Source organism: Paramisgurnus dabryanus, chromosome 9 (assembly GCF_030506205.2).
Source record: "Paramisgurnus dabryanus chromosome 9, PD_genome_1.1, whole genome shotgun sequence".
NCBI classification, from domain to species: Eukaryota; Metazoa; Chordata; class Actinopteri; order Cypriniformes; family Cobitidae; genus Paramisgurnus; species Paramisgurnus dabryanus.
Genome location: NC_133345.1, coordinates 24,413,522 through 24,481,066, shown reverse-complemented (window position 1 = coordinate 24,481,066; position 67,545 = coordinate 24,413,522). Strand labels below are relative to the sequence as shown.

Here is a 67,545-nt window from a genome sequence, read left to right as displayed (position 1 = left end):
AGTCAGAACACATGAAATACCATTGAACCACCCTTTAAGATGCCAGCTATGCCCCTAAAACCTAACCTATCAACCATTCCTCTGTGTGGGGTCACACTGTTTAACTACCCAGCCTTGTAGCTTGGTAGACAGTGCCTGTTATTTACAGCCAGCATCTCTCTCTCTCTCTCTCTCTCTCTCTCTCTCTCTCTCTCTCTCTCTCCCACTGTCTCTCCCAGGCCCTGCTATTGAACGGTTTTATAGTCTTCCCACCGTTTCCTTGTTTGAAACAATATAGCTGGGCCTGTTGTTATTGATTTCACTGGATTGTGCCCTGGGTAAGTGCTCCTTTGAGCCTTGCTGCTAAATTAAGCCATCTTTCCAACAGTGCCTGACAGTACTCCTTAGATCCCGGCTGCCTTCTAATGGCTCTGGTATTACTCATATGTTAATTGATTGGGCGGTGGAGGAGGAAGCCGACAGCAAGGTGGAAATGACTGCTGAGCACAGAAGTCTGATGCGGAGCTTTCAGAGAAATAAGTTACAAAGCCGAGTGACAATGGGGTCAATCAGCTACCCGAGAGAGGGAAAATTACTTTGATGATTAAATTGATCGGAATTACTGAAGCATCATAATGGACTACCTGCCTCTCGCTGCTATTTCAAGAATGCCCTTCTGTTACATTTAAACTACATCTCAGTAAGTCTCTTCCCAGCATGCATTATTTGTCATCACCCTTGCTGCAGACAGTAAAAGTGACACAAGAGGGCAATCGACAGGCTTCAGTTCACAGCTCAATGAGCCAGAACAGCCAGAGGAAATATTTGCAGTTTAGGCAGTTAAATGCCCAAAAACATCTGGCCTGTCACAGCATAATCCCAAATATAACCTAATTGGCTTTGGGTGGGTAGTGATGTGTTAGTGATAATATCGCTTGTTATTTTGTTTGCTATAACATTGTTAATTTTTTGCATAGTTGTTAAATAGACTAAATTAAAGGTAATGTACAATCCACTAAAATCTAATATTACTCTTATGTGAAGGGCTACTATACTTCTAAATAATGTCATTGTGGTCCCATCCACAGTAAACGCTCCATTCATCCTATGTCATTCGCCCACTTTCTCTCTCTCTTCTCTCTTTTTTTGTTCTGTCTGATGTCTCATTTCCTCTCTTGTCCCATGGATGATTAGGAGCAGCCTGCAGCATTTATCATAGGCTGGGAGAAAAAGAATAGGGCAGTATGAGGCTGAGAAGCCACCAAGTCTTCCATGGTAAAATAAGAGAATGTTATCTTAACCTGTTCAATCTTCACACCTGTGATGGGCTCTCTAAAATATACAGAGATTGGAGAGTAAAGCCTCAATCATCCTTTTATAAGGCGCACCAGTGACAGTTCTGGCACATTTGGTTTTCTATGCAAGATACAACATTAGCAAAAACCAAACCACATACTTTAGGGGCTTTTAAGGAGTATTAGTTTTAACGGTGTATATGTTATTTTATATTTGAATATACCAAGCAAAATTCCAACTGAACTTCACAGTCAGCAAGTACATACTGAAAAAGGTCTTATGGGTTTTGAGTGCCAAGAAGGCTTGTAGACAATGAAACAATTTGAAACATGTAAAGTAAGTTATTTCAAGCACTATTTTATCTACAGTAATCTTGCAATTTAATAACTTTTTATATATAATAACATTACTTGTGTAGTTTTTAAAATTTCAGTAGTACTACTACTATATTCTATGAATGCAGTAAGAGTCGCCATATTTAAAGGTGACATAGAATGATTGAACGGGGTATTTAGCCTTGTTCTGTGATGTGACATGTAGACAAAAAAGTTTTTGTTTGGGTCTGTAATGCCTTAGAAGCTTCCTAAAAACCTTTCTCAGATAGCTCTTGGGGGATTTTAAACAAGTGGTTTTGCACCTATTTGGCTCCCCCTACTGGCTTAACTTGCAATCTCATTACTGATTGGCTGACTTTGCTGCCACTCAAAAAATTTAGCCAATTATTTTAAAGTGGAGGGGCAGGGAGATGCCTGTGATGTCATAAGCATCAGTTTTTCAGATTGGGACGTTTTCTGGCTGACATTTCTAAAAGAGGAATTTCTATGAGACTGAGATGTTTAGCATGTTTAGCACTTTTTGTATGTTTGTGAACGCGGGTAGACTACCATTATTCAACAAAGACAAGGTAAAAATGGTTTTTCATTTTCTGTCCCCTTTAATTTGATGTGAATGAAAATGAGCCAGTGAGAGGCAGAATATAATCTATTGTACTTTCAATAAGGCCCTCTATCACAAATAATTTTCTAAATCATCCCTGTGTCTGAAATCGCATTCTTTGACAGTACGTACTGAATTAGATAAGATTGACTGTATTTTTATTATTTTTGTTTTTTATTAATTCCTAATGCAGTTTTTGCGGTGAGGCAACAGTGCTACCCACTGTTCTGCCCCAATTATCGTTAAAAAAAGTATATAGGTAGTGTAAATGAAATTCATCACGTGACATACGTTGTCATAACAAAAAGTGAGACATTAATTCGGATGATGTTAAAACCCCTTAAAGGAATAGTTCACTTTAAAATAAAAATTCTGTCATCAGTTACTCATCCTCATGTTGTTCTAAACCTGTATGAATTTCTTTTTTCTGATAAACACAAAGGAAGATATTTTGAGAAATGATGGTAAACACACAGCAGATAGTGACCATTGACTTCCATAGTAGGAAAACAATATTTTGGAAGTATTGTGATAAATGATGAAGAAAATATGTTGATAAATGATGGTAAGCACAGTTGACGGTACCCATTAAATTCCATCATATTTTTATTCTACTATGGAAGTCAATGGTCACTATCTGCTGTGTGTTTACCATCATTTATCAAAATATCTTCTTTTGTGTTCATCAGAAAAAAGAAACTTATACAGGTTTAGAACAACATGAGGATGAGTAAATGATGACAGAATTTTCATTTTAAGGTGAACTATCACTTTAACTGGCACCATCCCGTGAACGGGGCACCTGATTTTACTTCAATATTTTGCATGTAAAGTTTTATCTAATTCAAGAAACTATGTATCATTGGAAAGCTCTAAGAATTTAATTGTTTAATATTTAAAAAAAAATTGCATTAAAAATAATGCAGTGACAGTAATTTATTAATTTGTGACAAGAGTATGCAGCAAACTGTTGAAACCTAGTGGCCGTTGTTGCTAAAACCACTAAAAGTGTGACACAAACCTAATTTTTGTGATTTTAACTTGAAATTTAAATCACAACTACTTGAGACTTCAAGTTTACATTATTACTTTTGTGAAACATTTACATTTTTATAATTTTGTTTATAAAATTAATATATTGTTGCATTATTTTTATTTATTTAAATAAATTTAAACTGCTATAACACATTTTTTATTTAATTTAAATTAATTTAAGTTATATTAATTTGAAGGTGTACATTACAGTTTCAACCCCCCTCGCACACACACACTCACAAGGGATTTGTGCCAATGGGGTTAAACAAGTACTGTTTCTCTAATGTACATGTATTTACACTTGAATAAAGCTGTGTCACCACTTTCCAACATTTTTTAATATGACAACGCCTCTTCTATGTTGGGTTATAGTGTAGTGTTTTTCAAATAATATGAATTCGAACCATAGTGCTCACCTTGCAAACTGATTTCCAACTATAGTATGTTAGTTGGCAATTTCAGGTGTAGCTCAGATATTCCAAAGTTTTGGTAAAAATGTGCGGAAAGGCCAGTCGATAACCAGGTATATAACAGTACAATTTATTTAACATACTCTATTTGTATCCATAAGATCTCATTTTTGTTTCTGTCAAATTGAATATGACATCTGCTCTCTGGTCCATTACGTTACTGTTGCCAAAGCTGTTTCCTCTCTCACCCAGAAGTGGCCTTGAGATTGTCTAATGGTTTTTCATTGGTAAGGCTAATTTGCTAATGGAAGGGCCTCTTACTAGTCGCTAATTATTATTAATCACTGCTAGTTACGCGTGGCACGGTTAATTTAGTTAGCTGCACAAGGGTGCAATTTTCCGTTTATGCGTCTTTATGCCTGTGTCCAACCTGCTATTCGCGAATAAGTACGGTACCCCCACCGAACACCACCTACCACCCCCTCCACTGGCTCGCTGCCAGGCAGAGGCATTATTATGATCATCAGTCAGAGAGAGGGGCGGCTAAATGTCATTATTGCATGCTGCAAGTGCCTCTCGGGAATTTGCGGCTGCCCGTTTAATTTCTCTAACAGCCTGAGAAAATGTTTCTTTGCATCGGTACTCTGGTCTGTGGTACAAAAAAAGAAAACATTTATCAGCCACCACACAATTAACGACATAGATCATTTACATAGTCACACAGCTAATTTTCATAATGTTCCCTTTATTATCAGAGGAAGAAATTAACCCAGGAATTTATTTACATATCCACTGCAAACGGTAACAGTGCGCTAATTGGCTGTTAGATGATTAATAGGCTTACAGCAGATGCTAATGAATCATGCACTCTCTGTTCTGAAGGTGCTCTTGCAGTGTGTTTGTGTTTTGGCAGCTTAATTAGTCTGATAATTATGTACTTGTTGCGTTAGCTTTCAAGCAAATACAATCAAACATTGAAAAGATTAAAGTGGATTGTATTAGTGAGAGCAAGTGTTAGCTCTAGCACTTAACAACCTCGGCTAAACAATCACCGATATTTTACCAGATTCGTACGTCGAGAAAGTGATGTTTTAAATCGTAAACCAAAAATAGATTTTTCAATGGGTTGAATCAAAAGGGATGTTGACAAATCGTAGCACACAGCTCAGTTTGACTGACAGTTTGAAGCTTAATTAAGCTAATTAGATCATCTGGCATATAATTCAATAAAAACATCTGTTTCAATGTCTAATTCAGTTTCAGCAAACGAATGTTTAAGTGTTTTATTTTAATGTCTTATTAGAAAGTTGCTATGGTTCCTAAGCTCAATTGGCAAAGTAGTGTTAGCAATGCAAAGCTTATGGGTCCCACAGAAGACACATACTGAGAAAATCAGTATGTTGTTATTTATTATTTCGTTATTTATTATTTTTCGAAAAATGCACACCTGACCTGTCAAATATCATAAATGAACCACCAGAGCAATGTCTGTGGTAACCAGGGTATAAGGGGACATTGACAACGGGCCATTGAATTATTCGAAAATAATGGACACCCAAGGTGGTTATGCGGCATGACGTAAAGCGGGTGTGCATTATGTAAGGAATAATTGATGATGGGCCATTGAATTATTTGAAAATATTGCACACCCAAGGTGGTAATGCGGCACAAGGGGAAGCGGATGTGCGGAATAATTGATGACGGGCTGTTGAATTATAAGAAAATAATGCACACCAAAGGTGGTTATGCAGCACGACGTGAAGCGGGTGTGCATTATGTAAGGAATAATTGACGACGGCCATTGAATTATTCGAAAATAATGGACACCCGAGGTGATTATGCAACACGACGTGAAGCGGGTGTGCATTATGTAAGGAATAATTAATGATGGTCCGCTGAATTATTTGAAAATATTGCACACCCAAGGTGGTAATGCGGCACAAGGTGAAGCGGGTGTGCATTATGTAAGGTATAATTGACGACGGGCTGTTGAATTATAAAAAAAATAATGCACACCGAAGGTGGTTATGCGGCAGGACATGAAGCGGGTGTGCATTATGTAAGGAATAATTGACAACGGGCTGTTGAATTATAAGAAAATAATGCATACCAAAGGTGGTAATGCAGCACGACATGAAGCGGGTGTGCATTATGTAAGGAATAATTGACGACGGGCCATTGAATTATAAGAAAATAATGCACACCAAAGGTGGTTATGCGGCACAACGTGAAGCGGGTGTGCATTATGTAAGGAATAATTGACGACGGGCCATTGAATTATAAGAAAATAATGCACACCCAAGGTGGTAATACAAAGCAGAGTGCCGTTACACCGCGGGTGTGCATTATTTTCGAATAATTCTGTTTATATCGGTTTACAAAAAATATTACTCTGGTGCCTATTTTTAAGGCATTTTAAAGCTAGGTGTGCGGTTATTGAAAAATAATCAACACCCATGAAACATTTCTCAGCCAATCAGAATCGAGCATTTAACAGACCTTTGGTATAATTTCAAATAATTCAAAGGATCGGAGACAATTATTCCGCTTAAACCATGGTTACTACAAATATTGCTCTGGTGCCTATATTTTTAAGACATTTTAAAGGTTAGGTGTGCGGTAATTGAAAGATAATCAATACCCATGGAAGATTTTTCAGCCAATCAGAATAAAGCATTGAACAGGCCCATGGTATAACTTCAAATCATTCAAAGGAAATTATACCACGGTTACCACAGACATTGCTCTGGTGGTTCATTTAAGACATTTGACTTGCCGTGTGTGCGTTTATCGAAAAATAATGCATACTCATGGAACATTTCACAAACCAATCAGAATAAAGCATTCAACAGCCCTGTAGTATCAATTATTATATACCATAAACACTTTGTATATTAGATGATCAATGTGATTGGATTGCCCAGCCCACTTACAGTTAATGTCTTGAATAAACCCTTCGATTCCATTCCTATATGGGTGCTGATATGCAGTTTAGATTACCAGGCCTAAGATAAAAGCAGATGAAGAGAAACCCCAATGACATCAGCCGGGACCGCAGAGGTGTACGGCTCTGTAATTAAAAGCTTCCAATAAGTCCACTGACTGTGCACAACATCCTACAATAAAACCCCCAAATCGGCTCTGGCTGGAGAACCATTAGAAAGCATCGCTTATGAATATTTGATGCAAATCCTCCTTTTTGTCTTGGACACAGCTTGAAGCGGGAATCGCATTGATCCGCTGTTATAATCACAGATTAAAGAGAGCTCTCCCCAAACCATTCCCTGATTAAAGGCCTGTTTACATGCCATGCTCGCACACTAGTGATGCTTTTCCTGGGCCTTGAACAGGCCCCCATAGGCTGAACTGTGCAACTAAAACCGACTGGCACTAATGGGCCCCTGACTGGCTGCTGAGCGCAGGGTGTCTTTTAGATTTATGTTTCAACTCGTTATTTTCCAGATTTGGCCGGAGTCTACAAAATGTCCCTTATGAAATATTCAATTCAACAAATCCTTTAGGATTCTCTAGGAACTCAGCTGTCTATGGTGATCATTTTCGTTGCAGTGCTCCCACTGTATCACATTTAGAAAATGGTTATTAGCTCTTTAAAGGCGTATGAAAAATAGACAAAGCACTCATTTGTGTTGTTTTGTGTGTAATAAGGACAGAGATAAACTGGATTCAGACAAAATGATTTTTCAAAAGTAGGTCAATTTACAGTCAAATTCACTTGAAACCGTGATGTTTTTTGACAGCAGTAGTGAGATGGTTTTACTTTGTGGTGCCCCAAATATTTTTTTCCTTCTTTGCTCTTTCATTCCTTCCTAAACCTTCCATTTTGTATTACAGATACATTTAGCCAAAATTAGTGTCTTTGTACAAAATAAAAAATACCATGGTATCAGATGCACATAATGGCAATGTTAAAGTTGTAATACTGTAACTGTTTAACTGGTTTTTGGCTCTCCTTGCTTACATTACATTTATGCATTTGACAGACACTTTAATGCAAAACGACTTGCAGTGCAATCTATAAATGTTTTTACCAAAATTAGTTTTCTTTGGGAATCAAACCCCTGACCTTTGCACTGCTAACACAATCTACAGAAACAAAGATTGAGCACTGGTTATGTTTTGGATTGCTGGTATTTTCAGACCAAAACTGTACCATCAGGGGTCCTGAAAAGTGAAGCCAAAACATTTTGATCGCCCCCTGGTGGCTGGCTGCAGTATAGGTCATAAACCCCACCATCTCCTTGTAAATAAATGGGATGTGAAGGAACTTAAAGGAATACTTCAGCCAAATATCAAAATTAACCCATGAGTCTACTGTGCGACATGTTAGGGTACAAAAGGGTGAAAAATGATGTCTCAACCCATAAATACTCTTCAGAGTATAGTGTTGTTTATTTACAAGTGCACCGAACTCCAATAATCCAGCAGTGACGAATATATACAGTGTACAGTCCCAAACAGTATCAAACTAACAACAACAACAAAATGTGATCTTCATCCCAGCATCAATGTTTGGTCCAGGTATAATAAATCAGCTCATAAGTTCACTTAAATACTGCACAACACAAATCCATAGATTTTTATCTCATGCATATTTTTCCAGAGGGCAAACAGATTTCATCAATTCGATTTTGAGGCTATAAAGAGAGTGATGTGGATTTACTGGATTCTCATATCACAGGAGGATGAATGGCAGCAGGTTGAGGGGGCTCAAAAGTGCTTGGACAGGCTGTTGGTGCCTGTGCATAAAGGGGCTTGAAGCGTAGCAATTACGGAGAAATCACACAACATATGTAGCGACTCTTACCTTCGCTTGTCACCCTTGCCGTGTCTCATTTGCACAGCCCTCTTCAGAAGTGGCAATGAAAAATTGCTATAATATAAAAGATTACATAATAAGCTATTTGCATCTCCCCGAGTGTATTTGTGACGCTCCCTTAAGCGTAGTGTAGTGCAGCCGAGCTCTTGTTCAGTGGAGCCTGCTTCATGTCTAGAGCGGATACAGAATTGGGCTGCAGGTCAAAAGATCAGCAATCACATCAGTTTAGTGTTGGGTTGTGGAGAGCACTTGAGTGACAGCTGTCAGAGGTTGCATCCAGAATTGCACATTATAAACTCTCTGCCTTTCTGGATGAGCTCTTGTGGTGATGCATGTGGTAGTGACCTCACAATAAGAGCAAGCTGATGAGAGGGTTTGGGACAAGTGAATTAGCATCACTCCGGTTGTATGTCTGAGGCAGCTCTATGGAGATTCATGCACACTTGAGTTACCCACTCACACACTATTCTCCTGACCTTCACTTTGTGGCTGTGCGATCAGAGCACATTTAACGCTCGGATGGATTTTAAGCCATGCTGAAAGTGCCAGGGAATTAAAGCGCCACTTTCGTTAGCGCTTTAGCATGTTTTGCCGCTGGGAAGAGTCCAGCTCTGTGTGATCCGATTTCCTAGATTGTCAACATTGATTATGATCTGTTATGTTTGAGAAAACACAGTTCCACCCATTCTAAAGAGCTTGTAGGAGCAGAACCGCTGGCATCCTTTATGGAAATTGTAACTATTGGACCTGCTTTTCCAGTATTGGTTGACCAAAGAGGTTCTCTTAACATTTAAATGCATTCCTCGGGTCTTTAGAGACGTTAAATGTTATTAGTGTGTAATTTTACCATTGTAGGTTTTGGAAGCTGTTTGATGACAAAAAAAAGTGTATGTTTGCTATTTATCCTTTTGTAAAGGTTATTGAAGTATAAGGATGGTTTTAAAATAGACTGTCAGAAAAAACGACCCCAAGCTGTAATGGGCGGTTCCCTTTTAAACAATTACACCATTGCAGGTCATATTAGAACATCAGGATACCAAGAAGTGCATATTAGGACCACAATGGCACTTATTGGTACCTAATGTTTATTAACCCTTACCAAAATTAACCATGGTTTTTCTTACACTTAAAACCAAAAAATCATGGTTACTGTAGTAAAACCATGGTAACTACAAAATAACCAAAATAACCATAGTTAAACCATGGTTAGTCTAGTAAAACCATAGTTTTGCTAATAGTAATCAATACAGAGGAGTCTAAGATGGCGGCGCTACCGGAAGGTATTTATTTTCGTTAATAAAGTTTTAAATATAGATATTTCTACAACAACACTGCGCGGATTACCCTCAGAAGACCTTTGTTTATCATCCTGGAGCCGTTTCGATTTAATTTGTGAAGGATGGACGCACTTTTTTTGGACTTGAAGGTCGTGGACTATGGGTGGACCCCGTAATATTACATTTAATCAACTAAAAGATCTAAAATATTTTCTAAAATATCCGAAAATGTGTTTGTCTGAAAAACGATGGACATATGCAACTCGGACAGCTTGGGGGTGAGTAAATCATGGGTTTAATATAGTTTTTGGCCAAACTATCCCTTTAAATCACTCCTCAACTTGGTCCATCTTTGTTTTCACCGTTGCAAATGGAAATACCTATGATGCAGGTTTTTTTAACTGATGGGAGGGGTTCTGGTGAACCAATCACAGCGCTTTTGTGGTCCGCGTAGAACTGACACGCTGTTCAAAATTTTGCGAGATTCACGTCATGCTACGCAGAGCTATGCACAGGCTACGGATAACTTACGGGTAGAGCTTACGCCCGACTATAAATCGGGCTTTATTCTACACCGTTGCTGTTATGCCCTTGGACCTACGCACAACTACTGTATAATGACCTCTTTAGGACCTTTTAAAGGCTACCACCCCTGGGGTAAGCTTGGGACCATTAGTGACCATTTTTTTCTGACAGTCTAATGAGAAAGTTTAGAGATCAGTGTTAGATGTATGGCTTGATAAATATGTACAAATGATTGGCGATACATTCATGCATTTAAGGGTTAGAAATACCAGGTAGGTACGGCAGCGCGCCAGCATCACTGGTGTGACACAACTACTGATTTTTTTACTCTCTCCCATCTCCTATTTTTTATATTTACAATTGATAAAACCTAATTACATAAACTATTAAACTGTTATGAGTATTTTTGTAGCGAGTGATGCACAGGTGTTGGTTTTAAAAATTTTCCCTTCTCATCAAACTCTTGCCAATTAAAACTCAAACACAGCTGGTTCTCTCAACTTGTTTACAATGCTGAAAAGCAACATCCCTTGCTGTCAATCATCTCGAGAGTCATATCTGCTGTGAGGAATCATATTCCAGTGGCTGAGTGCTGTAAGATAAAGACTTGACCTTGTGGACAATAGCAGGCTTTATAAAAGTGGTTTGCGCTTGTAGAGTAGATAATATTCAGGGCCAAAACCACCATTGCATTGCTGTTTTTAAATGCTGTCAACTGTCTGTTGAATCCTGGCTTACAGCCTCCTGTCAGCACTGTTGCACTTCACTTGTTCAAATAGTAGATGAAGGTATGTTTCTCTGACTGAATGAAATGGAGTGGTTGAATAGAAAGAGTGTGGTTTTACCCCAGCTAATCACATTGTGAAATTTGGAAAGACAACAACAAATTAGGTTCCTTTTATATTTGGTGCTTAGACTACAAATACATTCATGAGGATAACCTACATACAGTAGGTTACAACACCAAAAAGTATTTGCTTTGGATATTTAAAGGGACACTACACTTTTTTATGCTCATTTTCCAGCTCCCCTATTGTTAAACATTTGATTTTTACTGTTTTGGAATTCAATTAGCTGATCTTTGTGTCTGATGTTACCACTTTTAGCATAGCTTAGCACAATCCATTGAATATGATTAGATCATTAGCTAAAATCATGCTAAAATATAACCAAAGCACTGCCTGAAAATAGTCCCCTTGGTAACTTTCAATAGAAGGGGATTATTTTCGGGTACTGCGTAATATCATTGCGCCTGCTGCAGCCATGTTACGGCGGCAAAGTCTTTGATTATTACGCCAGAATGAGAATATAGTTCCTAGCCATATCTGCCTAGAAAATCACACTTTTAATTTTTTGTCGGTCTTAGTACACGATGTAACTACAGAAGAGTCAAGTTTTAAATAGGAAAATATTAAAACTCTGGTTAATTTTTTGTGCAATGCTAATGGTCTAATTAGATTCAATGAATTATGCTAAGCTATGCTAAAAGTGGTACCACCAGCTGAATGGATTCCAAAATGGTAAAAATCAAATGTTTAACTCTAGGGGAGCTGAAAAAATTAGCATATTTTCAAAAAAAAATGCAGTGTCCCTTTAAGACACACTTAAAATATTAAACTTTCAACAAATTAGGCAATGGCATTTAGCTTACATCAGCCTGGAATCTGATGAGAAGCAAAAGATGCAGAATGATGTCACAAAAATCGTTAATCCGTTTTGGCATAAGTAGAGACTGTAACTTTTTATTGCTTGTGAATTTGGTCAACCTTTTGGAGCACACAACTTTATAGATATCCTTAAAGTGAACATATTCATACTAAAAAATCTGATTTCATGGGGACTTTAAGACTGAATGTAGACTGAATGTAGAGAGATTTAAAGGATCTTCTTGCATTCCATTCAATAGCGATTTTGTCTCTGGTTCTCTTCGCCTCTGCCACTGAACCATAGAATTGCTCTCTCTCATTTTCCAGCACTCGTGTCTCTCCTCGCAGACGGACAGCCGATTCATAAGACGTCCCCACTGAAGAGTAACGTTTCTCATTTTGCATCTGATTCCTCCCTAACAAGGCGATTGCGCTGTTGCATACGAATGAAGATATAATGAAAAATGTTATGAATATTTCAGCCCCGCTACAAAAGACAAGTTTGTTCGATTACTCTGTCCTCTGAATCAATCCCCACCGGACCAAACAGGCTTAATAACAGCGAACCGACTTATCTGTGATGTGAATGTATAATGTTGGGTTTTTTAATAACTGCAGAGTGGCCTCAGGGGCTGTCTACAAAATGGCTGGTGCACTTTGGTATTTGTGCATTTCATTTTTGTTGAATCATTAATGTTTCTCTAGGCTAACAGCTCCTCTGGCAGCTGCAGTGGGATCGAAGACAGGCCGAGCTAAACGCCTGCGTTGAACGGTACTCCATCAAAGGCCTTTTATTTATTTCATAAATGCTATTCTCAGGGCATTTTTCCTACTCTAAATAGATGAGGTATACCTGATTCCTGAAATCGAGGTAACAGGTGTGACCCTTGACCTCTACCTTGTACTTGTGTTCCATCAGGCAAACAGGTGCTGATCTGAACATCTATGCATCTGAGCTGGTTTTCTTTTTGCTTTTGTAGAAACTTGTAAACCTCAAGGTTGAGGATTCAAGAGGAATATGCCGTCAATGAATGTGGGTGTATTTGTAAGAGCCAAGTCTTTTCAAATCCATATCAAACACCTGTGCTTGTACAGAGACGTTTGGTGTGACAGAATTAATTATAAATGGATAATTGGATCACTTTGCCTGGCAAAGACTGTCAAGGATACAGAGAAGGCATCTTAATAGCGATCTTTCTCTTTTCATGGATTTATCATCTTAAATGGCAGGGTGCTGGTCAAGAGGTTAACATAATTAAGGTCCAATTTTGTCCTTCATGTGTAATAATGATAGTAATTAATCTTGCACATCTTCAAACTGAATTGCCGGAGAGGTGTGGAGGCATGCAAAGCCTTAAATAAGATAAGTCTACTGAAACCTAATGAAAATAGGAGCCGTTTAGTCAAAAGCAGCCAAATTCTGTCATTGTTTGCTCAAACTTAAGTCAAACCGCTATGCTGTTTGTCTTATTTTTAGGTTTTGGAGAATCTTCCATGATGATAACAACATGCAGATTCACATCTCAGGCTAAATAAACATTGATTTTTTCAGTTTTATGCAAACTCCAAAGACTTTTACCTGTGGTGAATTCGTGATTATGCATTGTTAGCTGTTGGGTGCTGTCTGTGCGGCAGTTTATGTGCAAACTACAAAACATTTAAATGTAAACGGCGGTGTACGTTAGCCATCCAAAGCCTTAATTTACATTGCATCCCAAGCAGTCTTTTTGTGAGCTCGGTGAGGTGTGAAGAGATGTAATGAAACAGAGCCTCTGTTTATGAGGGTAACATTCATATTCATTAGCAGTCAGTCATCAGCATACGATGCCTGTGACGAAACCTGATGCATGTTTTATGAGCACAGTTAATGGGACATTGACAGCGCAATAAAAACGAAGAAAAGTGTGAAAGAGAGCATGAGAGAGAGAGTGTGACGTATCCCCTGAAAAGCCACAGGGCGCTGGGCGGGTTATTGATTCTCCCCAGTGTCCTATTGATCTCTGATGTTTTCATCTCACAAAGGTCCTGCTAAGCTGCCGTGTATCTGAGAAACACTGACAGTGCAGCCCATTGACTCTGGCTATCAATAGCCACAGAGCTGGATATCATTAAATCCTCATCATTGAGTTTTTATCCTCCACACATCACTGACTGCCTTTGGTGACCTCCAAATAAGGCCGCACGCTACGGAGTTTGACTCCAGTGGGCACAGGGGCATTGCAGTGACACATCTATTAATGCAGCTCATCTGCCATGGTAATGGTGGTAGTGAGCTGTTGCGATCGTATTATGGAGGAGGGATTGAATTAATATTTTAGCTTATTTAGTGGGTTTCAAAAAGTGCCCAATAATAAGAAATCATGCATTTTTCTGATTTGTTAACCTGATAAGGAACACTGTGCCGTACACGGCACACCCCCTCCCTTGCACGTGAGGCTGCATTACGTCATTGTAACTTTGAAGCATTAAATCTTCAAAATATACGGTCATGCGGCACATCGTTGTAAAGCTTAGACTTTCGGGATTCCAATAAGCGCACACAGAAAGCATAATATGATTTTTAGCAGTCATAAAACTGTAATCTAGTTGTTAGTTACCTGAACCGGGCGGCGCCGATTTAGGATATTTACTTACCTTCAAAATCTTTCCTTTATCCGCTTCGGTAAAATTGTCCAAAACAAATTGTTCATAAATCCCCAAAAGTACAAGGAAATGGAATATCCAAGCCTTTTAATCCAAAAAGATTTGTTCATCTCACAATCTTGACGTTTCTGACCGAATTACGATATAAATAGTGTATACAATAAGTTCACTAACAGACATTCGTTCGAATCTCACTTTTCATTCACGATTTATAATGAATATATTCGGATGTCATGTTTATTGTGCAACGTCTGAGGAACAAATGCGCCCCCTTGTGGATTTTCAGCCGTTCCATAAGAGGCTACTTTTTATTGCAAATTATATGAATAGCACAATTTGAGCAAATGATTGGATTAAGATTTTTTTCCCCATTTATGCCAACATGTATTAGAGGTTGCAAATAAGTGAATCTTAATGTCATATATTTTATTTTATTACATAACATTGGTGTTCCTTTAGCACAGCTGTTTGAGCATTGTTTTAGTAGCACAAAAGGTTGTGGGTTCAATCCCAGCAATTACAAATACTGATTAAATGTATTGCTTTTAATCAGTGTTGTTTTTGTAACTAGTTACTGTAAACTAGTTCGTTGAAAAATGTAAGAATTACACTTATTTTTTCAGTAATTTTATTACAGTTACTTCTGATGTAATTGAACTAAATACAGTGAATGGACAATAGTGAATTTAACATCAAAATTTAAAGTCTAACATTAAAGTGCACCTATTTAATTGCTAAAAACAACGTTTGTGTGTATTTGGTATAATACAATGTGTTCGCATGGTTTATGGTTAAAAAACACATTGTTTTCCACATACCGTACATTTTTGTAGCTCCAGATTTCATTCTCTTCCTGAAACGCACAGATTTGAAAAGCTTATATGTACGCTGTGATTGGCCTGAATACCTCTGATGTCAGCCGGAAATGTGACACTCCTTACCATGTTTGAAAGATTTGCGCACAATGCAATGCTAACAGGAGTTAATTTACAGGCTATGAGCCAAAGCGGAGGAATTATGATAATGTCGGTCTTGTCTACATCACCAATCCCAGGAAGTAAACTGTTGCCTACAATCCGTGTGTTTGCTGTAGTCCAAGAAAAGAGATTTTCGTTGGAGATGATAACTCGCATCATCGTTTACTTTGGGGTTTGTGTGTACCTTTAGCATATGATTAATTCAATTCAATTCAATTCACTTCAATTTTATTTATATAGAGCTTTTCACAATTGGTAATTGTTTCAAAGCAGCTTTACATTAATGGAAGCAGGAGAAAACACTGAAAAATCCACAGACAACAAATGTAGCAAAATACAGGGACGATGAATAAACTTTACAGGCGAGTGTGTTAATGATGTAACTTATAGAAGAGGGTGCTAGGTTAAGCCAATGTCGGCTGACTCCCCAGGGTTGAAAAACCCCACTAGGAGAAAAACCTCCCGCATTTTTAGCCAGAAGGGAAAAAAGTCCTAGGAGGAAAAAACCCCTTGAGAGCAAGTGGTTTAATATCTGCTTGGCTCTAGACAGGCTAGCTATTGCGGCACTAGTATATTACACAGACGAGTTATGTGAATGCTTTGTTTTGTACAGGCTAACTATTGCGAGATAAGTACATTTACTAGACAAATTATGTGAATGCTTTGTTAAAAAGAAAAGTCTTAAGTTTAGACTTAACATGTACTAATACACACTTACACCCCAAAGGAAATTAAAAATGTGAATCTGACAATAGGTGCTCTTTAAAATGCAAGTTTTTTATGTATCCTTCTCAATTTAAATATTTTGGTGAGTTAATAAGAATAATGGTAACACTCTAGTATAGTTTCCAATTCTCACTATTAACTGGTTGGTTATTAGCATTATTATTACTGAGATATTGGCTGTTTATTAATACTTAAAAAGCACATATTATTGTATGATTCTGCAAAACCTTATTCTCCATCCGTAATCCTACCCAATTAAATTCTTAAACTTAACAACTACTTTACTAAGTATTAATAAGCAGTATTTATTTATAATAATTATTAATAATATTTAAAGGAATAGTCTACCCTTTTGCCATATTAAACTATGTTATTACCTCAACTTGGACGAATTAATACATATATATCTTTTTTCAATGCGTGCACTGTACAGCGCGTCGTGAATGTGTTAGCATTTAGCCTAGACCCATTCATTCCTATGGTACCAAACAGGGAAGCCACCAAACACTTCTGTGTTTTCCCTATTTAAAGACTGTTACATGAGTAGTTAATACTAGTAAGTATGGTGTCACAAAATAAAACTTTTTTTTGGTACCATAGGAATGAATGGGGCTAGGCTAAATGCTAACACATTCACAACGCGCTGTACAGTGCACTCATTGAAAAAAGATAGGTATTTATAAATTTGTCTAGGATGAGGTAATAACATAGTTTAATATGGCAAAAGGGTAGACTACTCCTTTAATACTTAGGTAATAGTGTGAATTGGATTTTAAAAATAATAATTTATGTACTTTTATGTGTTTTTTAGCTGTTTTAAACCTATTTTTGTATCATTTACTAAATAGGATTTGGGCAAAGATTAATTGCAATTAATCGCATACAAAATTAAAGTACATTTTTGCATAATATATGTGTGTGTGTGCTGTGTGTAATTATTATGTATATTTAATCACACCCACATACATATATACATTTTGGAAATGATTATATATATTTAAATGTATATACAATATAGAAAATATAAAAATATAAATAAATATGTAAATGTTTTTTAAATACACACATGAATGTGTGTGTATTTATATATACATAATAATTACACATATCACACACTTATGCTAAAAATCACTTTTATTTTTTATGCGATTAATCTGGATTAATCTTTGCCCAGCACTAGTATTTAAATACTTTTTGAAGAGAGTAATTTGTACAGTAATCTAATTACATGATTGAAGATGCAATTAGTAACTAATTAATTAAATTAATGAATTCAAAAGTAATTAATTACTTTTTTTGAGGAACTTAGCCAATGCTGCTTGTAATGCATTGTAAGTCGTTTTGGATAAAAGCGTAACTTGGGTAAATGTAACATTTCTTAGTTTTACATTTTTCAATTTGAATAACCTTTAAAGGGGATTTTGAATACCAGATTGGTATCCGACTGTATGTGAAAACATTAATTAACAGTCAATTATTTTTTCAGGCAAGCGCTACTCAGACTTTTCTCATAAAACGAGCTTCTGTGCATTAGCGTATAAAACATGGAAATATTTTGACCTTGCTAGCAGCATAATCGGTACAATTTTCATTACAATTTAAAGGTCTAGACAGAGTTAAATCTGAATAACGAGTCATTAAAATGCAGAATATTCCGTAATTTGAAGTAGAGAGGCACATTCCTATTGCATTATGCATGTAGGGAAAGATCAAAGGGAAGTCATGTGTGAGACGTGGTGAGATTGTCTCCTGTTGCTAACAGCCTGTGTGTGATGGTTTCAATAGCTGTTAATGGAGGTTTTGCTCTCCTGAACTCAGCAGGCATTTACCTGGGGGGCAGGCTAGCACCCGATGAGCAAGAGACCCGCCTGGAGAACACAAATAGGCAAGTCATCAGTGGGGCAATCCTTACATTGACGTGAAAGGTTGTCCCCTCTATTACGCCTCTTGGGGAAGGAGGGGTGGCTGAAGGGGCATAGACGAATGTTGCAGAGATCAATATAGCTATGGGGCGGGGAAATGCTGGGAAGCCAAGGACAGGTGTGGAGGGGGTGATGGGGGGTTGTACTAATGCCATGCTCCATTAGAGGCTGGAGACACTCTTTGCTCACTAGCAGACAGCCTGATAAACAGCCTAGGCTCTGATAATAGTCTGTCTGATCAATAGCCCTCTCCCTCACCGTTCCCTGGGGGGATCCGTGGGAGAGGGGCAGGGCCGGGTGATGACCCTGGGGTCAGAGGTCTTGGGTTCTTAAGGAGTGGCAGTGAGAGGGAGGAGTCAGTCATAAACATCCCTCCAGGTCCTGTTTTTATCACAGCATTTCTTGTCACTGATCACAGACCAGCTTTCCCAATTAGAAGATACATAATCTCATCTTAGAAAAGTGTGTCCTCCCATTCGCTTCTCTCTCTCTCAACGCAATCATCTGTCATTGTTATTATTGCTTCGCCTCTTTCGGCTTATTGATCATATGATGAAGGGTCTTCTAGAGGAAGAGGAAGAGCCACCGTGGCTCCACACATCTAATGGTTTTCATTTTGCTGCTGCGGATCTGTGGCACAGGTTATTGATGGTTATTTTCAGTCCCTCAGTCACTCCATCCATTTAGTTTATTTTTCAGTGCAGCTGTTGATCCGTTGTGCTTTATCGCCACCCACCCCCAGCCAAAATTCACAGCAGGCAACATATACAAACATTGAGACTATGTACTACATCCAGTTGGTAATTTTAAGCTCATTTTCAACTTGTATGTGATGCTGGGTGTGTGATGGAGTGATAAAGGTGCTTGAAGTTATAAGAAAAGAATAGGAACATTAAAGCCTGTGCTAAACATCTATACATTTGTATTGATTCGTGGTCTGTTTTAGTTGTTTACATAAATCATTAAGGTCAGTTTACCCAAAGTACCACAATATCTTAAATCTTTCCCCGCCATTGACGATTTATCTAGTTAATTAAAAGAAAACATTTGCATAAAAAAGTGTTTCTGATGAGGTTTTATGTCAATCTTTAATACCGCGATTATTAATACCGCACTTACCCAATAATTTTTTTTATTTGATCTCTAACAAAATTCCTTTACAAAAATGCAATTGTTAAAATTTTTGCTAAAATAAATTATTATTGAAAAAATAATTTTTTGTATTTTTGAAAAAAGAAAAAATACTCGTAAGAGTTTATATAAGCAGGAAAAAATATAGATAGGATTAACCTTTTTTTTTATTATTTTTTTTTTTTTGAAAGCAGAGGGTCTGTTCTTTCATTTGATATATTTGTATGTTTATATATTAAAAAAAAAAATCCTGGAAGGCATTTTGTGAAAATCACAAAAAATGCTGGCGGGCAATTAAAAAAAATGGCTGGCAGGGAATGAGTTAAAGGAAAATGTCACCCAAATATCATCATTTACTCACTCTAAGTTGTTCCAAACCTGTATAAATATATTTGTTCTGCTGAACACAAATGAAGATTTGGAAAAAAATATCTGGGGCACCATTGACTTCCTACTATGGAACTCAACGGTGCACCAGATCTGCTTGGTTACAAACATTTTTCAAAATATCTTCTTGTTCAGCAAAAAAAAATACATTTACTGTAAAAAAATTTTTTTAGAAATTACAGTATTACTGGGTATTACTGGCAACTAGCTGCCAGTAACTTACTGTAGATTTTAAATGTATATTATTTACTGGCAAAAGTTTGTTTAAAGTTAAATGAACATGAAACATTTTTAGTCTTAATCTTCTACAGTAAGTTACTGGCAACCAGCTGCATAATTACAGCAAATTTTTTACAGTGTTTATACAAGTCTGGAGCAACTTGAGGGTGAGTAAATGATGACAGAATTTTTATTTTTGGGTAAACTATTTCTTTAAGAATCAAATGTGTAATGAGTTATTCATAAGATGGAATTTCAGTTAACAATTATAGTTTGATATTTCTGCATATGTTTTCATAAAGGTCAATCTTTTTTTACATTTTAATGTGTCGCATTCAAAAAAGGTGTTCAAAAGACAAACAGGCGAGCAATGGAAAACAAAAGATGCGCTTCAGTTGCCTTGCTTCGTCTGTGGAAAATTAAGCGTGTTTTTTAATAGAGCTAATGATGTTGAAGCATTCTTATTCAAAGAGGATGGCATATGTGGCACAGCCGTGTTCACCATAACTGCTTGTTTTACATGGGCCGGATGGAAAATTGTGAGTCAAAGAGGCCAGCGCTTGTATCAAACTGTGTTGTGGTGTGTCAAAGTCATGAGTTAAGCAGAACTAACGGGGTTAAAAGAACAACTTCCCTTTCTTGAGGGTAGCGTGTGGGAGGAAGTCGAAACTCTAAAGCCTGCAGCCGTGCACTACAACCCAGAACAGGAGGTGGAAAAAGCGCATGCGAGCGTCAGCAGTACACAAGCCTGTGTTGTCACTGAATGAGTTGCAACCGCAGGATTGTTTTTAAAGAGCCCTTTTTTCTCCCTTCTATTGCAATGTGCCACTGTTATCTCAGTGTGACAGTTGTGGCTTGAACAGCGGCGATACATCCAGACTAGGAAAGTGAGACACCCTATCTTGACAGAAAAAAGCCCACAGACCATAAACCACATGCGAGCAGCCTCTGTACTGCAGCGCGCCTCGACATCAAACACTAACAAGTTGGAATAACATTTTGCTTGGGGAAGCTGCTGCCGGTGGCCTCGCCGGTGCTGGAAAGCTGATTTAAAAGAAGCCAGATTTATTGCTAGACCTCGGTTGCTGGTAAACCGCATTGCAAAAACAACAGGGGGGTGTGGGTCTGATTGTGGATGCTTGATGCAGACCCACACATTTTCACTTCAATTTTCTCAAACCTTTTTGTTTGCTCTCTATTAGCAGTCAGCAGGCTCATCCTCATGGGAGATAGTGAATGCTTTCAATTTTGAGGCTGTTCTGAATGCAAAAAAATAAAGCTTTAGCAGGGCATCTGCCGAGAGAAAAAGAGTTCTGGGCATGTCTAAGTGTTTTCGAATATGCTGACAGGGAGGTAAATTATGCCGAAGGGAGGAGTGGATGTGTCAACTCTCTGTGGCTGGGACACAACTAGCTCTCTGACAGCATGGGGCACAATGTTAGGCTCCACACTAAATTCCACTTACGCTAACTGGCAGGGCTGTCTGTCGTCATGGAAACAGCCAAAATTTTTCACAACTGACCTCCCAGCATTTCTTGCCAAAGTGTACAGTTTACTACGCTTCATAGATTGCTATCTCTTTATCTGCTTTAATCTATGACTCTCTCTCGCTCTCTCTCTCTTCACACTTCTTCCACTCACATGGTTTCTATCCAGTCTGATGTGATAACAGGAAGTCAGAGCAAGAGGGCCAACGAGATTCGAACATCTCAGTGCACAAGTGTAAAGATCATGCACACAAGCATAAACATGTGCATTGAAAATTGCAATCGTGCCATTGCACGCAAGAGCCTGTTCTCATCCGCTATCGTATGTGCCCACACAAAACCGAGCGGCTAAACAGACAGCAGGCCCTAATGCGATAACTTCTCACACATGTCTGAACACAATTGCGGCTTTGCTGGTGGGACAGCGACTCATGCACACCATCTGAGATGCATGTGACACACAAAATTAAGCGAGTGTGAAAAAAGAAAGCGAGAACACAGTAGTTTAACTACACCACACGAAAGGAAGTGGCATGGAAAGTATGGTTGGGGTCTTTGGGTTGGGGTGTAGGTGCTGTTTATTGTGTTACAGAATTGAGGTCAATTGGTGAGAGCTCTAGTAGTGCGATGTTAATCTGTGTTTTTCATCACAGATGGGTAAATAACATTACAGTGAAAGACTGTGTTTTTAAATCTAAGGTTAACACACAGAATTTCAAGAACACTTTAGGTATTTGGAGATAGTAAATATGTCCTTTTCCTGCTCCTTTCAGCGGTTTGTTAGTTGCGGGTCTTTGTGAAATGCACAATGCGACGTTCTTGAGCTTGAGATTTCAAGTATCTCTGTAACTTGAGGACTTGTATGCCAATATAGGTCAGAAATGTTACTTGGAAATCGAAACGTTTCTATTTAGATGCATCTCTAAGGATGAAAAAGGAGGTAGTGGCTGGAAAAGGCAGCAGAGGCTGCTCAGACCACCCACATCGTGACGGAAGTATAAATCGGGCAGAGTGTGGTCTGTGTGAAATGAAGCCTCTAACCAGATAAGTCTGTGCTTTCATCAACCACATTAGAGGAACCTACATCTGCAGAACATTTCCGCCTTCATACAACTCAACAAAACTCTCCATTTAGACATCACAGAGTTGGAAATTAATGAATTTATTGATGGTAATAGTGAAAAAAAAAGTGGTTTAATGTCCAAATGAATGTGCAGGGTGTTTTTTTCCAATTGGTATTATGCGCACTCTTTAGACTGTAAAAAATTAAACAACTTAATTATGCAAGTCAATTCAACCTACTTTTTAAGTTTTGACATGATAAGTTGACTTAACTTGGAAAAACAAGTTGAAATTGGAAAACACCACCGTTTTTCAATATTTTCCTATGTTCTTACCTCAACTTAGATGAATTAATAAAAATCTTTCTTTTTTCAATGCGTGCACTTAATCTTTGTATAGCGCATCGTGAATGTGTTAGCATTTAGCCTAGCCCCATTCATTCCTTAGGATCCAAACAGGGATGAATTTAGAAGCCACCAAACACTTCCATGTTTTCCCTATTTAAAGAAAGTTACATGAGTGGTTACACAAGTAAGTATGGTGGCACAAAATAAAACGTGACGATTTTTTTAAGCAGATAAAAATGAAAACTATATTGTATGGCAGAAGAGCACTAAGTTTGCAGCACTTTGACCTCTACGCACAGTTACATCCTCACTCCTCACTACTCTCCCTCTTGCTCAAACTTCTGTCAATATTTCGAAGTGCTGCAAACTAATATAAGTGCTCTTCTGCCATACAATATAGTTCTCATTTTTATCTGCTTTATAAATGTTACGTTTTATTTTGTGCCACAATACTTGTGTAACTACTCATGTATCAGTCTTTGGAAGTGTTTGGTGGCTTCTAAATTCACTCCTGTTTGGATCCTAAGGAATTAATGGGGCTAGGCTAAATGCTAACACATTCACAACACGCTGTACAAAGATTAAAGGGACATACAAAGATTAAATAGGAAAAATATCAAAACTCTTTGGCTGTTATTTTTTAGCGCGATGCTAATGGTCTAATCAGATTCAATGGATTGTGCTAAGCTATGCTAAAAGTGCTAGCGCCAGACCCGGAGATCAGCTGAATGGATTTCAAAACGGTAAGAATCAAATGTTTAACTCTAGAAATTAGCATATTTTCAAAAAAAGTGGAATGTCCCTTTAAGTGCACGCATTGAAAAAAGATAGGTATGTATTAATTCATTTAAGTTGAGGTAAGAACATAGTAGGCTAAAATATTAAAAAATAGTTTTAAGTTAAAGTAACATAAAAATATATGTTGATATGATCTCATTTTTTACAGTATTGTCTTCAATTATAAGTACAAAAACTCATTTACGAACAGGTTTTGTGAACAATCCTTAAACTCACGTTATTGGATGAACAAATGCTGCAATGTTTTCATGTATCGAAGCTGGCTTACCTATAGGTGCTTGCTTATACTTTTTTTCTGAGAAAAGACACTTATCCATAGCTACTAGCTTTTTCACCTAAACTCTCTTGTCATTGGCAATCAATACACAGCCATGATTGTAGTGGTTAAGAGGCCCTTTGTTGACATGCTGAGACCTCTCTTATTTTTTTCTTCTCGAGTGGCCACACCGCAGTGTTCACTGTATTGGATGAATGGCCAAAGTTCAACCCAAAGTGGGCTGAATGCAGCAAAGAGATGAATTATGGGAGCTCAATGTCTATGCTGTTTTTATCCTTTTCGTATTTCATTGATTTACAGCAGCGAGACGGGCTTATTGTCCCAGCCACTAAAAATAACAGAGAAGGAAAACAACAACAGTGACACGGCAATGGTATTGATTTTAATGGCCGGCCGCAGTCTCCCATCCGCCCCAGGGTGCTTTTTATCGAGAGCAGTAAAATAACAAAAGAGATGGGCTGGAAGTTTTCCATGTATACCAATCAGAGTTTATAAATTGCTCCATTACCTTCATTTCCCTTGGTTACTCTGGGAACATTAGCAATTATTTTCTCGCGGGCTTCGCCCATGAAACTAATAATCTGGTGATTTAGTGCCTTGTGGCATAGTGCACCCTCTTCAGCCTGCTTTAATCCATTCATCTTGCCACCTGTCAATTTGACTTTTGCGGCGACAAATTGCTTTTCTGAGTACATCCAGGAGAAAATGGGTCAATAGGTGTCTTCATGATCAGTCTAAAAGTCATTTCTCTTAGAAAAAGAGCTCTGAGCCCTAGGCTGAATGAAATAAAAATATGTTTTCCTTTATAGATCCAGTCTATGCTTATATATTATTTGTGTGTCTCTGTGATTATCTGTGAGCATGTGGCCACAGCAGCTTATTTTTGTTCGGTTAGTACTGTACAGTAGATGGATAGCAGGCTGTAGAAGTGGAGAGGGCAGCTGTGGTGTTGTGGCTACAGCATGCTGTCCCATTAGTACACCCCTGGGAAGGGACAGACCTGGAGGACAAGAAGACAAGTCTGGATTAGCTCGTAAATCACAGCCCAGGGGACCCACGAGATGCGGTGACATCATCATTCAGAGACAGACCGCTGGGCTGACTACATACTCCCTGCTAGTGTGTAGCTTGCATGCATCTTGTTTTAATACACTACTGCATTGCTCTCAGTCGAATTGATTTTTTTTTTGCATGACAGGGTATACAGGGTTAAATTTAACATTTTGTCATCCCTAACAATTAAGTAATATTCACATAAACATTAAAATAATATTTTTTTTCTCCTTCTAAGAAGATGTTTCTTAGCCAGGAAACTATATTTTAATTTTTTTATGCTATTAAATTGAATAAATAATTGTGTAGTTCAGTGTTATGCTGCTTTTACACCAGCCGCGGTAGAGGCGGCAAAAACGCTCTATTCGCGTGTAGTTGGACGCTTGAACATTTGAGATTACTCGCTTCATTCGCACGTGAAAGCAGCACGTGAAATTCTAGTCATTCGAGACATTCACGCAGAAATCCGCGTCATGGGAGGGGCTTCTGCGACTCCGCTCGCTTTCTGTAATCACGTCACTACTACAGCAGCAAGGTCCTGACTGGTTAACGCCGCGCGGAAATCCGCCGAAGTTCACATTTTTCAACTCGTTTCCCGCGGCAACACTCAATTCGCATTTTGTAAGGTCTTTATACACCACTGATAATATAGTTGTTATGTTTATTATATTGCATTTTGTCAAGAGATCCTCCTTAAATTTACACACTGCACCTTTAATATAGCTCAGTGCCAAATGCGTAAATGTAAATTTATTTGATTTTTATCCACAGAGAATGCATTTGTGGAATAAGAATATATAGTTTGTACATTTTTAGGATTTGGTTGAAAATGGTAAATATTATTTTGGTCAAATTCAGAGAAGCCTTTCTGTGAAAGTTTATGTCAGAGTTTAGTTTTCGTCTTTGACTCAGAGAGTTTGTCTTGAAGATGATGTGTGGGATGTGTTTGTTTTTATGGAGGCCTCAAATTTGTCCAGTTCTCTGTGATTTCAAGCCTGTAATAAGTCTTGTGGCTCTCTCTCTCTTCACACACACACACACACACACAAAGATCTGTGGTCACGCAGTGATCCAGCATTGGCTGGCGGCCCTGACCTCAGCTCTTCCCAGCTGGTGCATGGGATGGCGGGCACTGCCAGGCCGCAGTTATACCTAAATGGGCTGAGAGCGCAGACACCGCAATGTGCCCGTGTGTGTGTGTGTGTCCGCAGCAAAAGGGGATGTGGTTGTTTCACCAGCGATCCTGCTATACCAATGCCACATACCGGTGCAGGCCCACCCAAGAGCTCCAAAACACCAGTAACCCAATTACCCACCCAGCACCTGGCAACAACGCTGCAGTGGCTTGGATCGTGGCTGTGCATCAAAGGTAAAGAGCTCTACCAAATGTGGTGCTTTCTGTCCGCTCTAATTCACGTCAACTCCAAAGCCTCCGCGCTCACTGTAACAGCAGCGCAGTGCTGAGGGACGAACGTTTTGTGTTTAATGAAAGCCGACACCTCACTCTTAAACCCATTGGCTAGAGGTTGATGGAGTGGAAGAGTGCTTCTCTCCAAGGTACTGCAGGCCCAGATTTCTCATTGAGACGTCTCAAGGCGCTGGGGGCAGAAACTGTGTGTCACCCAGGTCAGAGTCACCGCTTTCTCTCCGCCATCTCCCCATGGGTCCTGCCCTTTGTTCCTGTCATATTCTGTTGATAAAATCTTTAAGACTAAACTGTACATTTGCACAGGATCTGAGATGCCCTGAGGGTCAGGCTTATCTGGAGATATCAAATGGGAAGATTCAGGAGTCAAACCAGCTTATATTCTGTCTTGTACCGTGTCCCACAGCCCAGCTGTTTTGTGTGACGGTAAATGCAGATTTTGTGCAACAACAAAAATGAGGGAAATGAAAAAGAGAGAATGAAAAACAAAAAGGGAGGTAAAAAGAGAAAAGAAAAACAGAGGTTGTAATAAATATTAACAGCTGCCACAAGTTTACTGTACTAGAGACTCCCACATGTAGGATTGTCTGTGCAATCCTTTCTGCACGCTTGCAAATGAGTGTTGACTAGGGAGAGGAATGTCTGTCTGCCTCTGGGTTTCAGAGGAAATGCTTGAGTGCTACTTTTTACATCTTGCTACCATATGAAATATGACATCAAAATAGAGTCTGAACAGGAATGAAAATAAGACATCACAGTCTAAGTAGTAACATTGTGCACATCTGAATAGGTCCTGTGATCTCTGTGCCTGTGGAATTATTATAATAGTCCGTGCGCTACAGCCGAATCAATTGCAGAGCCGTAGACATTGCACAAAACCGCAGGGGCCCAGGCACCACTCAGCACCACCGCAGTCCCAAATACAGGGCAGTCGGCTCCACGCTAAACCCCATGTTAAGCGGCTTCCCGACCTCAGCACTAGGGGTCAGGAGCGGGAAAAACATCACACAAGAGCCACAATTACAGCCCTCAGACATGAAAAGTGTCTCTTTTTATTCCCTGACAGGGCTCCCGTTGTTAATTGCCGGTTCTGCGAGCTGCGTAAACAAACAGGCAAGCCGGGCTCTGAGTCTGTATTGGCTGCAGCAGCAGTGGTTGCGGTGGTGTGGGGAGATTACAGGATGCAGCCGGGGCTGCGGCTGCGATGGCACACAGTTCAATCCACTCTGGGCTTCCGTCACGTTGTAAAGTGCTCTCTCTCCCTCTTCATTACTCCCTGACCATCGCTCTCTCTCACTTTTATTTCCCTTCCATTTCTTTACCCATCTCTGTGTGTTTGCGGTGCTTTCTAATGCGAGCGTCGCTATTGCTTTTGTTCATGTGGGTTACCCTGAGTATTAAAATTCAGTGCATAACTCCAACCGCACTGTTTGTGCTTTGGACGTGACTGATAACCTCAAATTGGATGGCTTGTTGAGGAGAATTGTGGTATTATTTTTGTAAGTGATTTGACTTTTGTCTGGCAGACTGTGAAATGGGTGTGGAAATACAGTAGTTTGGAATCACAAGACTTGAAAAGCGTATCTAGCTGTTTTGACCTGAGACCTTAGCAGTGGCCTAGCATGTGTGTGTCTACTTAACCAGAAGTGTGCAAAACCTGACATACTCGCAAAAAGAGCCATAAAATACTAAAAAAATATACGATCCTGCCCGTGAAAATCTTAAGTCATTTTTGTGTGATATGGGGCCCTATTTTAACGATCTGAAACGCAAGTACGAAGCGCAAAGCGCAAGTGACTTTGTGGGCGGGTCTTGGGCGCTGTTGCTATTTTCCCGGCGTGAGAAATAACTCTTGCGTCGGGCGCAAATCAATAAGCGGTTGGTCTGGAGTAGGTTCATTATTCATAGGTGTGGTTTCGGCGTAACTTCAAATAAACCAATCAGAACGCTATCCAACATTCCCTTTAAACACAAGGGCGCAAGTTCCATGGCGGGTTGCTATTATTATGACGGATTTACCAGGCGCACGCCAGGAGCGGTTCACAGCCGAGGAGACCCACGTTCTTGTTAGAGCAGTCAAAGACAGAGAAGTTGTTTTGTATGGGGATGGGAGAAACCCGCCCAAATCAGCGTAGGTTAAACAGGCGTGAGAGGAAATAGCCACAGTCTCATCAGCTGGCATGCCCATCGTTGCGCCAAGCGCTACAATGATGTCAGGAGACGGGGGAATCCCAAGCTTGCCAGCATAAATTGGGCACGCCGTGTAACGGGAGGTGGATCTGCCTCAGGACCTGACGCCAGCAGAGGACATCGCTGCGTCCACCCTCACCGCTGAAAGGGTTTGCGGGCTTTGAAATCGGACCCAAGAAATGCAAGCAAGGTCCAACCCCAAAGTACTCTTACAAATCAAGTTCATATACATTAAGGTTTCTTATGAAAACATTTTAATTATTATTTACATAAAATAAACGTAATACAGCCACACAACAAACGTATGAAAATATTTTAATCGTTATTTGCATGAGAATTTTTTAACGCAGCCACACAATAAATAAAAACTATCACCACAATGCTCACCACTATGATTCCCCTTATCTCATGTGTTAATATTTTTTATTGTAACAATTTATGATTTGCAAAAATAACTGTTGCATCTGTGTAGATTAGATAAGTGTGTGCGCGTTGTGCACGATTATGGTCAAGCATGCGCCCTTAAAATAGCATAATGAACAACGCGCAACACGCCACTGACTTTAAACTTTTTTTCTGGTCAGTGGTGCAATTGTTTTTTGAAAATGCAAAATAGCATCAGGGATGGTTTGCGCCGGAACACGCCTCCTTTTTTGCGCTGAACCGCCCAGGGAGCGCAAGTTCATTCCCTAGTTTGCCGACGTGCGTCTGTGGAGGGAAAAACCCGCTGTGCGCCGGTGCAAAATACGAATGATACATGCGTCACTGACAAAGTCAATTGCGCTGGGTGCAAGATAGGGCCCTTAATGTCTTCTTCACAAAATCATGCTACATAATGGAACATAAATATAACCTTGATATCTTTAATAGTAAGTTAGTAACCCCATGTCAAAGATTGACTTAAACTTTTGTTTCACAAGTGGGTCAATTATAGAAAATAAAAAGTTTTCTGTTAGGGTTAAAGTATGTCTTAGGGTTAGGTTATAGTATTTATGTGACCCAATTGTCTTAATATTATCACATTAGATAGAAGAATTAAAATCCAAACATGTTTGGTTGCTCCATGTTAAAGGTGCAGTGTGTAGATTTTAGCGGCATCTAGCAGCGAGATTGTGAATTGCAACCAACGGCTCAGTCCACCGTTCACCGAAATGCATAGAGAAGCTATGGTAGACACCACAGGACAAACATGTTGTTGTCTACAACAAAATACACTCTGTAGAGCTTATTCCAAGGTAATAAACACATAACAGTTCATTTTGTAAAGTCTTTATACACCACTGATAATCAGTGTTGGGGAAAGTTACTTTTAAAAGTAATGCATTACAATATTAAGTTACTACCCTAAAAAATAACTAATTGCGTTACTTAGTTACTTTTCATGGAAAGTAATGCTTACGTTACTTTTAAGTTACTTTTGCGTAACTTTTTCTTACTTGGCTGAGGCTTGATCTGTTTCAGACCTTAAAGGTGTTTTTTTATGACTGAGAAGTTCTGCTTTCAGAAATTGCATGTTTTCATTGCAAAAATGTCAAGCTCTGTCCTGCCATCTCCGTTTCTGACTCAAACTGTTCCCACTCAGGCGCTCACGCATAGAGTGCGTAATTCTACATTTATACATTCAGTTTAATTCAGTACATTATTTTTTTTATCTAAGGACACACCCAAAAACAGCACATTTTTGCTCACACCTACAAACTGGCAATTTTAACATGCTATAATAAATTAGCTATATGATATTTCACATATGTTCTGTGAGGACACCAAAGATTTATTTGACATCTTAAAAATATCTTGTGAAATGTCCCCTTTAATGTTTAGACATGTCTGGACTCCACAGCAAACAGGGCAATTTTGCCTTTATTGTCGCAATACTTATGCAAGGCACTGTATGTATATACATGACTCATGACTCTCTGAAATTGTGTGTGGTATTTTAGAGTAAACCGCAATGCAAATGTACAATACAGGAACTTACATTACAGGAAATATATAGCCCTTCAATTAGATATACACACACACAGATGCACACAAACACTCACAGACACACATATATATACACAGCATTCCCTAAGCGGCCTCTGAAATAGAGATAGAGGTGCAGCTGGAGCACCTGTCTGTGTTTGTCTCCTCTCCCCTCCTAAGCTGTGCTAATGAGGGGGATTTTAATTACTGATAGCGTGTCCCTATCCCTCTGCTAACTGTACTCGGCTTCATTAACCGCCATCAACAGGAGAATGCTGTACATAAACACAGCTCATTACGGCTGCCTATCCTCCCGCTCAGCTCGCCTCATTTTTCTCTCCTTCTGTCTCGCTCTCTCACTTATTCTCCTTAGTGGTTCTCCTGTGGGATGCAAGGTCAGAGTCGAGGTCAGTCCGCTCTTATATTAAGATGCAGTGAGCTCAGAAAGTGATGTTTTTGTTTGTGCAGAGAGTATTTCAGGGAGCTCTGGAGGTAGGTCAATATTTGTCCCAGTAGAGGTCACGTGACTGTACGACCAGGAGAGATTCACCTTGATATAGAAACCTGGTTGTTGCTGAATTTTCTTATGAAATGTCACATAGCAGTTTGAGGACCAAGTGAGTGCCTGTGGCACGTCAGATAATATGGATTAATTTGCCTTTAACACTTCAGATACAACGCCGGCATGAGTAAGCCCGGACCTTACACCCCCCACACGCACACCTTACTCTGAACTGTTCATTGGACCTGAGAATTTATTTTCACATCTTAGCCAGAGATAGAGAGAAAGAGTGCTTGGTCAGACTTCTCGCATACAAGCAGACAACAACCGTGTTTTGCACCCACCCTTTTCCATTCTCCATCTTTTTTTTTCAGTGTTCTACTTACATACGCGCTCACACACACAATGCATTTTAACACTTTATCAATCTGACAGACACCACACACTGAGTGGGTAGCTGTTATGCATCACATTTTTCTTTTCTATTATCACCCAATGAAAAAAAGACATGTGTGACAATGAGTAATTTCGCTTTCATGACATATTAATGCCACTTTATTTTATTTATTTGTGTCTGTTTATATAAGCATCTGTATGTGAGTATATCAGTGTTTATGGGGATATGCATGTGCATAGATTCCTATTTTGCATGGTGCTTTATATACTTTAAGTCTAGCATTATGGACTGTATTTTACTGTTTACGGTTGTAAGAATTCAGACGAGCGTGTAAGATTGGAAAAATGTCAATGAAACAGTTGGTTTTAGTTACATTTGTAAATCCGTTGCAGTGGAGTAATGCTTGGAAATGCTTGTATTGATTAGCTTGACCTTTTTCATGGCCCATTTTCCAGGTAAACTGATATGTTGTTAGCAATGAAATCTCAGCGATAAGCCTTATGGGATATGTTGCCATGTGTGATAGCAGTAAAACCGGTCTTGGAACGAATGATAAATGTGGCTACGAAGAAAGAGAGAGAAAGAGAGAGAGTTCATGACATCATTTCGCCCTCTGGAACGTGAAATGTGTCCGATGTAAATGTAATCATTTGCCATTCTAATTACTCTCTAACCAATCTGCTTCTCCATCTCTTTGGCAGAGCGATACATTGCGCCCATGTTCGCACGCCGGCGCAGTCATTAGGCAAAATCCGCGGTCATATCACAGGCCTGGAATGTCGGCCCACGTTTTTGGAGCTTCATGAAAATCTGTTGGCCGCGGCTCTAAATCCTCCCCGCCACACGTCATCAAAGCCTTTAATGTTGGCTGGCTTAGGCGAGCACACTGTAGCAGGTACACTGTGCTCTTTGTTTACCCTCTTCTCTTACCAATCTGGTGCACAGATGGCTAACAATTATTTCTCTGTGTGCTCATTGCTGCTGGCAAACTACCAGCGTGCTCTGAGATTGGTGTAATCTTTTATTATTTATGATTGTCTTAGATTTCTGGATCAGTATTTGAGCACAATCTGTTGAATAGCTGAGAGGAGCGAGTGTGGGGGGAGAGGCGGAGGAGTAAAATTGAGTGTAAACAGAGCCGAGCGAAGCGAAGGAGCTGGCGTAATGAAGCTGTGATATCGGGCCCGTTTAAACGCGAGACACACTCCTGAATTTAATCCCATTACCGCACGCTAAATATACAATTTGTTTTAAGCTTGCCGTCGGTTGTGTATGTTAATAAGCGGAATGCTGCAAGCGCTTTCAGAGACTTTTGGAGGGCACAGGCTAATAATTGGGTTTCAAAAAGAAAGTAAATTAAAATCCTCATTTAAAGAAAAAATAAGAGGCTTAGTTGTGCACTGTATGCATTCATTTGCATCGGCTTCTTTTCACTCATATATGATTCATACCGCCTTGTGATATTGGAAATCTTAAATTAGCAAACGTAATGGCTTCATTCAGTATCAATGAAATGCAATGAGAGTTCAATATTCACAGCACGGCTATTTTTGTTTGTTAAATGATTGGTCGGGCGAGATCGAAGAGCTGCGTGAAAGTGTGCGTCTCGGATCAACGATCAATGTCATTTCCAGTTGATTGTTTGAAGACCCACCAGTGCTCGCATCGCAGATCTTTTCGTCCCACCGAGTGATCACTTTTCGAGAAAAGGCCAGAGTTCCGGCTGGAAGCCTCATCTCCTGCCAGAAATCCCACTTTATCCATCGATCTGTTGTCCTACGTAAAGACATCTCTCTTTCTCTCTCACTTCCCTGTTATTCTTTTACCCTAGTCGTCCTTCTCATTTTTCTCCTCCTCTCTCGCCGTATCACTCTATTACATTCCCTCCCTATCTCGCTCTCTCGTTTTCAACTTAATAATGGAATGGAGTCCCCCCTCGGAGGCGGCGCGGCACCGCAGATGGAGGAGTAATTTTTTTAGGGAGCATGTGTCAGTCAGCAGCTATAGGAGTGCTTGTGCACAGGCAATTTTGCCTGGAGGAGCAGGGCTTTATTGCTTTTGTGGCAGGAAATAAGAAAAGAGACTCTCCATGGTGTGGAAGTCATGAAATTACAGTATCTTGGAAGAAAATGAATAGGGGCCGTGTGAAGTAAGCGCCAGCCTTTGTTCTGTGAAAGTAGCATGCACTGACTGCCTGAGTCGGTCCAAGCACCACCAATTTCCTTCCTATCAAACCGAGTGCATGGCGGCTCTGATAAAGATCAGGTGTGGGATGGATAGAAATGCCAAAGATACGTATACAAAATCACAAAATCATTTGGCCAATTTTTAAATGCACATTATTTATGCATTTCAAAACATGAGATCTATCGGTTTGTTCCTGTGTAACTCCCACAAGTGTGGTTTGGCATATCTTCGAATCGGAGGTCTTCTGGCTCTTGGAGCATGTGGTGCAATATCTGTTATTACCATAACTGTGTTCTGTGCTTGTAATACATCTTCATAATCACACAACACCACTGTTGGCCAGACAACTGATAACTTAATCCGCCTCCTAATCCTTTTCAAAGCATCCTCTCGTGCTGAAAGCCTTTGCCTCAGTGACCAAATTTCTTAATATTACTTTAATGCATTACTTTACATAATTCGTTTTGATTTGTGGTTGTTTGTCTGCAGTTGGCAACCTGCTGAGTGCTGGGTCAGGTTGACTAGTCAGCCATTCTTCAAGTCAATTTGAGAAATGAACTACTATTATTTTTATTTGGAAAACGTGTTTAAATTCTTTAAAAATATGAGTCACCGTTTATCATATGAGCTAACATCTGTATGTTTCTTTTGCTGTGGATTGCACTTTTCATACCAGTTCCCATGGCAACTATATAATGTACCTTTACAAAGAAATTTTGAATTAAGATTTCCTAATCAAAGCTTTGAAAATGAATCTGATTTGTTTTTATTAAGATGTACATATGTCAAAATAATAATAGCATGCCTGTGTGTGTGTGTCCACATACTGGGTAGCAAACATAATGGGATTCAGTACATATGACAGTCTGGAAGCGAGTTGCAACTGTGCAGGAGATAACAACATGTAGACAGTGCTCCACACCTGCGGCGAGTCTCCTGGAATAGACACACATCTAGCAGAAGCATATATAAGAGCAGACAGCATGTTAAAGCTGCTTCTTACATAGGGAGGAGCAATTCAGGATAGGCATGGGGTCCGCAGCCGTCTTATACTGGCATCTAAGCTCTAGAGTCACTTTCATATACATCTCCAGTGGCTGGCACAGAAGAATGACAGCACCTCTGTTTCATGCTTACATATTGAAGGGTGCTACTTTGGTTTCTGGCACACTGATGACACGGTGACCCAGTCGACCACCTGCAGCTTGCCCTGAGGGTAGCGTTCTCAGCTGCAAGACTCAAAACTCCCCCTCTATCTGCTCAGACAAGTCTCCCTGTGATTGACCCACAATCCACTGGGCTTTCAGTTCCCATGGCAACAGATCTCTATGCAGTCTTGAAGTGATCTACAAAATAATGCACATCAACGTTCCTGTAATATGCTCGGCTGTCTCTCTTCCCAGCAGCTTGGAGCTCGCAGACACAAGCAGACATACGCCTCGCGCACACGCGCTGGAAATCTGTCAGACAATTAGTTTTGCTTAAATTCATCATCACAGAACTGTCAGGCACAAAGCTTACATCAATCACACTTCATTGATTTTATCTAACTGCTACCACAAGAAATGAGACTTTCACAGATGTACAACAGATAGTGTTGATTTGTGTGAAAATACAGGAGAGGGGGATCAAGTCGGAATCTAATTAGAATCAGATTAATTTGTAAGAATTTTTTATCTTTCCGCCCTCACGTGGCCATAAACTAACAACTGATGTTTTAAGTTGTTTGGGGGAGGGGTGTAAAAAAAGGTTCCCCGTTATTTAAAATGCTGATTGCATCATTTGACCCCTGCCTTTTTCACTATCCTTTCAAGGTGTGGTGACTTTACACCTTCATTATATCCCACTTTGTTCTTCATCCTTTGGCTGCAATTTGGTGTAGGTTTACAACCCAGAAGAAAATAGGAAGAAAGCTGTTTTATTGCACCTTTTTATAGTTTTGTAACTTGTATTGTTGTAAATATAAGTACATAATTATTAGTAGTAGTGGTAGTAGTAGCAGTAGTAGTGGTAGTCTTAAGGGGGTCGCACACCGGACACGCAGCTCCGCGCCATTCTAAAAAATCAAACACATTGTTTTCTATGAGTATACGCACACCGGCGCCGACATATGGTGCTGCGTCGCGTCTAGGACAACTCGAAGGTATCGTAAACTAAAAGTGCATATTAAATAGCGCGAGCTTAGTCAGATAGTGTTTACTTCAAAATGCAAAATATACGTTAGCAGCCAATGTTAAACAATGTGGCGCAACAGGAATTTAAGCAACTTCCTGAGTCAAAGCTGGGCGGCCACCTGTTGGCGCCGGTGTGCGTATACTGCAACTACGTAATGTACCTTTACAAAGAAATTTTTTGAATTAAGCTTTCCTAATCAAACCTTTGAAAATGAATCTAATTTGTTTTTATTAAGCCTTGATGTACATATGTCAAAATAATAATAGCATGCCTGTGTGTGTGTCCACCTACTGGGTAGCAAACATAATGGGATTCACTACATATGAAAGTCTGGAAGCGAGTAGCAACTGTGCAGGAGATAACAACATGTAGACAGTGCTCCACACCTGCGACGAGTCTCCTGGAATAGACACACATCTAGCAAAAGCATCTATAAAACTAGACAGCATGTTAAAGCTGCTTCTTACATAGGGAGGAGCAATTCAGGATAGACACAGTATTATAACTTGTATTGTTGGAAATATTAGCACATTATTATTAGTAGTAGTATTGGTAGTAGTAGCAGTAGTAGTGGTAGTCTTAAGGGGGTCGCACACCGTACGCGCAGTTCCGCGTCGTTCTAAAAAAACAAACACATTGTTTTCTATGAGTATACGCACACGGGCGTTGACAGGGGGCGCCTGTTCACGGCGCCCAGCTTTGACTCAAGAGGGTCTCACACCGGACATGCAGCTCAGCTTCGCGTCGTGTCTAGGACAACTCATAGGTATCGTAAACCGGAAGTGCACATTAAATAGCGCGAGCTTAGTCAGATAGTGTTTACTTCAAAATGCAAAATATACGTAAGCAGCCAATATTAAACTATCTGAGTGGCGCTGTGTGGCGCGACAGGGATTTGAGCGACTTCCTGAGTCAAAGCTGGGCGGCGCGGACAGGCGCCACCTGTTGGGCCGGTGTGCGTATACTCATACAATGTGTTAGATTTTTTAAGAAAAGCGAGGCGCAGTGCGACGCTGAGCTACGCGTCCGATGTGCGACCCTCTTCAGTAAATTGCTCAAATCCCTGTCGCGCCACACAGCGCCACTCACATAGTTTAACATTAAATAACATCATATTTGTCCCAAATCATTAACGATTAACATTGGCTGCTAACGTATATTTTGCATTTTGAAGTAGACGCTATCTGACTAAGCTTGCGCTATTTAATGTGCACTTTCGGTTTACGATACCTCCGATTGTCCTGGACGCAACTCGACGCAGCGCTGAGCATGCGCGCCCAGTGTGTGACTCCCTTTACTAAATGAATTAATGTAAATGTATTATATTTTATATTTTTTGTATTATATTATATTTATACTGTAACACAGTCATCCAATAAAACCAAGTGTTAGTTTGGGTAGTGCCTGATTTCAGTAGAAGGACAGAAGTGTGTGAGAGAGCCTTGTTGATCAGTGAGGAATAATAATGACACAACACCCTATTAAAGTCTCCCTCCCAGTTACTAATCCCCCTCTGCTTTAATGAGAGTGAACGAATCCAGCAGAGACGGAGCGCTTCATGCTCCGGGAGTTCAAAGGAAAGGCTCTGGGAACTTTAGCGACTCTTTGTGAAATTGATGTAAATGCCGAAGTAAGTGTCGCTAGCAATTATCTGACGGCGTTGCTCTGGACTAGTCGGAGTAAGATGTGACTTGGAGGAAAAAAACAAGAGTTAAAGAGGGATAACAGAGGCCCTTTATTCCGGTACGGAGGGGACCGTAAGATGTTTAGAGCAAAACAGAAATCGCTCGGCGGGATGACAAAAACGTATTCTCGAGTTCCATCATCTCGCTGCTTTGCGGTTAACCTGAAGCTGTGTGATTTTTGGGTGCTCTGTATTAATGGATTGCTAATCAACAATAGCGCAGGAGAGGCTTTCAGTGGCTTTTTGTTGCTAAGAATGCCTGACAGGAGGTCAGACATCAAGGGTTTGATATCACACAGTCTGCCAGCCTGAGCGGAATAAATGATGGCCGTTACCATTATGGGGGAGGAGAGGCTTTGTAAATGGGAGCATACAAGCCTCTTGACAGATGAGTCAGTCGCCGCACACAATAGTCATTAATGCGGCTGTGTTCTCCAAAACGGGATTCATTGTAGCATTTTATTGTCTCGGGCTGAATAGCATTAACCCTTGCCATGAGGATAGGAATATACTCTCAACAGATCGTCCAAATGAGGGAAAAATGACCATCTGACTGGTAGTGAAATATTAGCAGGCCGGGAGGAGTGTGTGTGAGGCATCGCTGTGGCCGTTAGGCCCCTGCTAAAGCCAGTGTAGACAGGGCTATTGATTTTTACGACAACACTGTGAGGAGGTCATTGTGGTTGAGAGGTTTTGGGGGGGATCTTTACTGTTCGTGCTGCCAGCTCTTTACCCTCGGCAGTTCCAGCAAATTGGTGAGGCAGCTGTGTCTGTGAGACGCTTGCGCGTAACAAGATCTTCACAAAGTAAAATCAATGATTGAGAAAGATCGTGTTTATTGCAAACGCATGTTATTAGTGACAACCACAGAAAACAATAAAAGGATTAACGGAAAAAATTGTGCATGCTAGTTTTTATAAAAATATGATGAATTAATATAAAATTGCAACATTTTGTTTTTATTACTTGCAGAAAAGAGAGGGAATGCATTTCCGTTTGCCTGCAGCATGTTGCGCTAATGCCTGTACTTGAGGTCTCAAGATATCAATGAGTGGCTGTTGATGTCAGAGAATTAGAATTTCAGAGTAGTAATTGGCTCTGTTTCCCCACTGCTGGCTGCATTCAGCGTGGACCCGAGCCTCTGCCAACGGCTCCATCCTTTTTTGTTTGGCGACACTGTTCATGTCTGCATTTGTCCCTTTTGATAAGGCCTTTCATCCTGTTTGCATTGATTACAGCCCGACGAGTCATCCTGATACACTGTGGCCCATTGAATTCCCTTCACCACACACTGGGCCCATTGTGGTCTTGGAATGTGTGTATGTGTGCACTTGCGCGCTCTGTTCTCTTAGCTTTTTAGGTACCAAGCACAAGCATGACAGTGCCCTAAAGATGGTCCTGCAGCACAATACTCGCTCATCGGCAAAATAAGCCCCCACATTTTCTGCTCCGTGAGCAGAAACCTGCGATTGAATACGTTGGAGAGCATGGCGCATTATTCATTTATGGGCTGGGAGTTTACATTTCACCCTGGCTTTTTATGTGTGTCCCATTAATGACCACATACTGAGCAATCTGCATAAGGCACCAATCGAATGGTGATGGATGCCGTTGCACTTTCTACAATTTATCTGTGCCTTGTTTTCAAGCATTAATGGAGCTTACAAGATGTATAGCCTCCTTATGAACTGGCATTACACACTGTATGTTTAACAACAGCCGAGCTAAAACAAGGAAGAATGCTATCCTTTCAAATGGCACCATGGGTTGAAGGAAGAAACATCAAACACACAGCAGTACCTGAATAACTGGAATCTGTGCACACATTGTTACTATTTAATTTGTCTGTGTGTGTGTGTGTGTGTGTGTGTGTGTGTGTGTGTGTGTGTGTGTGTGTGTGTGAAGGCTGGGTGGGTGTGTGGGAACCGGGCATCGGCACAGGTTGAGAGCGGGGCGGGTGATCCTTGTTCTGTAAAGAATTAAAAACACCTCTGCAAATAGCGGCATGTGTAAATTCGGGGGGTGGGAGAGTTTCGCAGTGGTTGGACTTTCCGTGTAAATAAACAGTGAGGAGGTCTGCGGGGGTGGAGGGGCTCTGGCCTTTTCCCTGGGGTTAGGCCCAGTCTTTTGTTGCTTTAAATCCAAGCACTTTATATTGAGGAGGATGGGGGGTTGCCTGGGAGAGATTAGCCTGCCAACTCTGACACCCACACGCATACATTCGGCCTTTTTCTCAGCCAAAGGAACAACACCGATAAGCACCACCTGATTTTTTCCCTCAAATGGATGGACAGAATCAAGAGTAGTCTAACCACAAAACCTGACGTGTGTGACACCCCCAATTCCAAACCAAAACCACAGTCCATAAATACAACAGCCTTCACATCACTGAGTTTTAAGTAGTCCCAGACCTGGAATAAACATTAAGCAAATTCATGGTGCATTGCAATTTTTGAAAATCTACAAGACCACCCTGATGTTTACATGTTGTAGGTTATCCACGCGGTGGTATGCGTATTATAAAATAGAAAATATTTCAGTTCAAGTACGTGATTGAATACAAAGAACAACATACATCTTTATTAGAATTAGCTATTTGTTCGTAGCAACATGCAATATTATACTTCCTAACAATAACAAGGAGGTAATTGCCGTTTAAACAACAAGTTAATACTTGTTTGTAAACAAACAGCGCATGATCAAACAACATTTCACTTTTTAATTGCTTTAATAAGAATTAAAATTATACCTCATATATATTATGTAAAGATGTGTCATTGTCTGAAAGTTGCTGTATTGAAATCATCAGTAATAGACAAGCTTTTAATAACCATTAAGGTCCTTTAGTTTACAGATATTTAAATGACATTAATATGACTTTATTGGTACGTGGGTAACATGTGATTATGAGTGAAGGGATATTTTTATATTAAGTGTTTGCATGCTCCTTTGCTCCTTTGTTTTATGTAAGGCTCTCATTACCACGTGGTAGTAACAGATTGTTTGAACTGGAAAGAAAAGCCATTGGAAGCTAATTAAGCAGCCATTGCAGGCACCATTCACGGGCAGAAGAGCGAGAAGCACAGGCATTTGTCAGCGCTTGACCCCGCGTGGTATTGATTGACAACCAGCCTTCTTGAATGACAGCCTTAACCTTTACCGTCCAATTGCAGTCGAGAGAATATGACTACCGCTTCGTGATTGGGCGAGAAGCTGTACAGCCGCAAAGGGAACCCACGTGGGTCCAGCAGAGGAGACTGCACAGGATTGGGTGCTTCTGAGCTCAGACATGGCCGATGTACACGGAGATCAAACCTGAACAATCATCTTATTCCCAACGCTAGCTATCCGTCCTTCGTGATGATAGCTCATATTCTTTTAGATGAACACGTCGCGGAGCTGAATTATATTATTATCGTGACACTGGCTGGAGAATATCGGAGACTTTGTGATTTATAAACACAGATTTAGCATTCACCCTTTTGTCCATTTGAAAATATCGTGTTACAATTGTGCGTACACATGTTTTTTACAACCAGTTTTCAAATGCAAAGAAATATAAATTATTTCTAGTTAGATAAATGAAAATATGTCGTATTACATATTTTTTCTTTATAATATCTTAGTCATAACTGGACCAACTGTTCATACAACCGTAATAAAAACTTAAATTTGATATTATCATAGATGTGTATTAATCTACTGTACTTCCGTCATTCATTTTTAGTGTTCTCTGATTAAAAATCAAGAATTAACCTAATGTAAACAGTTAACCTTTAAACAGACTTGTAATAGTAATATTTACGATGTTAATACACTATGCTATTGTCTATTTCTGTGACTGCTGTATTAGATCGAAAACAAAGACATCCACAGTGACATCTCTCCACTTTGTTTAGAAATACCTAGAAACGTTCAGCGACTGCATCGCAAGCTACCTGTTCTGATCTAAAATGGCGAGCATGATGTCATGCATCAGAGTGCTGTCCCCACGTGGGGACGCGGTCTTGCAATTGGACGGCAAGGCAAAACTCTCCTTGCTTTAACCGGATTGGGTAAAAAGATGTGCTCTCGCGGCGGCTCGGCCCTCGTGTCAGTAGACTGTCTGTGTGTGGCACAGGGTTGCATTGCTGGACGAAGGGGGAAATGCTCGAGCGACGAAGAAGTACAACGTTTCAGTTTTAAACCTCTCAAACCTCTTCAAAATCGGAAGTACAGTTTTTGGCAGTGTTTTCTGAGGGATTACGCGAACATTTTTGTGTGCCGTGGAGTTTGGCGTTTATTATTGCTGTGCCTCGGACCAGCGCGCGGATAAGCAGACTCTCCTCTTTTGATAGAGAGAGCGCACACGGGAGATGTTTGTCGCCGTTTGCGCTCACTGGGAAGCGTTTCATTTTAAAGTGAAAAATTAAAGCGGTGATTTACATTTCAGAAGTTGATCGCAGTTGCTGAGACGGTGGATGTGATACGGCGGCTCGGACGCACAAAGACAGGTACGATGGGCTAGCAGGTTAGCTAGCGACAATAGCTTGTTATCCAACCAACTCATCACTTTGTCGACTTATTCGCGACCTGCTTATTCGGTTTATTATTCCACGTATTGTGGAGATCTATATGTGATCTTGTCAATCATTCCCCAAACGAACTAAAATTGAGCGTGTTGCATTTTAATTGTTAGGAGGAAATGTGTCGTTGCGCACGAGCGCTCCGCATTATAAGGGCTTCTTGTGTTTATCGAGCACACTGTGTGGTAATTGTTGTGCTGATTGTTCATTAGCTTAAGTGCTTGTAGAAACGTCATTACAGCCTTAAAGTTTCACTCGGTAAACCAGGGGAATATTTTTTTTAAGATAAACCGAGTGTTTTTATGCGCACGTGAGAATACGTTATAAGCGCGCTTGTAAAACTCTCCCATGTCCTGTTGTCAACCGCAAGTTATTGAGTTTCAAACCGTCACCATAATCTTATGTTTGAATGTAACCACCACGTTTTTTTTTATTGTTTGCAAAGAAGAGGGAAAGGGTTCGAGCTGCACTGATCTGAGAACAGGAGGATTTTGCCCCCCAGCGTCCAGTGGGCTTCGTGTCCGGCTGATTGTTTCGTCGGGTACAGTGGCGTGCCAGTGGACGCCCCCCACCAAACAGACCTCCAATAAATAAAGGATACATTTCAAGATGTATCCACAGGGCCGACATCCGGTAAGTTGTACATCTTGAACTGATATAGTACCATAATTGCCACATCTGCATCAGTTTAGTTTGAGAGCAAGGGCACAGCCGTCCGCCCGTGACGAACGACATCCTTATGTGCACCTTCATATGTCTATGATAATGCTTTGAAGTGAAAGAGCAGTGCATTTGGAAATCTCATTCAAGATGGGCTCAAAAAGACACCTATTGTCAATCAAGCAGTTAATATTGAATGCTAGAGAATTCTATTGAGAACACTTTGGTTTGTTCTGTATTGTTTATATTTTTTTTGTTTCCGCCAACACCTGGTTTAAACCGTTAAAGAGAGAGGGAGGGTGAAAACAACAGCATTTTTTACAGGCGTAGTTTGGCACGCTCGGACGCATCCAAGCGAGTCGACCCCATTTCTCCCGCTGGTGTTTATGTGAAGCACTAAAACGGCTGCCCCTTCAGGCAGACCAAGAACTGTAAAGATTCCCCTGCCTCTTTTGTCAGAATGCTACTGGTGCTCCAGCTATCTCCCAGATGTCACTGTAGCATAGATGTCACACCAGCCCTCATTCGGGCTGAAATATTAGAGCCGCTCTCCCAGGGCCCAGAATGCATTAGAGCCTCGCTCTGCAGTCAGTGGAAAACAAATTTGGTTCTCTGAGGATGTAATTGAGTTTGATTGATGTGATGGCTGTCTTTCAGGCGCCCCACCAGCCTGGTCAGCCAGGCTTCAAATTCACAGTGGCAGAGTCCTGCGACAGGATCAAAGATGAATTTCAGTTTCTGCAAGCCCAGTATCACAGGTAATGATTTCGAATTATGTTCCTGTAAATAGCTTGTGAATTACAATTGGCTAAATTGTATTATATTAAGAGACAAAAGAGAGAAAAACAAATCTAATTGACGTTTTGCTTAGGGGGTAAGGGTGAATTTTTTTAAAATTTTTTGCCTTAAAATTAAGTGCTTTGACAGTGCTTTAAATGCATATGTTGTAAGTAATTTATATTTTCTTTCACCTCAGTCTTAAAGTAGAGTACGACAAACTGGCCAATGAGAAAACAGAGATGCAGCGCCATTATGTTATGGTAAGTAAAGCCAATATGTATGCCGAAATAATATAGAGGATGTGGTGTAGGTAGATGTCTTGTTTCATGTCATGGGTAGTGGTTGCGTGTGTGTTTTAGTATGTGTTTGTGAAACCCCCTCTGGTGCTTTTAGTTTAGCCTCCTGCTTTATTAAAGGGCTCTGACTGACTGCCCTTAGCCTCGGGCTCTTTCATACACCACCCCTCAGCCGCAGGGGTCAATGACCACAGCATTGTCCCCTTTTCTCCTTCCCTCCCCTTTCCCCCTCTGCTCCCCCTTCTCTCTACCTCCCTCTGTGTGTGGATCTGATTATTCTCCAAGGAGACGCTGCTCTCAGCAAATGCATGGCCGTAAATTGGGTGAGGGGTGATGGAGGAGTGCCAGAGGCGTCTGTGGGAAAATACTCAATCGCAGCAGAAATCCAAAGCCTCTGCATTATTTTGTCTTGGATAACCAGATTTTACACACAAACAAACGGCTATATCAATTCAGTGCTAGTTTTAATCACAAGCTTAATAATTTACTCAACGCCAGAGGCCTAAATTCTACCATAGATGTTCGACGGTGGGATTTACGATCGGGAAAAGAAAAACAAAGCTTTTCGCCGATGTAACTAAACAAAGTTAAACTGGAAGTGTATTCTCTTATCTTGTGTAAACACGCAAGCAATGACTTTAACCAATACCCAGGGACGCTAGTTAAACATTCCATTCACAGGAAAAAGCATGTCAGTCAGAAAGGAGGAGGAGAGGTTAGGTAAACACAGTATAGACCCACACTGACTGTTTGTGCTGATAGCGTCAGCATCTAGACTTAAAGGGGACCGCTGGGATTACGGGGAAACCCTGTTTCATCTTTAAATAAAATATTGTGAACAAAATATTCCTTAAGAATGCAGAAAGCTGTAAAATATCGTATTGGTATGGTTAAACTTTTGATTGATCATGACTGTTGTTAGTAGTACAAGAAAACCTGGAAAAATATGGGAATTTTAAAATATTCCAGAAGCGGAAGTAATATAGAAATGAATAAAAATTAAAAGCTGTTTTGAGTTTTTGTAGTTATGCTCTGGTGTAAACTTGAATTACCTAGACATTGTTGTTTATTAGTGTAAAGTGATTATACAAAAACACTTCCAGTGATTGCATTCCATGGAAGTTATTACATTTCCTTGTTCAAACATGTGGCAACCCAATTGCTAGAAAAGCTTTTAGGATTTCCTTTGTATTCCATTATCAATATCATACAGAAAAAATGAAGCTGTGCAAAAGTACATGATTTTAAAGTGTGCATCAAAAGCCTGTTCTCCTCTTACCACCTGATGTTTCCAGAATCTGACTTTCTATTCTTCTCTCTCTGATATAACGTAAAAATGTTTGATGTGTCTCAGAAAAAACTGAATACTTTCCATTTCCCTTTTTCAGTACTACGAGATGTCCTATGGGCTGAACATTGAAATGCACAAACAGGTATGTATCCTTTTGATCCCTGTTCACACAATCGTAGACGGATCCCTGAGAGCTCACTGTGTGTAGATGTCAGTCAAGGCAGTCGCGCTGGTGTGTTAGGAGACAAGTGAAGTGTGCTCTGTAGAGATGAGATTCTGTGGATCACGTACTTTTGAGTATTTAGAAATGGGTTAAAAGTCAGGACATTACAAAGACATGCACACAGTCAACCCCCCTTTCCTGTTTGTGCTGAGCTGAGTGTGCTCAGACAGCTTTGATAAGATTAAAGGAAGGACTTTGGCAGGAGGGGCAGTGTGATTTAATGAGGGAGCACAGTCTGCACTATTATGTAAGCACATTTAAGACAACCTCCTATATATATTAACACTTTGACAAAAACCGACCACTGTTAATTCTTCCTTTCAGGTCAATACCTACCCTGCATTTTCTCAATGTTTATTTGAAAGTGTCCTTTAAATGCAGCGTTCTCATCCAACAAAGACTTATCTGACATACCCTGGCAATATTTTGATGTATCGCACGTTTCCTGTCCCATAGATGATAATGAGATTGTGCTGTGCACCAGATGTAGTTAAGCCACCTCAAGAGACAACCCAACCTGCTCCCTCTCTCCACCTTATGAAGGTTAATGGCATCAGGGTGGAGCTGGTGGATGGCGATCCATCAGTGTCCACAGTGCAAGTTCTCTGCCTGTCAGATGCTTTGCCCTGTGATGACTCCTGTTAGCCACTTACCTCCCCACTAGCAGTAGAGCGACTTAAGAATGAGAGAAAAACTAAAGATGGGGTTTTGAGGGGATGAGTGATGGTGTAAACTGTGCCCCTGATTGATTTGACCAAATTATATCAGTTTTTTTTAATTCATTTCCCCAGCTATATTGATCTGGGTTGAACTGAACCCCGGAACGAATGCCAGACAGAAAATGGTTAACCGACCCAATTAGCATGAATTGCTATAGGTCCGTACCATATTACTCTCTACAATAAGGATTAATTCTGATCGCCACGCAATCCGTTCCATTTGGTCTTTGTATTTTAAACAGTTGAGGCATAATCCAGATTTAACGATGTGCGCTACCGTCTGATACCTGCAGACAGCATAGTAATGGCAGCTGCTCCGTGCCAGTGAGCTGCTGTGATGACTAAGGCACCCTCAATGTGACTTATTTTGGGTCGATCTCACCTGTTGTGAGACGTTAAGGGAAGCCTGCTTCCTCCTCGCTGTCAGACCCAAATTGAGCCAGTCAGCTCCTGCTTGACACAGGGGCGCTGATAAATGATTTATAAGGTGTGCTTTAGGAAGTGTTTGCTAACTACAGGATTGTCCCTCTATATGTGAGCCAAAGTAAACTGACTGGCTCAGTGAGGTGAGTACACAGAACCTCAGTTAAAGAAGCGCTGACTGAGGATTGTGGGAATCAGACCCGATTCATCGCACTGTTTATGGTGGTCGGGTCATAAAACCAGGTGAAAAGGAATGTATCTGAACAGTGACCCTTCAAAAACATGCATATCGGAGAAGGGTTGCCAAAAGTAAATTTTAATGCCAGTATTATTTGTTATGCAGCAAGCTAGCCTCCTCCAAACATGTATATAGACCTTGTTATACCTTTAGCACTGTGTGTAAGGCTGTCAGAAAGCATTACCACCCTCTCACCCCGGCAGAATACAGGGCCCATCAACCCAGCTAGGTCAAGTATTGTTTGTGATGGAGACACATGCCTGGAAGGACCAGTTGTTTTCCTCTATATTCAATGCTCATCAGCGTCTCACTCCATTCTGTTGGCACTGATGGCAACAGACAAATAGCTTTCAGCATGCCATTGACAGCCTGGCCCTGGAGTGCTCTTGAAATGGTGCTAGACAGGTCCGAGTACCTGTAATTGTGTACCAGAGCGTGAAGCTCGCCACTTAAGAGGCAGGCTTTCATCTGCTTAAAGTGACATCCTGTTTTTATCTGCAGTTGTAGCTAAAAGCTTGTCTGCTTGTCCAGCTCAATGCACAGTGCCGCTTTCATTATAGACGCAAGCATTTTGTGCAACACACGCTGGCTTTTTATGTACGTCACCGTTGTCGGACATGTTTTCCCCAGACGGCAGGATTGTTTTTGCAAGATAAAGCATGAAGCTTTCGAGTGAGCGTCAGATAAGGCAACCCTTGACCTCACTCGGCCAGCTGTCAACGTCGCGTTAAGCCCTTAAGGAATGCGTTCGATGCACCCCAGTCCTCCGCAAATCCTGTCAAATGTTAGGCTGCTATTGACGCGGTTTATCTCGGCAAATAAGGATTATACTACGATCGGGCTTTTCAACTTTTTTTGTTGACATGCTTTCTAGTACATTTTTCTGTAGTCTAGTTAGGTGTGTGAAATCTAAACCTCTTAGTGTCTCTTGATCCTGTTGTTGTTATGGGGAATCACCCTGTCATATTATCATGTTTACATCCTCATACCATTCGTTTTACTGTAATATTTGTATAGGGCACAATATAAGAATTTTAGATGATATGTTTGATACCTGCAAGGAAGCTTATTTTTTTGTATATTATGTTGTTATTTTAGTAAAGCATTGAAGGTCATGTATAGTAAAACTGATTTTAATTTAGGTGAACAAATTCTAATTCTGTTTGCATAAGACTGATGGTGACCATTAAAACTTAAGATTAATAAGATTATTTTTATACATTAACAGGATGTCTTTCATATAGATTAGCTTATGCTGGTTAAGTTCTCTCTTAACTGGTTTAATAAAAACATCTATATGCTTTTGATGGGAGTGAGATAAACTGTCTTGGGTGTTACAGTGTATCTTGTAAAGAAATATTGTGTCTGCCTCCTGCAACTGCTTGGCATTTTCGGCAATATGTTATAAATAAGTTCCTGATCTGCGCAGCTCCGCGTGTTTGCCATTGAAATGAAAAATATAGCCGAAATCCCTGTGATGTGTTTGTGCTCCGTTCTGGCCCTGGCTTGAACTGAGCTTCATAAATTCTATAGATGATGTATCTGTAGCAGAGTTATTTTTCAGAGGCTTTCCTGACGCTCTCCTTTGGTCTCAGTCAAAGCCAGTGCCAGACCTGTGATGTGAGCTCCTTTCATCACTGGAAGGGCCTGTGATGTCGGCCGTGCCGTTTGCTGCCGGCTTCTGATGATGGAAAGGGGGAGAGACGGAGCACATCCTACTTTAGCCTTTGGGTGAAGAGCCCTGGCTTCACCCCCCACCACCCCCTTTTACTGTCATGTGTTCTCACAACGACCCCACATCATCCTCTCCAATCGCTCGCCTTTTTATCCTCCATTCGTGCGCGGCACTCATCCGATCGACAGGCCGAAAATTCAATTTAATGACCTGCCTGTGTGCACGTAATATGATTTTACAGGCTGTTACGGTCAAGCTGAGGTACCATTTGCATAATGATCGGCGCGCGATAGGAGACGGGGCCTGCTCGGCTACAGTTGCCATGGAAACGGTCAGGCGGGTGGAGAGAGAATGAAGGTTGGGTCCCTGCGGTGGGCTGGATGAAGGGGGAATGTGGGTGGGTGGGATGCTGAGAAAATGATGAAGGTGGGGTCTGGTGAGGGCAGTCTGTACCTAATCCACCTTTGTTTATTAGACAGAAGTAACAGGGACACTTTGTTGTGATGTGGGGCTTATTTCTGATTTGTTTAAAAATACAATACATGTTTAATGAAGTTAAACAGTATTCAGTTTATTTGGTCACATAATTCTGAAGCAGCAAAGAGGTTGTATTTCAGCCCTGGCTTGCTTATAGGTTTTGGATTGTGGAAAGTCATAAATTTAGGAGTTTTATAACTTTGTTGCGGTCAGCACTTAAGTCTTTTATCACATTTGTCTGTTTCCAACATGTCCACGGGGTACGTCTGCATTATTTAACATCTGCTAAACAACAGGAGTTGGCAGTAATTCTGTTGTGGAGACGTTTGAAATGAACACATTCGGTTCTGAACAACTGCTGCAGGGGTTTCTTTAATGCAATTATATAAGTGGTGCTGATGATGGTTATGGTTTATGTAAAGTTGAGATTGGAGAGAAACCCTTGTGTGGTAGTAAACTGTACCTGTAGGCTGATGTGAGGTGAAGTGCTGTGGTCCTCGTAACGTATCTCCAGTGTATCTGGCTCATTCTCTGTGTGGTTTGGAGTGCTCACTCATCGCAGCTGTGCTCTCTCTCCCCTGGGCTCTCATAATGTTTTAAATATTTCACATGTCAATATCACGCAGTTTGGAGCGTGCCGAGTCAAGCGGTTCTGATTGCCGTGGTAATTGGCTTAATCGTTGGGAAACACTAAAAAGGCTTAGTGGTGCACTTTAACAGAAGTAAATTACCAAACAAAAACTTTTCTCTCTTTCTCTTTTCCAGACTGAGATTGCCAAAAGGCTCAATGCGATTCTAGCCCAGATTATGCCTTTTCTGTCACAAGAGGTGAGATTTACGTCGTCTTTGGACATGGTTTTAAGCCATGTTTTTTGTCTTAATATATACCATATTACTATGAATATGCTTTTATCTAATCATTCTTTCTCCCGTTACAGCACCAACAGCAGGTTGCTCAAGCTGTTGAACGTGCTAAGCAGGTGACAATGACAGAATTGAATGCCATCATCGGGGTACGTGGACTTCCCAATCTGCCTCTCACCGTGTGTACCCCTTTAATTACTTCATTTCACCATAAGAAAGGGGCAAATCTGCACTGTTATTGATACATTGTTGCATTAGCACTGTTAAAATGTTTAAGATTTGATTAAAAAAAATTAGTAGCTTGTTTTAATAGTGCAGGTTAGCCCCTCTACAGAATGTCTTTTTGAAATGTGTTGAACATGTATATAAAGTGCATGCATCTTTGATTGAGAGTGTGTATGTGTTTTTTTATTGCCGACACTGTTTTTCACAATTATCCAAGCTTTATTTAGTACCCACTATACAGTATGTGGCCGAAGTGTCCTTAGCATCCACTGTCTACACAGTCAGTGTCCAAAAGCTCTTTTTTAGATGCTGGATACCTTTAATTAGATCAGGTTTTAGATCAAAAGCTTCATTCCACTCTGCTGACCTGTATTGCATTGGGAATTAAATACTTACACACGCTCTAAGCTGCTACACCTATTTCTTTCCTAGAAATTCCCGCTACCAACTAACAGTCTCTTATTGATCAGTGGCAAGTGACCTGGATCACTATCAGCATGTAGAGAAAAACAAATCTAACCCTTGTACATCCAGAGCAGAGCCAGCACTGATCTGATTACAGCAGTTGACCCTGCTTTGATTTGCCTCTTTAAGAAATAATTCTGATAAAAGGGAGGTAAATGTTGGGGAGGGGGGGTGTCGTCTGATATCGAAATTCAATTAGGTCCTCAACAGTGATTTATTCCTAGATAATTCCTAGAATCAGGTCTGAACGGGGCAGGCATGTGGTTGTTCTTAAATTCCATGGTATCTTCTTGAAAGACCATTGCATGACAACTTTGTTGTTGTTATTATAGCAAGCCAGTATACCTAATTCTTGTAGAAGCCATACATTTTTTTATGTTGGGCCATCACCTGAATGATTCATAAATCAAATGTTTTTATTGCAAATGTTATGTGTTTAGGTCTATGTTAGGTCTGCTTCTACAGTACGAGAGGGGATACTCGCTTTATCGAGCAAGGCCCTTTTTTTTTGAGTTGTGTGAGCATTTGTAATTCACATAGCAGACCATGTGTACGTGCTCGCGTAGGTGCCAGAGTCCTCATAAATAGTCTAAGGCAGAGGTGAGACGAGAGCTACACACTCGCTTTCTCAGTGCAGAAACCAGCATCTCTTATTGATGAAGCTCAGAGCCGGTAATAGGATGCATCTAGGGCAGCTGTTTTTTTTCTGCTGTGCTATGACTTTGATCAGAGGTCTTAAGATGGCCTCCTGCAGCTCAGCATTTCTGCCCCACCTACCACAGTGTGTTTATCTATGCTGGCCCTGTTTATTTTAGAAAGCCGTAAGCATAGCAGTGCGCATTTTATTTTGTTTTCACCCCATGCTCGACTTCCTCCCTGTTTTGTTTGGTTAGGTCTGGTATCAAGATTCTATGGGATGTGCTTGAGGGCTTGTATTAGTAGGGTTGGGCAGTATACTAAATATTTGCAATATTTTTGCAAGGCGTGTAAAATGAAGTAGTTTTGAATTCTGCAATAATTTTAATAGGCTATTATTTTTTTTACAGAGGCTAATTTTTCTTTCTATTGTAATAAAAAATGCTAATAAATAGAATGGCATGATTTAAAGGATTAGTCAATTTTCTTAAAAAAAATCCAGATAACTTACTCACCACCATGTCATTCAAAATGTTGATGTCTTTCTTTGTTCAGTCGAGAAGAAATTGTTTTTTAAGGAAAACATTTGAAGATTTTTCTCATTTTAATGGACTTTAATGGACCCCAACACTTAACAGTTTTAATGCAGTTTAAAATTGCAGTTTCAAAGGACCCTAAACGATCCCAAACGAGGCATAAGGGTCTTATATAGCGAAACAATTGTCATTTTTGGCAAGGAAAATAAAAAATTTGCACTTTTAAACCACAACTTCACGTCCTTTTCTGACTGTGTGATGCGCCAGCGCGTCCTCACATAATTGCGTAATGATGTGGAAAGGTCACGTGTTACATATATGAAACACACATTTGCGGACCATTTTAAACAATAAACTGACACAAAGATATTAATTAGTATCATTCCACAGTTTCGCATACGTCATCCATGACCTCTTGACATGATGATGTAATTACATGAGGTCGCGCTGGCATGTCACAGGACTGGAAAAAGATGAAAAGTTGTGGTTTAAAAGTGCATATTTTTTTTGTTGTTGCCAAAAATGACAATCGTTTCGCTAGATAAGATGCTTATGCCTCATTTTAAATTGTTTAGTCTCTTTTGAAACTGCAATTTTAAACTGCTTTAAAACTGTTAAGTGTTGGGGTCCATTAAAGTCCATTAAAATGAGAAAAATAATGGAATGTTTTCCTCAAAAAACATTATTTTCAACTGAACAAAGAAAGACATCAACATATTTTAGGTGACATGGTGGTGAGTAAATTATCTGGATTTTTTTTTAAGAAAATTGACTAATCATTTAAAGTTCATAAATTAAATTAATTTCTGTTTCACTTAAATGTTTAAAAAACTGATGTGATTGCTTTATTACTTATTTAGTAAAGAGTAATTATTTTTACATAAATGAAATTGAAGTAAAATGCTTTATCTAATTGGTCGTTCAAAATGATAATTAAACCATTTTAAAGCAAATACATAAATAGAGATGTACATTGTAAATTGTCAGTATGTTAAAAATGTGCAAATTGTTTATCGCTCCGTCCTTTTTACTAGGAATTTAGTATACGTTCAACCATCTCATAGCTTCATCCGTGAAACGTCTGCTCTGTGTTTGTGGATTTTAAGATCCACATCCACTTGTGCTATGGGCCCAATTAAGTGTGTTTGTAGCCAAGAGGGCGAATCATAGGGCTTTATGTTTCGATCCCCCTCAGGCCAGTATGTTGCATGGTTACAGCACTAAACTCGAGAGGATGTTGTTTAGCTTACACGCCAGAGAATAGAAGTGTTTGTCTGATTTAGCCACTTATATATGTCTGCGGTTAATTTTTTCCCTCCGTGCTTGCGTTTGTTGTTTTGCTGTAGGAGAAAGATTAGCACAAGTTGAGAAGGTCTTTATGAAGGGAATATTAAATTACTTGAGGCGTTTTATTTCTTTATTTTCTCGTCTTCTCATGGCCAGGGCCTCTAATGAGGGTTCACTTATTGTCCATGCATATTACACATCAGTGGCTCATTAGCTGGAATGAGCAGGGAGACTCTCCCCCATGAATCAACTGCTTCTTTAATTTCCCATGTGGTCAGTCATTTCGGAAGCCACACACAATCGCTTTTTCCCTGGTAGTTCTTCAGTTCCTGACATCGTACCGCCAACACCGTCTCTCCTGCAATCACTCTCTTCCACTCTTATCTCGCGGTCTCCCTCTTTTTCCTGCCCTTTCACTTCCTCTCCAAGCACATACGCCGCCACCCACGCTTAACGTCTCTCCTCGACACATGCACACCTCACACGCTCCCTTATCACGGATCCACACTCTGAGGCACAGCTCATAATTGGCTTGGCAGCTCTGTTGTGTTGGGGAGGGTAAGGTTGCAGGTTCAAATCCCAAGGCGAGCTCTCCTATATACCATTCGCTCTCCTGCCAATCTCAAAGGCCCCGAGCCTCAATATACAGCCAGCTGTGCAAATAATCCGCAAAGCTGTTAGCAATTATACTCAACCCGAATAAGGGTTTGTGATGGACATCTTAATAATGATTTACCCACTGGAAAGGGCAAGCTTTTGGAGCATTCCAGACTTATAAATAAGCCTTTAGTATTGATATTTACTTATGGCATGGCATTAATGACCTGCTGATAATTCTGAAAGGTTGTACCACCGCGTTCGCCAATAACATCTACCCTTTCCACGTCAAGAGGAAAAACACGGCAGATTTCTCGGATAATGACCGTAAATGGTCATCGATTGAATTGAGGTCTGTTAAAAGTGGGGAGGTATATGCTATAACAGCCTTTTGAATAATTCATCCTTCCTGAGGATGCTAATAAATTGTGTACGATGGGTGGTTGTTGTGTTTTCTTTTTTTTACTGGCGGCTCTGCTAAGTATTATTTAACCTTGCTTTAAACTGCTCGCTTCCCATGCTGAGTGGTTTTTAATTCTCATCAGTTTCCGCCAAGCTTTTCAAATATTGATGGAGGTATTGGAGGCTTGAACGCGTGCCAGCGCAGGACCCCTCGCTCTTGGCCGCCGTCACCGCACAAAACACACACACACACACAAAGGCTCAGCCCAGCTGCTGTTGAAGTGCTGTTTAAAGTTTGGTTTTCTCGAGTGACTCATACTTTGTGTAATAACCAGACCCAAATGTGAAGGGAGTAAATATAGCCGTCCAGCGTTTTGATGGGGCTAAGGAGCAGGTGGTGTTAAGCCAATGAGCTGACAGCATTCCAACGCCTGCTGTCTTTAAACTGTATCTTAAATAGGGCTTGACAACTCTCTTTTGATGAACGTGTCAGAGCATATGCGGTAACGGAACTGTGTTTATTTTTTTATTTTTTTTGGTAATTTGGTAAATGTACTGAATTGCAAAGATATTCTGCACTGTGTGTTACGTTTCAGGTTTACTTGCCTGTATGTCAATTAGCTAACGGTTACACTAAGCTCCTAGCCACATAAAGACATGGTTGTTTGTAGGCTCCTTAAATACGACTTTGCAAGGACGTAAATATCTCCTTGACCCCCACCTGTGCTTCTGAATGGGGCGGCTCAGAAGCTGTTTGTGCGTGTGTGTAGTTTTATGGCATGCATTGCTCTGTTTCTTTCCCTCCGGCCCACTTGTCGTCTGTCTCTCCCCAGCAGCAGCAGCTCCAGGCTCAACACCTCTCTCACGCTGCCCACGGTCCTGTGGCTTTACCCCCCCACCCTTCTGGCCTCCAGCCACCAGGAATCCCGCCAGTCTCTGGCTCGGGAATCTCTGGCTCGGGCCTGCTGGCTTTGGGAGCCTTGGGAAGTCAGCCACACCTGCCTGTGAAAGATGAAAAAAACCACCACGACCTGGAGCACCGAGGTAAGGAGCAGACGCACGCATATACACACTGCTCTCATTTTAAGCCAGGAGAGTGAAACATTAGTTGCTCAGCCATACAGACCTCTTATGTGAATAAAACTCTTGTCTCGTAACACCCGACTCCCCCATCACTATTATTGCTGCTCTTATAGGCTGCTGACATTATTGACCTTCTTAAGGCTTTATGGGAGTATGCTACTCATATGACTTTCCATTTGTGAATGAAGGCTGTTAAGTGGTTAAAGGAACAGTTTCTCCAAAAATAAAAATTATTTCAGCATGTTCAACATGTTTTAGAAACCTGTATGCTTTCACAAATCTCTAAAAATGCCTACATGGCAAAATAGTGACGTGGATTTTAAGGACAAATAACAACATGAGATTTTGATCTGTTCCTCATACAAAGCCTCTGTTTGTCTTTATATTACTTCACAACCATAAAAGTCTTCTGGAGTTCATTTATGATGTTTTTATGGTGCTCTTTTTCTTTTGGGAGACCTGGTTACCATTTACTTTCATTGAATAAGAGTTTTGGCATTCTGCAAAGAGTATTGAAATGATATGAAAAAGTAAATTACATTTTTATTTATTTATTATACATTTATAAATTGCCTTTCTTTATTTAGTTATTTATTTATTTATCTTTCTGCACCTTTAACATACACGCATACTCAACCTGTCACTCAATTTGGCAATGATGGGAACGAACACATGCTAATGTTTTTTTCTGGTTGTTTTGTGTACATAACATGCATATTTTACCTACCGATGAAATCCTCCCTTAACTTTGAATGTCAGTCGGTCAGGGTAACTGACTTTTGTTTATCTCTGTTTTGTCTTGCCTTTCTGCATGTCTTTCAACACCATCCGGGGTCTGCTGACTATAGAGAGCACAGTGAGTATTGAATTTCCTATTACCTTTGTTTTCTTGCCCTTCTCTTTCTCTCTGTTTAATAGCTCTGCTGCAAAACCTAGTGAGCTGCCTACATGGGCAACTACTTACTAGATTAGATTAGAGATGCTCTACGTAGGCAGCGAGTTGAGTAGCACTTTAAATCACAAGTGGTTTCAATATAGTTTGAAGTTAATGGCACGAACCATAAAAATGCATAGTGCACAAATATTTTTTAAAGAATTACACAGAATCATTTATTAACGCATTGAATGCAATGCAATATAATTAGCATTTATCTCAACTCACCTGATTTATTTCTTCTTGAATTGCCTTCTGTAAAAGCAGTGATGCCCTAAGTCAGCGCCTGCATAGGCCATTCACTAGGTTTTGGTACAGAGCCAATGTGTCTTCGTTTTACTGGGTGAAAAGCACCTCTTGGCCCATTTCATGCCTAAGAAAATTTCCATTAATGTAAATGTCAAGTAAGATCCTTCATCCTGAAGCACGCGCAACTCGTGCACGAAAGGGTAATCTGCGTTCATTAAAATGACTAATAGAGAAACAAGCTTTTTATGAAATAAGCACTCGCATCGCGCCGCAGATGGGAAATGACTCGTATTACAGCACGCAGATTAGCTCGGCTCTATAATTTTATCACAATTAAAGACGACGTCGACTCCCTCCCTCCTTTGTGGGATTTATTGTATCCCTCGCTCTCCTCCTCCCCACCCCTCCGCTATCTCGGCTTGTTTACCGCCCCTTCTCTGCTCTCTTTTGCTAGCGCGATAAATATGTATGAGCACAGGCGCGGGAATTGTTTTCCTCCCTCTCATCTCCGTGCCCTTGTAAAAGGCATTTATTCAACGGGGCTTAAATCTCTCTGATGGCTGATTGTGGCCGTGAGATTGGGTTTCTGCTAGCCCGGCGAGGGCTGAATGGGTGCAGTCATGTCTGAGGCGAAGGGAGCTCCAACGGCGGTGCAGTTGTGTGTTCGGTGCTCCTGGTGTTGTCTAAGGTCATCTGATAGCACACTGGTGACTCCGCTTAATGAGTCACGCTAAGCATCTCTTTAAAGGTCAGACTTCATGCAAAGAGAAGAAGAGGGAGACGAAACTATTGGGCGCTCTGCCCAATCTGCTACTTCATCTCCTCTGCTTAGTTGCAATTTACAATTCAGCGATTTGGAGGCCTGTTTCCCTTGTGAACAGTACAGGCTCATGGGAAGGAGTGTGTTGAGAGCACTCCGAAAGGCTTGTGTAGTTTATAAAAAACTCCCTTTTTACATCTGAAGCATGCATTTTTGCTCTTGTCCGCCTTGTGGTCCTTGTCTATTTGGACCGCACACCAATAAGAGGAACCGCTGACGTGATGCAACCATCAATGGTTATTGCAAGCTGCTATACACCCTGCCAAAGTCAGGTTCTCACAGATAAAGGGTTGTTGTTCTCCACTAACATTCTGTTCATTCTTCTTTGAAACTGTTTGTTGTCTGTTTTAGAAGATGGAGGGAGTGAGTGTAGAAAGGAAGGAAGGGAGGGTATTGTGGGGGGTTAGTGAAAACAACTTTCTTTGGTCTGGTTAACTGTATCTACTCTGTAGTACAGCCAGCACATATTTCTTTGTTTAGTCTACTGTGGGTTATAAAGATACGATTTGGCAAGTCTTACTGTATTATGTTTTGGGTTTTTGACTCCGGAATGGATTGGATGCTTTTGGCTTTTTAAGTGTGTGTGCTTTCGGAGCGATAAGAGCTAGTTGCTGTTGTTTTCCAAGCTTGGAAGCCTGTCAGATCCAACACCTGTCATTCTAATGGCATTTGTAATGAAATCTGGACTGAGATAATTCCTTTGTCACATCATATTAAACCAAATGAAATCAGATTTGGAAAAAATCTTGAACTGAATGGGTTTGTTGGTCTTGTGGGGCATTTTCAAAATGAAGTCATGTGGATATGAAGATGGTTTTCATGCTTTTGAAAGTAAATGTGCAAATGAATTAATTGGGTCGTGACATTTCTCTCTGTCCTCTCCTTAGAACAACTCAATCTCCCCATCAGACAGCCTACGAACAACCAGTGAGAAACACCGCGGGTCTTCTGATTACAGCTTGGACTCCAAGAAACGCAAAGTGGAGGACAAGGACAGCATGAGCCGATATGTGAGTTCTGTGATGTGGTCTTGAAATATATTTAAAAAAGTATTTTTTAATGAAATGCTGATGGTTTAATCAATGCATCATCGTTTTTGTGTTTTCAGGACAGTGATGGAGACAAAAGCGATGATCTTGTGGTTGATGTTTCCAATGAGGTAAGATATAGTCAAGAATATAAATTCTTGTTTGTGATTGGTTGCTAGATGTGTCTAATAATGCTGGTTTGTGTTGTTTTAAGCAAGATACACTTTTGTGGTTATATAAATTGTTACACAGGAGCATTTTAGTAGCCAAAATTTTACTTGCGCACACATGTACATTTAGTAACTGTGATATCAGCAGAATAATTGACTCCAGACTGTTGAATTATTGAAAATTAATGCACAGTAATGCAGTATGCAAGCTTTTTAATTATTCAACAGTCCATCTTCAGTTATTCCTTACATATTTAGTGCTGGTTGAATATTTAACTTAACTCCTTCCTCTTCTGTTTTTGTGTTATAGGACCCTGCCACACCCAGAGGCAGCCCTGCCCACTCCCCTCCTGAGAATGGCATAGATAAGCCACGCCCTGCAAAGAAGGACACACCCAACAGCCCCGCCTCTGTGGCCTCTTCTGGCAGCACCCCCTCCTCTAAAAACAAGGAGCACGGACATGTAAGAATCTCAGCATTTATAAAACCAATACTGCGTTTTTTAGCTTTGTCTGGATTTTTAAATCGTAATAATGCAGTGCTGACACCATATTAGCTTTGGCTATAATCTGAATCTTTGCCTCGGGTGCAGAATTATATGATGTGTTTGAGAAAAGGGTTTGATAAGTGAGGGAGCTGAACAGTGGGGAAGCCTTGAGCGCCCTCTGATCTTCCAGTCTCTCTCTCTTTCTAATGGCTCAAAAGTGAATGTCTGTTTCTCAGCCTCAGCTTTAAATACATCTGTAAATGTCAGGGATAATGCATTCCCATAGCTGGATCAGCCGTGTCTTCCTTGCTAATAACTCAATGCGTTTAACCATTCTGGTCCTGTGCATCAAAAAAAAGAAAAAAGATTAGAGCGAGAGAAGCGAGGGCAGGATAATGGGTTTGGGGATAAATAGCAGGGTTTATAGTTTCGTAGGAGTAGTGAGTTTGTCAGAATTGGATTGGATTAGGTTCAGCCAGCACTTAAATCTTCTGCCTGGATGCTGCCTGGTTTAGGGGGATTTTAACTCTGTTTTTACTATCTCTTTCTCTTTCTGTCTTCCCCCCCTCCCTTTTTTCTACTTTCACATCTCCAGAATGACAAATCCTCCACGCCTGGACTCAAGTCCAACACCCCCACGCCTCGTAACGATGCCCCCACTCCGGGTACCAGCACCACCCCTGGGCTGCGGCCCATCCTTGGCAAGCCTCCGATGGAAGCTCTGGGTGAGTTACTAATCAACACCCGCAGCCTTAGAAAAGATGCCATTTAAATCTAGACGTCACCACCCGCAGCGTGCCATGCAAACACGGCCAATACTGTAAGGAGAAGAGTTCTTTGCATATGGAAATAATCCAAAGCTTTAGCAAATTTCTAGGCTTGCCTTTTTAACAGCTTAAAGCAGCTTTCATGAGATGCATCTTTGAAGCAGCTCAGTATAGGCAGGTCTTAGATTGAGATTTATCTTCCTGCTCCCGAATTCAGCTTTTTTCCTCGTGGCTGACTGACTGATACTGATTTATGATTGGATGTGTCTCTGTCTCCAGCCGCCCCTGCTCTACGCACCCCCCTTTCGTACCCGACTCCCTTTGCCATGATGGGCCACCATGAAATGAATGGCTCTCTGACCAGCCCTGGAGTCTACGCCGGCCTTCACATCTCCCCTCAGATGAGCGCGGCAGCTGCAGCCGCGTACGGACGCTCACCTATGGTAAGTGTGTATGGGAGCATGCACCTCCATAAGAGGGGTGGGGAAAATTGATCTCCGGTGCATCGCAGATACTTCAAAATACAGATTGTAGATCAATTATTAATCAATTCTGGGCAAAGCATTGCAACGTTCAACCAAATCCCTCTGAAAGCCTTTAGATGTTTAACAACGATTCTCAAAGAATGAAAGCTTGTGATAATAGCCTATTCAAGTATTGATGTTCAGACCAGACATTTTAGTACAGCTAATATGCAAAAGTCACCCACTTTAACTAGGCATGCATTGAAATTCATGTTAAGATATAATTGAACCATTTAGTCAAAACAAGAAGAATTGTGCATCGCCTTAAAGGGATAGTTCGGCCAAAAATGATATTAAACCCATGATTTACTCACCCCCAAGCTGTCCGAGTTGCATATGTCCTTTGTTTTTCAGACAAACACATTTTCGAATATTTTAGAAAATGTTTTAGATCTTTCAGTTGATTAAATGTAATGTTACGGGGTCCACGACCTTCAAGTCCAAAAAAAGTGCTTCCATCCTACACAAAATAAATCCAAACGGCTCCAGGATGATAAACAAAGGTCTTCTGAGGGTAATCCGCGCAGTGTTGTTGTAGAAATATCCATATTTAAAACTTTATTAACGAAAATAAATACCTTCCGGTAGCGGCGCCATCTTAGACTCCTCTGTATTCAGGAGAGAGTATTAGCGTAGTGTACGCACTTTTCTTAGTGACGCATGACAAATTTGGAGGGCGGGGGCACAGAGCAGCAGCAGAGTAGCCTCCGTAGTGGTTGATGTTTCCAATGAGGTTTTTTGGACTTGAAGGTCGTGGACCCCGTAACATTACATTTAATCAACTGAAAGATCTAAAACATTTTCTAAAATATCCGAAAATCTGTTTGTCTGAAAAACGATGGACATATGCAACTCGGACAGCTTGGGGGTGAGTAAATCATGGGTTTAATATCATTTTTGGCCGAACTATCCCTTTAAGATTTCTACCTTTGCTTTAAAGCACGCCCCTAACCTTGCCCATCTCTTGACCATTTCTTTTCATTTTCTTGCTTGCTTTCAATCTCTCCCCTCCCCACATACCCCACATTAAATGTGAGGGAGAGCATGGGGTGATGTAGTGTGTGTGACTGGGTGTGAAATAAGCGTTACATTGACTGGGCTCTCAGGCAACCTCGCTGCCTACCGTCTGATTGCTTCATCCTTTTGGGCAAATGAAGGGTGCAGCTGAGAATCATTCCTCTGTGGTTGCATGTTTTTTTATAGTATGCATTGATCTAGTCAAGTTAAATTCAGTGGATGATATAAATGTTGTGAATGTTTGCACAGGTGCATAATATATGGTTTTTGCCGTTCTAACACATCATGTATTGTTGTAGGCGGGTTTCGAGCATCCTCACATGAGAGCCCCGGGCCTCCCTGGAAGCATCACCTCAATTTCTGGAGGAAAACCGTAAGTGTCCAACACGGCGCTCTCTTTCCCACAGTATTTATGTAATGGTTCCACTAGAGTGCTTAAGTGCACAACCTTTTCCCTCTTAATAACTCGTTTCAGACTACTTGCGCATATTGGCGTAATTGATTTAATTAACCCACTTCAATCAGCGCACCGTTGGCTGTTAGATTACTGAAGAGGTCTCTCTCTCTATGTCTGTCTGTCTCAGAGCCTATTCGTTTCACGTCAGCGCTGACGGACAGATGCAACCTGTGCCCTTTCCTCCGGACGCTCTGATTGGTCCAGGGATCCCCCGCCACGCTCGTCAAATTAACACCCTCAGTCACGGTGAGGTTGTGTGTGCCGTCACTATCAGTAACCCCACTCGGCACGTCTACACGGGCGGCAAGGGCTGCGTTAAGATCTGGGACATAAGTCAACCTGGAAGTAAAAGTCCAGTGTCTCAACTAGACTGTCTGGTAAGCACCACAAATTCTTTGGTGCATCTAACATTTTGTATTAACTGTTCAGTTTTAGTATGTCCTCACATTGTTTGTGTTCCACAGAACAGGGATAACTACATCCGCTCCTGTAAGCTATTGCCTGACGGCCGCACTCTTATTGTCGGAGGGGAGGCCAGCACTCTCACCATCTGGGATCTCGCCTCCCAGACACCTCGCATCAAAGCCGAACTGACCTCCTCCGCGCCGGCCTGTTACGCACTTGCCATCAGCCCAGACGCTAAGGTGTGTTTCTCCTGCTGCAGTGACGGAAACATCGCTGTGTGGGACCTTCACAACCAGACCCTTGTCAGGTGGGCGAGAAGAGCTAAATTTTTGGCATTTCTTTATTGTGTTTTGGTATAGAGAAGTTGACTCACACTGTACTATGCATAATTTGCAGGCAGTTCCAAGGCCACACAGATGGTGCCAGCTGCATTGACATCTCTCACGATGGCACCAAGCTATGGACAGGTGGTCTTGACAACACAGTCCGCTCTTGGGACCTACGAGAGGGACGGCAACTCCAACAGCACGACTTCACATCTCAGGTTGGCCCTTTATATCTTGACGTATGTTAAGTAGGTCTACATTAAAATACCATGGTGCTCAAACTTTGTCTTCTCCCCAAACGCAGATCTTCTCTCTGGGCTACTGTCCGACGGGCGAGTGGCTGGCTGTTGGCATGGAAAGCAGCAATGTGGAGGTGCTCCATCACACCAAGCCTGACAAATACCAGCTCCACCTTCACGAAAGCTGCGTTTTGTCTCTCAAGTTTGCCTATTGTGGTAAGAGACTGATTAAAACCTTATGTGCAGACACTAATTTAAGTCACTTACTTGGAAGGAAAAGCCTGCATCCAGTAATCCTTTGCATTACGTTAAGTGATGCATTACTTCTATATAGCATAACATCGAACTGCTCACAGCTCCCCCACCTTGGCTGTCCTTTCCTACCAGGCTGTCTTTTACTTTGCTTTCTGCACATATCTCCATTTTGCCCGTACTCTGTTCAGAGCTCTAATTACGTTTGATTTCCCTTGACAAGGTAAATGGTTCGTGAGCACTGGGAAGGACAATCTGTTGAATGCATGGAGGACTCCCTACGGCGCCAGCATTTTCCAGGTACAGAGATCAATACAGTCTGTCTACAGGAAATGTGTAGGCTGCCTGAGTCAGTAGAAAGGGCACAGTGACCGCTGCCTGACAAGGCCGGGTCTCGATCAGCGGAAATGGGCAGGAGTATGTCATTAACGCTGGGTCCTGACCACTTAGTGCGGATGTGGGTCCGCTTGCGTAGCTCACGTCTACCAGCTTAAGAGTAAATAATGATAACCCTTCAAGTGTTTATGACTGAAGGGGCTCGGCTCAGAAGCTAATGCATCGTCGGTGGGGGTAGAGAAGTGCCTGTATAAGCGTCCGTCAGCATTTTCTTTTGAGTAACTGAGAATGTCTGAACTTTTATGCAGTTGAATTTCATTGTGGCTCTTTCTCATCTTTCAACAGTCAAAGGAATCATCTTCGGTCCTGAGCTGTGACATCTCGGCTGATGACAAGTACATCGTAACGGGCTCTGGAGACAAGAAGGCCACAGTGTATGAAGTGATCTACTAGACTGAGGTAACAGGCTGGTGCGGTTCAGGCCTCTGGAGGAGGAACGAAAGACAGACAACTTCTCACTCCAGTGACTCTTCTAGTCAAACAGACAGGAACAGCCCCCGTCTGTCTGTCTGATTGACTGCCTGTCTCACACTCACTAACTGTATGACTGAGCTCTGATCAAGTGGGTGCTGGGGTGACCTTGACTGAGCTACCTGGACTTGGGACTTAAACGTGCAGCCCATACAAGACCCTCACATCCACCATTGGCACGCTCGGCCCGGTTCATATGGCACTAGAGAACAGTCTTGATGTTTCCTCCTTTGCTGTTTTTTTATTTGTTGGATTTTGTTTCTATTTTTTGTCCTCGTTACGCAGTGAGGATGTTCCATAATGCATCGTGAAGCAGTGCTTCGTCCTGAAACTTCATCTGTGTGGAGGCTATGTGAAAAGTGTACATAATGGAGTATTAAAATGCCTTTTATAGATTTATATTTTGGTGTCCAGTTACACTTGTGATGGTTATCATTTTCTCTCTCTCTCATTCTCTCCTTGATGCCTCGTTTCCCCTTCGAGGTTTGGAGTTTAGATTAAGACGTTTTTTCTGAGGATATTCTATTCCGTTTTCCCCCCTTTTGAGAAGTTCATTTTCCAGGCTGACCTTTTATGGAAATCTAATTTACTTTTTCACCCTCCCTCCTGAAAAACAATTTTGAGCTAAATCGCATTACAAAGGCGTTTTTGTAAAATGTCCTGTGGATTTTTTTTCAAGCGGCTCAAAGCCCATGCAAGGCACCCGAGAGTACAACCGAAGCGTTGCAGGAGGGGCATTTGCATCAGCCTTCCTACTCTTGGCTTCAGAGAAAGAGACCCTTTCACCTGGATTTTAAATTAAGATTGTATTTACCAATTAGTAGAGGACTACTCTCAAACCTGTGACTTCATTGTGCTGTCGTTATGATCAGGACATAACATCGTGTCTTATTGTGGAAGACTCAGAATTTGGATTAATTCCCCCACCCCTCCTTATTCCCAGTGACGTACACTGTGGTTGTGTGGATAGTGTTCCATATAAAGAAAGCACAGAGTAAAGATGTCTGCAGATGATGAACCAAACGGACCATAACACTATCCAAACACAGGCATTGACTTGCTGTCCAGCTTGTTTATAGCATCACTGTTAGTAACCCTTCCCAAAATTAAGCGCAAACGGCTGGTAGATACGGACACGTCACACACCAAAGTATGTAGCAAACTGTGTTGTCACTGAAGATATGTACAGTTGTTGATAATTCAATAAACTGTTTTTGTAAAAAATTACATGAATGCTTCAGTATCTTTCTCTCTGTGTTGTAAACTAGTTTTATAGTAGCTATATTGTAATGACGCATCAATGGAGAACCGAACTTCAAGGTACTCAAGAAAAAAAGCATGACGCAAACCTTGCTCTTCGTCCTCTCCGAATGTTCTGTTGGTAGTCGAGCACTCTTATTAGGGGGTCAGCTGAGATGAATGGCCTCTCCAGGCCCTCTTTTTAGGCTTGTTCCTGTGTAGGAAAAGGCTCTCTTTGAGAACTCCATTCCTTTTCCTCTTTAGTGATGTTTTTGTAAGACTATAAAAGCAGAGTCGGATGGTTTCGGCTATGAAACGGTCTCTCTCCTCCCCCCACATAGACACAAGTGTGCATTTCCTGAGTGGTCTATATAGCAGCCCCCTATTTCTTCTAGAACTTTCTTGCTCTCAATCAAGAGGTTTGGGGGGGGGCGTACAGGGATGAAAGCTCTTGCTGCTTCTGAGTGCCTGACATCGGATGAGTGGAAGGGCTGTTGGTCCTTTCTGTCCCTTTTCATGTTTTCAACGGTTCTGTTGGAGACCGAAACTCATTTTAATTTATGTCTTCTGTTTGTTATTGAGAATGAAATCAGGGAAGTCTTGAGAGATCTGTGATCTTGCTTTTAGGAGAGACGCTTGATCTTTGTAGGAACTGCGGTTATCAAAGCAGCTTTCTTCTTTTGGTCTGATTCGCTATGATTGGCCTTGCACAATGGTACAAAATTATTTCTGAAGATTCATATCGTTTTGAAGATCCTTCAACTTTGTACTTCCAGTGTAAACTAGTTTTATAGTAGCTATATTGTAATGACGCATCAATGGAGAACCGAACTTCAAGGTACTCAAGAAAAAAGCATGACGCAAAGGACACTGTACTTCCAATGTCATGCACATGTGGGATCAAGCATGGTTTCTGGGCTTAAACATACTTTTTGCATGTAGTCACCTTCCATTTAAGCCAGTGGCGATAGACAATGTTTCCATTGGCAAAGTCCTGGCACGGGTCTTAAACCAGTAATAATGGTCCAATCACCTGAGCGTTGCCAGGCTTTAGCTTTATCTGGCATGGATGCAAAAGCCCCCTCGGTTCAGTGTGATTACAGCGTTTGATCTGGGTAATAATGTCTTTACTGTGGCCCAGCCTGAGCCCTGCGGCCACTGCTCTGCACTAATCCACACAGTGCATTCTAGTGGAATCGCGTTACACAAAGACCACCAGAGTTCTCTGCAGAGGAGTGGGAAAGGGGGGCTGCCTTTGGTTGCCATGGAGACAGATCCCTTTTCTCTGCTTTTCAATCTCTCCTCCTCCTTTATTCCCCACCTCCTCTCCAGTTGTGTCTCTCTCCTGGGACAGATAAGCACGAGGACAGGTTTCTGTGTTTACTTGACACAGTAGGGCCCTCCAATCCCCGAGCAGGGCTGACCCTGATAACACTGCCTGTTACAGCAGCAAACCACTGACAGTTGATAAGCTGTGGTGCAGTCATCTTCCCGTCCCTGTTTCTCTCTTTGCACTGGATAACCATAGCTCCACAAGCTGTGTTCATTTGGATTAGTGTGGATTCAATTGGATTATTCCTTCTGTGTTTAGAATGTTGATGTCCAAAAGCGTGGCACGGTTGGTCTAGGTGATGTTACCTTTTTGCTTTGCGAGGATAGGTCCCGTTCTTTCTGTGTTTTTTGAAGCTTTGATTGTGTTTACAGTGTGCAATATAACATGTTCATGTTTCACGTGTTAAAAAAACGTGGTATTTTTCACACAATTGACTTATCTGTATACCGCTGTTTTCACTGTCCTAAAAACGGGCTGATGTCTTGCTTGTTTTATGAAATCCCTCCTTCAGGAATATGTATCGAGTTTTGATTGTGTAGTTTGTTTAGTGTGTTGTGGTTCGACAGAAGCTATAGCAGAGCCGTTTGAGCCAAAGTTGGCGACTGACGTATTCCTGTGGGCGGAGTTTAGTCAAAAACTGTTTTATTGACGTCATTCAACATGGAAGTAGAGTGCTGTAGTCCAAACCGGACGTTCGCTGTAGGCTTTGAAAGTGGATTTCTTTTAAAGAAAATTTATCGCCTTACAGTGAACTTTGAGCTTTATCATTTTGCAGGTATTATTTATGCTCTAACAGCAACATTACACATTACACTAAAGTTTGAAAAATGGGATTGTGACCTTTAATGTTAAAGAAACTACTATGAAGACATCTGCTGTAACCTTGTTCTGACCTGGTTTGCAAAAAAGTTTACATCTGTTTACATCTCGTATTGAAGTTTGGCTCAAATGTGCCCATTTGTGATTAGATTATAAGGGGATTTAGTCAAAGTTTTAAAAAAAAAACCTAGTTATAATCCACTTTTAATGTAAATTGCACACATAATGCTTTTGTTTAGAAATTCTCCTAATGTGTTCACATAGACAACCTCCGTGTTTGGTGACCCAATCACAAAATTTACTGTTTACGTCTTGTTTTAGCATCGTCCACTTGTGATTGGATTGCCTGATACCGATCTTAATACCAGGTGTAAACAAGGTCTTACTGACCTTTATCTGTAGTCTGGATAGGCCACATTCCATGGACACGTTGATGGTAAACGGCTTACATTCCTGCATGTTTGTCTCTTAAACAGCTGGCCTGTGACCGCAGTCATATGACGACCCTTTACGTCCTGTCGAAGGTCGGCTAACATACCCTGATCAGAGTCGCACTGTGTGGTCGTATAAGATGAGGTATTTTCGGGCTGAGCTGTCAGACTCGGGCTTTGTATTCTTTCCAAGTAAGCATTGAATTCCAGGCAGTAATTAGATGTTGACTGTAATGAGATTTG

General features: G+C 40.8%; 1 protein-coding gene across 1 annotated transcript; it reads left to right on the top strand.

The window, feature by feature from the left end:
- Positions 1-41,581: 41,581 nt before the first annotated feature.
- Positions 41,582-64,707, top strand: tle3a (TLE family member 3, transcriptional corepressor a). Its single transcript, XM_065279002.2, has 21 exons — positions 41,582-41,989; positions 42,507-42,694; positions 43,379-43,479; positions 43,698-43,761; positions 45,186-45,230; positions 49,609-49,671; positions 49,782-49,886; positions 54,692-54,899; positions 55,787-55,794; positions 57,829-57,951; positions 58,050-58,100; positions 58,450-58,602; positions 59,222-59,351; positions 59,673-59,836; positions 61,234-61,307; positions 61,519-61,768; positions 61,856-62,103; positions 62,193-62,340; positions 62,427-62,577; positions 62,837-62,913; positions 63,295-64,707. Exons 2-21 carry the CDS (start codon positions 42,671-42,673, stop codon positions 63,400-63,402), a joined length of 2,295 nt encoding a protein of 764 aa, XP_065135074.1. The 5' UTR covers positions 41,582-41,989; positions 42,507-42,670; the 3' UTR covers positions 63,403-64,707.
- Positions 64,708-67,545: the final 2,838 nt, after the last annotated feature.

Coding starts and splice junctions, on each gene's coding strand:
- tle3a (XM_065279002.2), top strand. CDS start 42,671: ATGTATCCACAGGGCCGACATCCG. Junction 59,837..61,233: donor CGTACGGACGCTCACCTATG/GTAAGTGTGTAT, acceptor GTATTGTTGTAG/GCGGGTTTCGAGCATCCTCA. Junction 62,914..63,294: donor ACGGCGCCAGCATTTTCCAG/GTACAGAGATCA, acceptor ATCTTTCAACAG/TCAAAGGAATCATCTTCGGT.